Source organism: Camellia sinensis, chromosome 10 (assembly GCF_055761805.1).
Source record: "Camellia sinensis isolate YWXY chromosome 10, ASM5576180v1, whole genome shotgun sequence".
NCBI lineage: Eukaryota > Viridiplantae > Streptophyta > Magnoliopsida > Ericales > Theaceae > Camellia > Camellia sinensis.
The window spans coordinates 149,404,545-149,476,633 of NC_138970.1; the positions used below are offsets into that span (position 1 = coordinate 149,404,545).

General features: G+C 36.1%; 1 protein-coding gene across 2 annotated transcripts; it reads right to left on the bottom strand.

The window, feature by feature from the left end:
- Nucleotides 1-1,985: 1,985 nt before the first annotated feature.
- On the bottom strand, nucleotides 1,986-41,237 carry LOC114275427 (Metallo-hydrolase/oxidoreductase superfamily protein). Of its 2 annotated transcripts, XM_082892590.1 has the most exons (13): nucleotides 40,669-41,237; nucleotides 40,410-40,557; nucleotides 38,499-38,653; nucleotides 37,411-37,593; nucleotides 24,878-24,953; nucleotides 21,646-21,723; nucleotides 18,170-18,255; nucleotides 17,601-17,674; nucleotides 17,112-17,157; nucleotides 16,500-16,609; nucleotides 15,359-15,533; nucleotides 2,637-2,743; nucleotides 1,986-2,400 (listed from the first exon to the last, which is right to left on the bottom strand). In XM_082892590.1, exons 1-12 carry the CDS (start codon nucleotides 40,927-40,929, stop codon nucleotides 2,678-2,680), a joined length of 1,458 nt encoding a protein of 485 aa, XP_082748716.1. In that variant the 5' UTR covers nucleotides 40,930-41,237; the 3' UTR covers nucleotides 1,986-2,400; nucleotides 2,637-2,677. The 2 variants fall into 2 exon arrangements, with proteins under 2 accessions (XP_082748716.1, XP_028073267.2); XM_028217466.2 differs by lacking the exon at nucleotides 2,637-2,743.
- Nucleotides 41,238-72,089: the final 30,852 nt, after the last annotated feature.

A 72,089-nucleotide genomic window follows, 5' to 3' on the forward strand; every position in this document is an offset into this window, starting at 1 on the left:
GTATACAATTTAGATTATATTCATATCATACACCCCTGATAGATACTATCAAACCTCTTATATTCATATCATACACCTGTGGAATTTGGTGTGAAATTTGTTGCTATGAAGCTGCTCCTCCTATAGAATTTTGTTGTTATTGTTGTGTTTTTTTTAGTTTTAGTTTTGTAATGGTCTAATGGTGGAATCAGTTTTAATTTTTAATTTGGTGATTGCTACTGCTATTGTGGAACTAAATATTATGTTTGTTTCAATTAATGGTAGAACAATATGCATATTTATATTTTGAAAAATTATGAAATAAAAATATTATATGATTTTTCTTTATTAATAAATTGTGTGAATCCATAGTTTCAAACTGTGTTTCCACGATTTAAATAGATTGAATTGGTTTTAAGTTTTATAAAATCATAAACAACGAATTAATCTTGATTCTATACCAAATCAAATCAATCTAAACCATGCTCAACCCTATACTAACAATTGTGAGCATTTTCGGATAGAAATCAGCATGAGGACTAGACTATAGGTCCGTGGGCTCACAACCAATATCACTTTGATGATTTAATTCTATATAGATTATTCATAAAAACAAAATAATAATAATTTAATCTGATAATTAAAATTACATAATTATATCACATTTATTTTACATAATTACATCAACAGATCGCATCATCGAAATGAGACCCTTGTTAAACTCACAGTCATCAAAGAGAAATACTAAGATAAAAAAATTTAAGAACAGAAAATTTCGTGACATCTAAAACGGTTTTTTCTAATGACTTGCACGTAAGACGTAATTCCCACACTCGCATTACGCATAAAACGAGATAAGCAAGGAATCGTGTGTGTTTTCTTCACGTCAGTTTTACCATCTCCTGTATGGGTTATCAAATGCCAGAAAAGTAAAATAAAAAAATTAAAAATATTAGTTACACAACTTTTAATTTTATAATTTGACTTAAATTTTACTTCAATATTTATTATTTCAAATTAAATAATTTGATCCCCACACTTCAAATCTAATTTCAATTTGATTATTCTGTTCAAGTTAGAAATTAAAATTAACAATTTTAAAACAATTGTTAACCTCCAGAAGTATACACGTAAAAAAAATTAATAAAAATTTAAAAAAAATGATCAAATTAAAATTGAACTCAAATTGTTTAAATTAAAACAATAGCGACCAAAGTAAAGTTTGAATAAAATTATAAAGGTATAAGTGTAATTTACCATGTTCATCTTTCTCCTTTTTTTTTTTTTTTTTTTTTTGGATCAGTAATTCACCACATTCATCTTTTTCAACCAATTCATTCAAATTGAACTTTTATACTATGTATAAATTTTAAATTTATAGACACAGAAGTTAAATTTTTTACCCCTCTTGGTTAGCTTAAGAAAATGAATACATATATATATATATATATATATCAAAAAATCTCTTCTTACTTAGCTACTTCCAAAATAATAAGCATGTATAAGTAATTTTATTCCCCCCCTTTTTTTTTCTTTTTTCTGCCAAATCTGAAATTCAAACATAACCTTATATTTTATTTATTTATTTATTTTTGTCTTGGGAAGGTGCTGTATCATGGCAATTACAGGTTAGAATGCATCCGTTCTTGTAAACCATTTGAGGACAAACTCAAGGAGTAATTATTCACTGTTGTTACAATAGTAATGGCATTGACAATGTGGACGTAATCTTAGCCCTTCATTTGTGTAGGCCCACATGAAACCCACGCAAATAAAAGATTGAGATTATTTTGTAAGCATGATAATAAGGCAAAATTTGTAGCGTGCATTCCTTTTGGGTAAAGTTACGTCACAATGTGATCGAATTACAACCTAACCTAACTCCAATAACTCACTGAGTCCTAATTTGGAGTTAACGATTCAATGCGGCTATTGTCGTAATTTCAACTGCATCACATCTTAACAAAGAACACACCGTATAGAAAGGTGCACACAACAACATAAGAAACGTTTTCAATAGAGTATTTGCTTCCCATTTTGTATTACGAGTGGTACATTATAACAAGAAGTGAGCCACTATAACAACATGATAAGGGCCATTTTCAAGCCCATGTTTTGCCAAACTATTTCAGATTATTTCTCCTCTCCAAAAGAAAGGAAAGATGGAGAATTTTAATTTGGTAGTTAAGCCTATAACTATATTACATCCACATCTACATCATCATCCAGGACTTCCTTGCTGATCTCTCTCTCTTATTTAGAATGGAGTTTGAATTTAATTGCATACACCACAGCAAAGCCAACCACTGCCACGGCACCAAGCATTGTCGGTGTCCTCAGCTTTGGATTAAGGCATGCCCAAATCCATTGAGATAAGAAACGCAGTCCACATGTAGTCTGGAACTTGCGAAAAGAAAAGTCCTACACAGAGCAATGAAGAAAGTTCAAAGTGAGGCTCCTACAAAAAATTGATGACCAAAATTACAAGCAAGCACTGTTCTTGGGTAAATATGAGTATTGTCTTTTGGAACGAAGTAAAAATTGAACAAAAGTTTGAAAATCTCATTGTCAAGGGTCTATATATAGATAATGACTTGAATGATGTTGCAAAAGAAGCCATACACTTTGTGGGTAAAGCACAAGAGAGGTGGTCTAACCTAAGATAAGGTAGGTGGTAAGTGGGCTATATTGCATTGGGTCACACTTTAGCCACCATGCCAGCAAACACAACAGAGCTGCTATTAAAAGTTTCTAGAGAGAAGTCCTGCACAAGGAAGGTTTGAAGTTTGACTTAAATAAGAAATATGTCAACACCGACTCAACAGTATATACATGCTTAATGTTCCCACTTTTGCAATGAAATTTCTGCCCATATATCTTTAAGAAAATTGAAATTCAGGGATGTTCAGCTTATTAATGATGTATATGATTACAAACCTATTCTCACAAACAAGTTACAGCTGAAATTCATGGACTGCAAAGAATTCTGTAACAGAAAATGCTATAGGTTTTACATAAGTGGCCTAGTCAAGAATGTTAATGCAGAAAGAATATGCATGATCTCCCGTGGATATAATTTTATTGTGGCCAGAGTAATGGCTGGATTCCCAAAGATGAAGGAAGATGACATAAAACAAGATAATAATCAATATGTGCTTCATACTAAGAAGCACAAACACTTCTAACAAAACTCATAAACACATTACATGTTTAAAGACAACTTAGAATCCAATGATAAAACAAAAATAATGTAAATTTATACCTATTCTCATCCTTAGACTTCAAAAATTATTATTTGACTTAAATATTCATATATCTAACATATAATAATTATTTATCCTTACATAGGACATGTAATAAATATTATAAAATTAGATATTTTGCATGTGTCCCCCATGTGTCATGTCCCACATTTTTTGAAATTTTTCGTATCAATGTGTTTGTGCATGTACTTCTTAGACTTCATGAAATGTTGAAAATTATTTTCGCACACAGAGCTTTTAGTAAATAATTAAAACTTTTGGGACAATATCAACCATTAGTGCACAGCTCAAGTCCAGCTCTCATAGAAACTCATATAGGCTCCTTTAACAGCCAATTAGACAACAGCTTAAGCCTATGTTACATGTAGTGTTGGTTGAAAAGCCATGCTCAAGCAGTGTGTTTGTGAATTAAGCTAAGCTCAATAAGCTTGGGTAGGCAATGAAGTCAGACTTGTCCATAGCATTAAGTCTATAACAACTGAGATTTTGTCACAACTGTTGGATAGCTTGATATACATTGTTGGGATAATACACATTTTTTGCTTACCGATGTTTACATGTGTAAGAAATAATGTATAGAGAAAGAGAGAGAGAATAAATTGTATGTATTATTGATTGATTTATATTGATATCTATTACAATGATTCATGATTCCTATATATAGAAGAGAGTGAGTGTGTAGTAGGTAAGGAGTAGGTGAAGTGGAGGTGGTAGTGGTGTAGTGGGTTAGGTTTAGTGGAGTAGGTGAGGTGGTAGTGGTGTAGTGGGTTAGGTTTAGTGGAGTAGGTTTAAGTGGGTGAAGTAGGTGGTTTAAGTGGGTGAAGTAGGTGGAGAATAGGTGGATTTTAACAGCCCCCCGCAAACTCAAGGGGGATAGGAACTAACCAACTTGAGTTTGGAGAGAGTAATAAAACAAGAAAATACATAAAAATAAAAGAGGATAGGTGACACTGTATGGTCGTGTCAGACCATTGGTGAAGACACTGGATGGTGGTGTCATAACGTTGTAGAGGACACTGTATGATTGTGTCAGACCAATGTAGAAGACAGTTTATGGGGTCATGTCGGACCGTTGTAGCAGACAATGTTGTGACAGTTGTTGTGACAGTTTACAGAGTCTTGCTGGACCCTTGTAGAAACTAACCGGAATCAATGTCGGGACAGTTTACAGAGTCTTGTCGGACCCATAAAGGAGCTAACCGGAATCAATGTCGGGACAGTTTACAGAGTCTTGTCGGACCCATAAAGGAGCTAACCGAAATTAATGTCGAGACAGTTTACAGAGTCTTGTCGGACCCATAAAGGAGCTAACCGGAATCAATGTCGAGACAGTTTACAGAGTTTTGTCGGACCCATGAAGGAGCTAACCGGAATCAATGTCGGGACAGTTTACAGAGTCTTGTCGGACCCCTAAAAAGTCGCACCCTCAAAAGGTGTGCCCAATCTTTCAAAAGGCGTGCCATCAAAAGGTGTGCCCAATCCATAAAAAGACGTGCCATCAAAAGTTGCGCCCTCAAAAGGCGCGCCCACTTCATCAAAAGTCGTGCCCGACAGAAAGCGTCGAGCCATCAAAAGGTGAGCCGGAGACGCGGCGAGGCACGTGAGCGACAGAGTGGCGTGTCGGCCGCGTCGTCAGTGTCAATATAAACCAATGCGGAGGCTGTGCTTGAGGCAGAAGCGAAGACAAAAAAACCTGGGAAAAAACTTCTGAAAAACTCTTCATTTTCTGAGAGAGATATTCGTTTTTCTGAGAGATTGCCTCTAAGAGCTGCAAATCTTGAAACACTCCCCTTCCGAACATTATCAGTCTGAAATTGCTATTTCGCTGAAACACTCAGCAACCCAAAAAACATGGCCTCTTCTTCCCGTTCAGCTACCCAGAATATGGCCTCTTCATCCCGTGGTCTACTCACTCTCTTTCCCGACCTCAACGAGTCAACAAGAGAGATAACTGGTGCGGAGGCCCGTGAACCTCAACCAAACACCTCTGGTTTTGCTCCGTTGAACTTTCCGATGCGGTCGGTGGAGCAAAGAATGGCAGTGCAGTCGGATGTGGAGGCCAATCAGTATACATTGAAGTCATGTGTGGAAACCATGACTGCGGTTACAAATTTGTCGAACCGGCTGCAGAGTAGGACAAATGAGGTGCAGCAGTTAAACGCCCAACTGGCTCTGCTCCAACGCATGTATAAGGATGCGCGAGCAGAGTTAAGTGTGCTAAAGGCGGAAAATAAGGAGCTGAAGCGGAAGGCCACCGTGATGTTCCGTTTTGGAGGTCCACCATATGCTGCAGTGGAGGAGCAGGGAGGAGGCAACTTGCTTGGTGGTCGAGGAAGCACGGAGGCAACACCGTCAAGGACCGCCCAGGACGGAGGCAAGAAGAAAAGACCGGCGGAATAGGCGAGAAGAAAAATCCCACTGTTCCGATTTGTGTTGGTTGTGTTTTGTTTTGTTTTGTGTTTTTTTTTTTTTTTTTTTTTATTTTATTTTATTTTTTTATGGTGTAAAATGCTGATCGGGGTTGATCCCCGGCATGAAGAAATGACAAGTTTGTAAAATGTTGTTTTTTTTTTTTTTTTGTTTTTTTTTTTTGTTTTTGTTTTGGGAGTGTTTTGTTGAAAAAATAAAAATAAAATGAAAGAAAACAAGGGAGAAAGAAAATAGATAAAAAATATTTATAGATGGATTATATGAAAAACATCAGTGCGATTGTTTCAAAATAAAGTGGGGTATTTAAAAAAGAGGAAAAGTGATTTGGAAAAAATAAATAAAAATAAGTGATTTTTGAAATCAAATGGAGGAGAGAGAGGGACAAACCCATGTGATAAAGTGGAGAGAGAGTCGGTGAGTGGGGTGCAAAAGGTGAAGGAGAAATGATGGATTGAAAATGGTTTGGGTCAAAAGTGGACACTGTTAGTGGGGAACATGAGTGCATTGATTATTTGATATAATAATAATAATAATAAAAATAAAAAGTTAGAACAGCTGGAGAGAATGAGTGGAGTATGGTAAGGGTTTCATCCAAAGCCAAAATTCCTGCAGCGAATCACTTCGCAAATCCTAGCATGAGCTTTTTCTCTTTCCAGGCTTATTCATGAATTTCCTGGTGATTTCAAGAGCCTCTGGTGGCATTGTGGCAGAGAACACCCCAACCTGGATTTTGGGTGGCAGCAACTGAGAACACCCCAACCTGGATTTTGGGTGGCAGCAACTGGAAAATATCATAGATCTGATTTTTAAAAACCTCGTGACAGCATTTCATCAGCTTCATCCAAGACAAACATTTTGATGCAAACAGGGCGAAGTGATTGTCTCCGCAACATGTCAAACACACTACCAGGAGTACCAACAACAATATGAACCCCACTGGAGAGAATGCGCTGATCTTCGCGCACACTAGTCCCTCCAACACAAGCATGAACCTTTACACTTTGCTGGGCAAGTTCAAGAGTGGGTGGAAGAACCAAAGCTTGGCACTCAACCAAGCTATAATCTAGCTGCTGCAGAATTCCAGAGCAGAATGTTGCAGTGTTTCCAGTTCCAGACTGTCTCGTCATATGAGGTGAAGAATTCTTCTCCATCAGCCTCACACATGACTACAGTTGCACAAATCTTTGTTGATTTTATTAGCGGAATAAGTTGAGGTCCGGCGGGCGGCTAAGGTGAGGTTGCCGCCCGCCGGGGAAGCGAAAATACTAGGTTTTAAACCAGCTCTGATACCATGTAAGAAATAATGTATAGAGAAAGAGAGAGAGAATAAATTGTATGTATTATTGATTGATTTATATTGATATCTATTACAATGATTCATGATTCCTATATATAGAAGAGAGTGAGTGTGTAGTAGGTAAGGAGTAGGTGAAGTGGAGGTGGTAGTGGTGTAGTGGGTTAGGTTTAGTGGAGTAGGTGAGGTGGTAGTGGTGTAGTGGGTTAGGTTTAGTGGAGTAGGTTTAAGTGGGTGAAGTAGGTGGTTTAAGTGGGTGAAGTAGGTGGTTTAAGTGGGTGAAGTAGGTGGAGAGTAGGTGGATTTTAACAACATGGTATCAGCTCAGGTTGAAAAAGGTCTTGGTTCAAGTCTCTCTATTGGCATTTCGTATTCTATCTCCTCTTGGTTTCTTCTTCTCTGTTTAGTTGTTTGCTTCTCCTTCTGTTTGGTTCTTTGTTTGTCTCTCCACATGCAAGACAGGATTGAATGTGAGGGAGGGTGTTAGATAGCTTGATGTACATTGTTGGGCCCATTTCCTAATAACTTAAGCTTTTGGAAAAATTGGTGACTTAACAACCATAAGGTCAAACAAACTCATAGCCACAATCATTATATTCATTCAATGACTGCTATATTTCTATTTTTACTTTCTAGACTCACTATCTTCCACCTCTCCAGCATTTAAGATCTGTAAATTAAGATCTGTAAATTAAGAACTGTATGCCCTTCGTTTTTTGTTAGCCTTACCTTCTGTTAGAATTTCCCATCTTTACCTTCACCTACTCCACTACACACTCCACTTCACCTACCTCCACTTCACCACACACTCCACTTCACCTAACCCACTATCACCTCCACTACACCTACTACCACATTTTCTTCTATATATAGATTGTATAGGAATTGTAATGTATCAATCTTGCAATACATCAATCTTGTAAGATATCAATCAATCAATAATACATAATTTCTTACATGGTATCAGAGCCAGGTTGAAAACCTAGTATTTTCGCTTCATCGGCGGGCGGCAGCCTCGCCTTGGCCGCCCGCCGGACCTCTCATCTCTCTTTCTCAGCCTTCAGCCTCTGCTTCTCGTCACGAAGCTCATTCTTCTCAGCCTTCAACTCTTTAATCTTCTCCTGCAGAGTCAAGTTTGAATCCCTCTGCTGGATGGTTTTCACAGCATGATGCGCAGCATCATGAACCACAGGATCATGTGTTGGCACTGCTTGCCATCCTGGGCTATGCCCATCTTTCTTAACACCAAGATCTGACGGGGTTAATGCAGGAGTGTCACCAACATCACCAGCATGCTTGAATTCCTGCAATTCCTTGAAGTTCATCCATGGCTTCACAAAAAAAAAATAAAAATAAAAATAAAAATAAAAATAAAAAAAAATAAAAAAAAATAAAAAAAAATCAAACCATTTACAACTTTGCCAAACACCCGTATTTTATTCCTCTCCGGGATCCACTCCGATCATAATTTTACACAAAAAAAAAAAAAAAAAAAAAAAAAAAAATACAAACAACAAACAACAACAACCAAAGCTTTGTTTTCTTTTCTGCAGCGGCCACACATCGACCTCACTTCTTCTCTACTCTGCCGCCAGTCTTTTCTTTTTGCCTCCGTCCTGGGCGGCCCTTACCGGCGTTGCCTCCGTGTTTCCCACTCCACTGGGCATGATCACTACTCCCTGCTCCTCCACTGCAGCATATGGCGGCCCTCCAAATCGGAACATTACGGTGGCCTTCCGCTTCAGCTCCTTGTTTTCTGCCCTTAGCACGCTAATCTCTGCTCGCGCATCCTTATACATGCGTTGGAGCAGAGCCAGCTGGGAGTTTAAATGCTGCACCTCATTTGTCCTACTCTGCAGCCGGTTCGACAAATTTGTGACCGCCGTCATGCTTTCCACACATGCCTTCAAAGTATACTGATTGGCCTCCACATCCGACAGCCCTGCCATTCTTTGCTCCACAGACCGCATCGGAAAGTTCAACGGAGTATACCCAGCGGTACTTGGTTGAGGTTCCAGTGCCCCCGCACCAGTTCTCTCTCCTGTTGACTCGTTGAGGTCGGGAAAGAGAGTGAGCAGACTCCGGGAAGACGAGGCCATTTTCTGGGCACAAGAGTATTACAGACTATCTCTCACAACAGAGTGTTACAGAATCTCTCTCAGCACTCTCTCTCAGAATATCTCTCGCAGCTTTTCTCTGCCTCAGCCTCAGCCTCCGTTTTCTCTGCCTCAGCCTCAGCCTCTGTCTTATAGCCGAGGCAGCCACGCGCATCGCGCGCCTTTTGACGCCGACAAACGGGCACGCCAACCAAGGCACTCACGTGCCTCGTCATGATGACTTCGGCACGCCTTTTGATAAATTGGGCACGCCTTTTGAAAAATTGGGCGCACCTTTTGAGGATGCGATTTTTTAAAGGGTCCGACAAGACTCTATAAACTGTCCCGACATTTGATACCGGTTAGCTTTTTCAAGGGTCCGACAAGACTCTGTAAACTGTCCCGACATAGATTCCGGTTAGTTTCTACAAGGGTCCGACAAGACTCTGTAAACTGTCCCGACATTGATTCCGGTTAGTTTCTACAAGGGTCCAGCAAGACTCCGTAAACTGTCACAACATTGTCTTCTCCAACGGTCCGACATGACCCCATAAACTGTCTTCTACAATGGTCCGACATGACCCCATAAACTGTCTTCTACAACGGTCCGACATGACCCCATAAACTGTCTTCTACATCGGTCTGACACCACCATACAGTGTCCTCTACAACGTTATGACACCCCATACAGTGTCTTCACCAACGGTCTGACACGACCATACAGTGTCTCCTATCCTTTTTTATTTTTATGTATTTTCTTGTTTTGTTACTCTCTCCAAACTCAAGTTGGTTCGTTTCTCTCCTCCTTGAGTTTGCGGGGGGCTGTTAGAATTTCCCATCTTTACCTTCACCTACTCCACTACACACTCCACTTCACCTACCTCCACTTCACCACACACTCCACTTCACCTAACCCACTATCACCTCCACTACACCTACTACCACATTTTCTTCTATATATAGATTGTATAGGAATTGTAATGTATCAATCTTGCAATACATCAATCTTGTAAGATATCAATCAATCAATAATACATAATTTCTTACACCTTCTAATTAGGATCTATAAAAGGATATTAAATCCTTGCCCCATTCCTCAATAGGTGCAGGAAAGTGTCTGTTAAAACCTATCACCTACTTCACCCACTAAACCTAACCCACTACACCACTACCACCTCACCTACTCCACTAAACCTAACCCACTACACCACTACCACCTCACCTACTCCACTAAACCCACTACACCACTACCACCTCCACTTCACCTACTACCACCTACTCTTCTATATATAGGAATCATTGTAGCATTCAATAATTCAACAATTACAAATATCAATCAATAATACAATTCTCTTTTTCTCTTTATACATTAAATTTCTACATGGTATCAGAGCAAGGTTAAGCACTTAGTATTTTTCGCTTCACCGGCGGGCGGCAACCTCGCCTTGGCCGTCCGCCGGACCTCAACCTAATCTGCTAAAATTTTTCTACACATACCTTGAAATTTCCTTTCTGAGTGCACTACTGTTCAGTCGTCGGAGACCACCACCGCTTGCACGTCGATGTCCCTTTGCCAAAGCTCCGTCGCGACACCGGCCTTCCTTGCGTCTGGTTTCAATCCCCTGCTATTCCAAGCCACAAAATAGGGCACGACTTTTGAGGGCTCGATATCTATATCCATGTATATCTTTTGGGCAGTCTATATACACACTCATACAGTGTCTTCTACACCGGTAACATGGTACAAGGGCCCAACCCTTCTTGATGCCCTCGACATGATTACAGAGCCCAAGAGGCCATCAGACAAGCCTCTTCGTCTCCCACTTCAGGATGTCTACAAGATTGGCGGTATTGGTAATTTGGCCCACTTTTTTGATCAACACCATCATATAGTTTCAAAGAGATAACTATATTATATAATTTTTTCTATTTTAAAATATTTTTCCACCGTCCAAACCTTTTTTTTATCTTATATATATAAAAAATTGGATGGAACTCACGTGGGTGCTACTTTTTCTTTTTCTTCTTTCCACAGCCCAACTTTTCCTTGAACCTCAATTTTTTATTATTAAAAAAAAAAAAAAAAAAAAAAAAAAAAATTCATTCCATCTAATTTTTCTGCTCAGTCTTGTACCTTCAAGCCATTCGGATTTGCACAATACACTCATTTTATTTCTATCGGGATTTCGCCCTGATCACAATTTTACACCAAAAAAAAAAAAAAAAAAAAAACAACAACAACAACAACAACAAAAAACCCAAACAACCACATCCACAGGCGGGTTTTTTCTTCTCTACTCTGCCGCCGATCTCTTCTTCTTGCCTCCGTCCTGAGCGGCCCTTGCCGGTGCTGCCTCCGTGTTTTCCACGCCGCCCAGCACGTTCACTCCCCCATACTCCTCCACTGCAGCATATGGCGGACCTCCAAATCGGAACATCACGGTGGCCTTCCGCTTCAGCTCCTTATTTTCCGCCTTTAGCACACTTATCTCTGCTCGCGCATCCTTATACATGCGCTGGAGCAGAGCCAGTTGGGCGTTTAACTGCTGCACCTCATTTGTCCTACTCTGCAGCCGGTGCGACAAGTTTGTGACCGCAGTCATGGTTTCTACACATGACTTCAATGTATACTGATTGGCCTCAATATCCGTTTGCACTGCCATTTTTTGCTCCACCGACCGCATCGGAAAGTTCAACGGAGCAAAACCAGAGGTGTTTGGTTGAGGTTCACGGGCCACCGCACCTGTTATCTCTCCTGTTGACTCGTTGAGGTCGGGAAAGAGAGTGAGCAGACCACGGGAAGATGAGGCCATGTTCTGGGTAGCTGAACGGGAAGAAGAGGCCATGTTTTTTGGGTTGCTGAGTGTTTCCGAGAAGGGTTGGATACAGAGTATTTACAGATTGTTTCAGAATGACAAGTTCAGAGGTTTCAGTCTGGTTTGGTTTCCTCCGCCTCCGCATTGGTTTATATTGACACTGACGACGCGGCCGACACGCCGCTCTGTCGCTCACGTGCCTCGCCGCGTCTCCGGCTCACCTTTTGATGGCTCAACGCTTTCTGTCGGGCACGACTTTTGATGAAGTGAGCGCGCCTTTTGAGGGCGCAACTTTTGATGGCACGCCTTTTTATGGATTGGGCACGCATTTTGATGGCACATTTTTTTATGGATTGGGAACGCCTTTTGATGGCACGCCTTTTTGAAAAATTAGGCACACCTTTTGAGGGTGCGACTTTTTAAGGGTCCGACAAGACTCTGTAAACTGTCCCGACATTGATTCCGGTTAGCTCCTTCATGGGTCCGACAAGACTCTGTAAACTGTCCCGACATTGATTCCGGTTAGCTCCTTTATGGGTCCGACAAGACTCTGTAAACTGTCCCGACATTGATTCCGGTTAGTTTCTACAAGAGTCCAGCAAGACTCCGTAAACTGTCTTCTACAACGGTCCGACATGACCCCATAAACTGTCTTCTACATCGGTCCGACACGAGCCAGTGTCTTCTACATCGGTCTTCTACAACGGTCTGACACGACCATACAGTGTCTCCTATCCTCTTTTATTTTTTATGTATTTTCTTGTTTTGTTACTCTCTCCAAACTCAAGTTGGTTAGTTCCTATCCCCCTTGAGTTTGCGGGGGGCTGTTAAAACCTATCACCTACTTCACCCACTAAACCTAACCCACTACACCACTACCACCTCACCTACTCCACTAAACCTAACCCACTACACCACTACCACCTCACCTACTCCACTACCACCTCCACTTCACCTACTCCACCTACCACCTACTACCACCTACTCTTCTATATATAGGAATCATTGTAGCATTCAATAATTCAACAATTACAAACATCAATCAATAATACAATTCTCTTTTTCTCTTTATACATTAAATTTCTACAGTGTCTTTCCTTCAATGGAAAATTAACATAATTGATTTTTACAGTTTTCCTTTTTCTTTGTTCTTTTCTTCAATTTCTCTTCTCAAATATCTGTTATTTGTTTGATCTCTCCAGAAATATCATTGAAAAGATTCTTAGATTTCTGTCATCCGTCGCCTATGTGAATCGTGCTTTGTCATTAGGGAAAATTGTTTTCTTGGTTCTGGAGAATAAAATGGGAAGGAAATTATTCTTGCATTTGACATGCTTAGAGTCAAATTTTCATTATGAAAACCATTCTGCCCAACGCAACAATTGAGCTTGAGGGAGCATCTTCTGTTGGGCAACTGTATTTTCCGACTGCCAGTTCAAGGTAGCCTCAACAGCAGTGAAATTTTGGCACTACCATCTGAATTCTTGGACGTGGGGTTAGGAATTTTCCTTTGGTATGTTCTTCAAGTTTTTCAAATCCAGAAGCGGAAAATCCTCTCTACCTAGAGCCATGGATTTGGTTTCTTTCCTAAATATTCATATAATTTTCGCTCTTCTTCCCGTCTTTCACGAATATCTTTGTTTTTTATTATTTTCTTATCCATCTCAACATCCACATTTCATCCATGCTCATTTCACGATTGTATTGTTTTTGACTACCTGACATTCTGTCCCATAAAGCTCATCAGTGAACCTTCCCATCAAATTGATAAATATATACCAATAGTACAAGATTCCAAGAACACTCTTCCACCTCATCCGTACATTTTCAATCCTATAGGTAATGTTCTACTCACTCTCTTCCACGTTGTGGACACCAAACCTAGATAATGAACATGACTATTCTAAGTATATGTTTAAGTATTGCCAACCACATAAAGGGATAAGACACTATCCAAAATGGGCAAAAGTAGGTTGGGAAAAAACAGTGCAGACAGGTGTAACATCACACGTATCTTGCTAGTGAAGCTGGGAATTGCCTCTTAAGGGATCAGTCCTGTTTGAGCAATGTGTGAATGTAGAGTCCCACATCGGATAAAGAGTAAAAGATATAGGTCTTAATATACATAAGATGGGCATCATACTCAGCCTGGCTGGGCTGAGTTCATTTTTGCACAGGTGTTCCGGGCAAAAATCCTTGCTTTATTCATGAGAATTCCAGTATTAGCAATACTAGACATGAACTTTTGAATAAAATGATATTTCAAATTATAAGAAGCATCATTCATCTATTTCATGTTTTTTGTTTTGTTTTGTTTTTTTTTTTTCCTTTCCTCTTTGATAAGCAAGAAATATCTCATGATGAAATATTTCATTCTTAATGGTCAAAAAGATGTGCATGAAAGTGTCTTAAGGACAGTCCTCAGGTTCCAGTGTAGCATTGAGCCATAATTTTCACCAAAGTTCAACTACAAATTTAAATTCTCCGTTTTGCAGATTATTCCCAAAGGTTTGGTGTTTATTTAACATATTGAGAATTACCAATTCAGTTTTGAGCAAAAATTCAACCTTTTTTCCTGCTTAAACTTATATCTAGAATTTTGGGTAGTTTCAATTAATATATGTATATACATGCAAGATTTCCAAGGCAAGCATTAAAATCATGTATCATTAATGCCTCCCTTTGTTATTGTGTTGTGCTTTAAATGACAAGAAGACATTTTGGTGGAAGCTCTCTAATTGAAAGGAACCAAATCTGATTGTTGGGGAGATGCTAAAGAACCCAAAAGTGAGAACAAATGAGATCAAAGAAAAACCAAAGAAAAAAAAACCGACCAAAACAAAAACAAAAAAATAATAATAAAACAAAAAAAAAATAACACAAAAATAACAACAACAAAAAATACCAATAAAAAAAACAAAAACAAAAACACTGCAACACAAAAGTAACAGATATCCAAGAGAGAGATCAGGAATGGTGATACCTTTTGAAAAAAAAAAATACATGATTCATGAACAGCATCGTTCGTGTCTAGCAAAGTTGCATAAGACAGTAATTGAGTTTCAGAGGATGGGCAATTGGAAGCAGTTGAAGAAGAGAAGCGATTAAGAAATCATGGAACAAAAAGGTTTTATTAGTTTGGGCCAATGGCTTAGTTGGACACTACTGATAAGTATTTTTCATTTATACCTTCAAGCAGGATATCACTGCTTGTTTCACCTCACAAAGAGAATAATTTTTCAGAACAAATATTTGTGACACTTCTTCATGATGAGTAAAAAATAAATTAGCTAATTAATTAATAAAATAGTAAAGATGAATAAAAAGTAATAATAAATAATGGGATGCATATTAAAGCGCCAAAGAGTATGAACATAGCTATTACGCAATCATGTATATTTTTTGCGCAGCATTACGTAATCATGTATGCAGATATACTTTGATTGCTGAAATTCTAGCATGGAAACAAGCGAATGCTACCTTTGGCAACTTGTCTTGTTTGGCTAGATGATCCACATGAAGCCTCACATTTGATGCAGCAGGAATCCAGAGACTACGATCAACATCAGCATATGTATAAGAAACAATGTCGAACAATGTTTTTGCTCCATTTTCAATGGACTTCAAGATGGTTGATTCTCTACTTCTGCGATTTCTGAAAATAAAACAAATTTTCATCAATATTTCATTCTTTTTCTTAATCTTTTTTTTTTTTGAAAGTCTGATATCAAGTTATTATGCCAGGATGATCTGATGAAGTGAGAACATTAACAGCCAGTTTGGGTCGGGTGATTTGAGAAGGGAAAAAAAAAAAAAAAAAAGCCTTTATATTGGTTCATATCACTTGTTTGGATTAGTAAAGAAGAGAGACATGAGGTGAAATGTGAAGAAACAGAGCGAAACACATTTCTCTTTTATAACCCTCATTTGAATCTGTCCATAAGTGGAGGGATTGGAAGAGAAAAGAAACTAACAAATTACTTTTCTTTCATAATACCAAAACTGTCTCTTTAGATATAGAAATAAAATATTAAAAGAAATTATTAAAAAAAAAATGACACCTATAAAATGTTATTTTAGTAATACAACATCAAACAATTTCTTTCTTTTGTTTTCTTTTATGTAGTTTAACCGAACAAGACAGCAGTGAAATTATTTTATTTTCTCTTCTTTTCTCTCATTTTTATCCAAACAAGAAAGAGAGAACACACAATCTCTTCTTTTCTTTTCTCTTCAACTTATGTAATTATTTATTTTCTTTTCTCTCCTAGGTTCCCAAACAAAGTGTAAAAGTTATTTGAAAGTTGTATTGAATAGCATAAAAACTGTGAAATCCATTAGCATAAAAGTCCAACTACAGATAGCCTGTCTGTAAGTATTTCTTGGCAAAGAATAGCTATGCCAAACAGATAACTTTAAACTTTGGGAAAAACAATAAAAATAAAAAATTGGGAAAGGAGGAAAAAAAAAATTTGGAGGGAGAAGTCCTTAAAAGTGTAAAGGTTGCAACACGGGTGAACCTCTTACAAATTATATACCTAAACATTTTGTCCGCAGAGAAACTGGATGCAGTAATGAACAGCAGAGAGAGAGAGAGAGAGATGAGATTTGTATTTCATACTTGAGATATGCGCAAAGCATGTGCTTTGGCCACAGGTTAAGTCTCCCATGCATGGGGATTAACACATGTGGAGAAATCTCCATAAATTGGTAAGTTGTTTGGAAGTATTCCTGCATAAACAATTGAATTTTCAAAACCCATGAGCATGACAAAAACATAACAATGGCAAAGAAAAATGACAATCTAATATATCGTAATCCCACACCAAACGAGGATATGTAAAGCCTTCCTTTCCTTTCATTAGTCTTTTACCTGGGTATTCCAAATTTGGGCAAATTACACTTTACCTCTTAAATTGTGACTCAGTATCACTTTACCCCTTTAATAAAATTTGCTACACTACACTTCACCACCTTGAACTATAATAATTCAATTTGAAACTAATGTTGTTAACAAAAATGAATATTTACATATTTACCACTATAATAATCCAATTTGAATCTAGCTTATTGTTTGAAAACACACTCTTATAGTCTCATGAATACCAACTCATTACTTGGATAACAGAGTTTACAAAGCTCAATGAAATAAATTTACAGGCCCTATGTAAACAATAATTGGTTTTTACTGCCATTCCGTAGGGCAGAAGAATCAGATGTCAAGTACACTTACATGCATATTTGCACCAGAAGTAATATCCAAAACCGCACTTCCTTGACTGACAAAAACAAAAACAAAAAATTCCATAGCTGTTAAAAGTAGCTTCTAGGTGACACATCACAAGACCAATCAATATTTAGATAAAATTAACACAAAAAAAAAATCAATGAAAAAGAAAACCCAAAAGAAAGATTAAAAAGTTCAAAGATAATACAATAAAACGTAAATCCAACACTGTACAGTGCTTTGATGACGTTATTAAAAATAAATTCATAAGATTAACAATAATACTAAGTTACTAACATAATGGAAGTAAAATCATTGAGGCAAGAAGCCCATTAATCAAATGTTGCCTTAAGCGAGAGTGAGAGCTTCATATATCAACCAACAGAACTGATAAACCAAAATAACTATTTAATAGCTCATCTTACTAAAGATGTACGTAAGACATACCAATTCATTTCCCACACAAACTTTTATTTGTATAAAATGAAATCTTACCCCACACAATGATCACCTACAATCAACGAGTGAGTATTGACATGAAGTAACGCCATGTGGCCATCTGTATGCCCCTGAATAAGGAAGATTTTCTAAAGTTAACATGATGCACCATGCGATATGTCTCAAAATGAAGAACAATAGTACATCCAAAAGTTAAATTACAGCTATCCCAAGAAACATAAGAGAATAAGATGACAAAAGTTATGGAACATACAACTTATGATCAAACTGAAAATGACCAAAATCCCTAATGCATTTTGTTGAGAACTTGTGACTTAATAACCCACATGTTATGGAAAGGTGACATGAAATTTGGACTACCTAACATAATCGTAGCATCTTTCTGTTCAAGGATTGTTAATTGGCCCAAGCAAGATAAATTGGATTTTAGGCTAATCTGCGTTTGGTCAAAACTCAATTCCAACATGTAATCTGTGTTAATATCAGGCTTGCTAGCTTAACATGATAGCCTGATACATGGAATTTGGTACACATATCAGGTGCAGCTATAGAAGAAAGTTAAAGCTATGCTTTTCAAAAGAAACAATCATGTAAATAAAAATTACCGGAGCATAAATGACTCTCAATCGCTGACCACCAATGCAAATCTCTTCTCCTCCTGAAACTGGGGTATGGCCAAGAGACCAATGATCTGTACAATATGTATTCATCATAAGAGCATACATCCTCAATTTTGAAGGAAAAAGACCAGACCATATTAAGAACACCAAGAAGTAAGCACAGCCAGTCTTATTTGGTGCAAACTGATAAATTATGCTCCAATCAAGAATAGTACTTTAATTTAAGACAAAATTACAATAAACCACCCTGAACTATGATCGTTATTCACTTTGCCCCCTAAAGTTTAAAACTCAACACTTACCTCCCTTCAAGTTTATGAATTGCAAAGGCAGTGGATGCCGTTAACAGAAAACGTTAATTTACTCTTTCACCCTTCAACTATTATCCATCCTTTATCTTCATCAAACCACTCAATCCTTCTCTCCCCTAATAATCCCAATGTCTTTCTCTCACTAAACCATATCTCAAACTCTCAATCTACTGCCGACGGATATAACCGTTGCTCCTCCGACCATTGGCAGCTAATTGCAACCCCCACACTGGCCAATCTCTCTTTCTCAAATTACAACTGCACCCTATCACCAACAACTTGTTTTATTCCCTACCACCAGCCAATTGAAACTCCTCCCACACCATCCAGTCTCTCTCTCACATCAGAACACATGAACTGGGTTTCTCTCTTTCATACAAACACAGCACACTGATATTTTGCCTAATTTATACAATCGCAACACCGGTTGCTATTTTTTCCAATTTATACAACCGACCACTGGTTTGGTTACATGAAGTATCTGGTGCTTGTTCTGCAGGAAAAATCAATTTTGAAGCAATGGTCAACGGATTCAATCAATCTATATTTGTCTTGTAATAATTCCAAACCTTCGTATTCTATATTAAAGTATTAATATGTGACTGTTGGTGAGATTAATGCACTAGAGGTTCAAATCTTACTGTTTGTATGAGTGAGTAAAAGTCATCCTTGCATGTTTCATTGTTCCTACCTCAAACAAAAGGCATCTTCGGTACAGTGGTGTTTATGCTATGGCAATCAACATTCAATAATTGGTGAGTTATTATAGATAATGGGACTTGTTTTGGTTGAGATAAGTATGTGTTGATTGTTGAAGTCCATTGGTGCGGTAACAAAGGGAGAGAGAGAGAGAGAGAGAGACAGCAAACCATGACATTTTTGCAGAGTACATACCCATATGCATAATATATAGGTCCTGTTTGGCTATGAGAAAATAAAATAAGGGCAGTTTAGTCCCAAAATTTAATTTAGTTTGTCATGTGCCAATCACATGGCATGTTTCCATCCAAGTTTCTAACGGTTTACTAACGGAATTGGTTAAGTGTCACAAGACATAACATCAAGGAGGTAAAGTGTTGAGTTTTAAACTTTTGGGGGCAAAGTGAAAAAAGATCATAGTTCAGGGGGGTTTATTGTAATTTACCCTTAATTTAATCACAAAATTTTAGTTGTTATTTTAACAACAGAAAGCATACAATATACCAAGTCCATTTAGAACAGATCAGATAATTTTCAACTGTTCATTATTTTATAAAGAATACTTCAGTTAAAAATGTTTTAGCAGTTTACTAACAATATTGAGTGTGTCAGTCAAGGATTGTATTTCCTTTAGTTGCTGTGAAAAGACTTTGAGATGTTCATGTGGAAACAAAATTGCATACTCAACATTGGTCACAGGTTGAAAAAGTATGTTTATCATAATAAGAAGAACGGTTCAAGCTCTATATTGACATAACAGGTACAAGAGGACACAAAAATTTACACAATAGCCACAAAAATTGACAGCTGAACAAACCAAATCTGGCTGCCCCAGACTGCCACTAAGATTAAAGCCATATAACTAGCAAAGACCAGAGATCAAGTTCCGACTCCGAGCACTAGGTTCTCAACTCAAAACACATATTTTTCACATAAATTTTGCTTCCTTTCTATATACTCTCCATCAGAATAATAAATGGGCATCACTTCTGCAAATGTGCATTCTTTCCTCAGTCATACATTCATCGACCATGTTCTCACAATATTGCCATAGTCCATGAATGACATAACAGAGTGTCAGTACTAGATTATGCCACACAGAATACCATGGAGGAAGGAGAAATGACAAAGAAGACAGTATATGTTGATTCGCCATTGATAGATTCCCTTAGCACATCTACATTTCTATGGAAAAGTTCACTTCCTGCTGATCCAGTGACAGACCGTAAGTACTTTGTCCCAAGCAGCGATCACCATGAAGCACGCTTCCTTACATAAAGTCTTGGGTACAAAGATGCCATTAAAAAGGGAGGCTAACAAGACCTCCAGTCAAACAGCAATTTACATCTTGAACCCCAGGACAGAAAGCCAAAAACATCTCAATATGCTCAGAAATTAGAAACCTGGTAGAGATGTTTCGACAAATAAAGAAGGAAATTATTTCAGCAGAAGAATGCTAACACATTATACTGAAGATCAGTATTGCCACCCACTAAATTATGAGGCAAATTTATCAGATGCCATTTATCCCTAAAATCTGCAGTGAGGGTGTTAATTAAACTACATGGCAGATCTCCAACCCTTAAATCCCAAAATTCATCTTTAATCAGGACGAGAATTTTGCATCAGCTTGTCATTATCTATTGATACAAGGGGCCACCATGAATTATTTTAACTGCATGAAGCTGTCAGTCACATTGTTTGTGTTTATTTTGTGAGTCCATTTATTACAAGGATCAGCCATCAAACATGCTTCAATCAAAGCACAGTTCCCAATAACACAAATCAATAGAAACTTTTGATTTCAAAGAAAACTAAGGGGAAACAAACAAGTTTCATTTTTATTTCATTTTTTCACTAAACCATACTAAAATTTAAAAACACAGGTTTCTTTTGATTTTGACAACCACTTTTGGATTTCTGAAAGGATTAAAGCACTTGTTGACGATGTGACACAAGATTAGGACCGCATCTGCAAAAGACCCTATTTTTGGATCACCCTCACAGAACTTTATTTCTTGTTTTTAGTTATGTCATCGATTTGTGGTTCATGTGACAGTATTTTGCATATTTTAATGAATACCCCCAACTTCAAAATATATTAGCTATTGTTCTCAAACAGTCCAGTCAAATGTCATAATCACAACATGACCAAGCAATCTCCAAACACCAGTGTTAGAGTCTTTCCACATTCACAAACTAACTTCCTAAACCTTACAAAAGTCTTCACCCTAACCTGCAACCTCCCCCCACCCAAAAAACAATAAATAAATAAACAAAATCTGAAATATATATGTAGACAACAAGGAAAATTAAGATGCCAAGGGAGTTAAACTTTTAAAATAAAGAAATAGCTATGCATACATGGCCTTGGTCAAAATTCCTTCCCAAGACAAAAAATAAGCAAAGGCCTCAAAGGAATAGGGAGGTCAAACAAAGGAAAATTGTAACCTTTTCGAATGCGACCCATGGTGTTCTCATGAGCCAAAAGTATAGCATCAGGATTGCTCTTCTGAACGACTGATAGACCTACACCAAACCATCAAACAGAAGATCATAGTCAATTTAGCACCAGTTAGGTAAAACAGCAAGTAAATCCAAATGTTTTAGAAGAGAAAATCCAATAAATATAAGAAAAATATATAGTAATTAGGTTGTAGTTGATAAAATTTCTACGAGAGAGAAAAAAGAAAATTTCATATACAACAAATTAGACATCGAACCACAAGAAAAGTATATTCCTATCGATGCGTATTTTTAATAGAAACCAATGAAGTCAAGGAGCATTTAACCAAAAAATAACATGATATGCAAGACTTTGTAGATGCCTGAATTTGATTGGCGATACATGGCTATCAAGATCATATTCTTCACTAAGCACTAAACTTCGGTCTCGTTATCACATTTACTTTCTAGTCATGGTAGTCAACTTGCTAGTGTAACAAACTGACACCATATGTCAGATGCACAAGTTTGTCTTTACTCTTTATTCTTTAATAATATCTATAATCTATATTGCACAAATGATGGAGAGTAATACCTTAAAACCGATAACTCAATATGTGCCTCTATATTGTTACTGATAGGGGTGGCCATGGGCTCAACCAGGCCAGGTTCGGGTGGAGTCTATGCTAAATAATAGTGAAATTTTTAGTAGCCCAAGGCTGGCCCAGCCCAACATCAGTCCTAAATTATTAGCTATAGGCCTGACCCAAAAAATATACCAGGTCTAAGCTTGTCCACTCTAGACTGCATAGTAAAAAATTAAAATTTCAAAAAAGACAAAACAAACTTGGTTGCCAAATGGTGTTGGTATGCTGTGTCAAGTAACAAGTTTTGGGGTTTAAGCCTCACTACTCTATTCCTTGTACAACTGATACTATATATTTTTCCTCCAAAGAAAAAGGAATAATAGAAGTATATGTGAGCATATACATATGCATTTATCTTATGTATATATATGTATGAACAATGTGTATACATGAAATTTCTTGGGCCAAGCCTCAAGCACTCTTCCCATGCCTGGGCCGAGACAGGATGGGCCTTAAAATGGTGCCAAGTCGTACAGGCCTATATAGTAAGCTCACATCCATAAGTACAGGCCCTTGCAGGCCAATGGCCAACTCTAGTTGCCAAAACAATTCACAAAATATATAGGAATACATGTTTTATAGCATTATTTGATGCATATTTGTTGCTTAATTTTACAACAAACACATTGTTCATATAAAAAATTGAGACAAGAAGATAATTAGAGATGAAGCACCTATGGATCAAAGTACAACAATAATTAAGCAGAAAAAACACAACAGATTTGAGGAGCACTGAATCCAGCTCGTTAGAATGGAAAACAATTAAAAAAATAATAATGCACATGATTCAAAAAAGAAGCAAAGATTTCATTGTTACTGCTCACGGATTGGAAGATAACTCCATAAATATCTGATTTCCTTCACATCCCGCATTTCAACAGAACAGAGAAGGTATCTAAGGAGTGGCTCACCTATTAGGCCATTTAGGTTGTCGCCCAACACCCACAAGAAAATTTTAAAAAATTATTATTGTCGAAGGACCCAACTTTTCAAATGTTTAACTAGATAAGGTGTCATATTGATATTTAGTCTAAGGTCTCCAAAAACATTGAGTCACTACGAGGTATCTTTCCTCCTCATTCTCTCCCTCATTAACATCAAGTTAACTTTCTTACTCAAAATTTATATGCCAGTACTGTCTTCATCTTGACCCTTTCATTACTTTTTCATAACATTACATATGCATATCCTCTTCTCTGTATTGGAGAATGGGGGATCAGCATGTTTGAATCCTGTGTGAAATGAAACATGTTTCCTTCCCCGTAGATCAATCTTAGAAGTCTTCCCATTGATCCTGTCTGAGCAGTGTTTTCTATGACAAAATGATGTCGACTTCCAAAGTCGTTTCCAGCTCACTAGTTTGAACATCCAGCTAAAAAACTCTGGTTGTAAAATCAGTAATAAAATAATATACATAGTGATTAAAATATATAGAAAGGAACAACGTAACTGTTGCTAAAACTTCAAATATTGTCATTAATTGAAAGAAAGAACAAGAAAGATTCAAGTAAAACAATGCATATAACATTTAGCAAATTATCTGTAAATGGACCGAATTTCAGCACGGTTCAACTTATTGGCCAACCAAGGCAAGAATCCAGATGTCTCATCTCACTAGGGACCTGGGGGTCTAGTCTCAGTGGGATTTATTCGATGTTTTGACCTGATACAATAATATAGCAATACATGACCAACCAAGAGGATAGTTGTCTCATCTGAGACATGATAATCTTGCAAACTGAGCCAAATCAACATACCAAGATAGCCCAAGACAATCCAACGAAACAAAGGAAGACTTTAAAGTCAGGAAGTAAAACTTTCTGCTACCAAAAAACACTCCCAGGGAGCGTCAGTATAGTTCTCAAGTGTCTTCATTTCAGAAATTAGGGCTTCAATTATTTATTTGAAGCTTGTAGTCATGTAGAAGTAATTTTGATGGTTTCCAAAGTGGGGGATGCTAAAGATGAGAAATGGATGATGACTATTTCTTGGCCTCTCTCTGGAGACCTTGTTTTATACATATATTGCATTGGATTTCGTTATCCTAGTGATGTGTAAATCACAGTAGCTACCAAGATAGCACTTGTGTTGACCATTTAGACTATGATATAATGCACTGTGCATTAGATTCAGTTTTTTTTCTCTTTTATATGGCTCTGTTGTCTCCTTAATATTCAATTTTGTTAAAGATCTTTACAAGCTTTCAAATTGCTACTTGTGAGTTGTGGTATTGTTTCATCATGCCAGAAATACGGATCGAAGATAGACATTATTAGGTCGTCACATTGCTGGCCAAGACCTTGTCTAAAAGACTGCAAACAATGATCCAAGGAGTCTCATGGTCAAATTATCCATAGCAAGGGCCACTTCTGAGTTTTCACAGTTCAACCAACTATTCCCATCTCATTGCAAAATTCAACTGATACTTCTATAAATGAGTAGCCTACTATTGTTGTCAACAGATATCTGATATTTTTTACTTTTTTCTTTTTGATAAATCAACAGATATCTGTTATTCAAAAACATTTAACCGATGAATGTATGCTGAAGCAAAATCTGTTTGTTTCAGTTTGAATTCTGCAATAACTTACCATCGACGTGATCATGATGGTGATGGGTAACAAAGACTACTAACTTTCTTGGCAAAGCAGCAATTATTTCCTCGAGCTGATTGTATGCAATGAAATGTCACAAAAAGTGAGAAAAAGATATAGTGAGAATTAATTTCAGTCTAAGTTGATGATGGATTAAATTATCAAATGTTAATCACGAAAAAACAAATGTCAAAATTGTATTAATAATAAATTTTAGCCCATTTCCGGCAGCATGATTGACAGTGCAGCAGACCCATGTACAAGCAAGGTGCAATTCCATGAACAATAGGAAGCCAAAACCATGAGAAGTTGAGGGGAAAAGAAAGAATAGTGTGTACGTGTCACGTAAGGAAGAAACTATTCATCGAACAGGATTAATAAGCTTTTTGCAATCATTTCCATAAGCACATAAAACAATAAAAAAAATTCAAATTATAAAATATATATCAAAAAGATGACAGAAATGAAAAAGAAGATATCTTTTTAAGGGGGGGAAAAAAGCTCTTTCTAACTCTTCTAGACATTCTTCCATATTTTAACATGACATCTTGAAGTAGTCTGCTCTTGACGTCCCCCATGTGGGGAAGGAGAACTGGGGGCACAGATAATAAACGTATGCCTCAACAAATGACGTTAGTGTTTTCATCTTGAGCATAAGAATGTAGCTTTTGAAGTTTAAATGAACTTAAAATCATTACAAAAAATCTAACTCAGCACTCTGAGTCTTCTGCCTAGGAGTCTAAAACTAAACCCTGATCATTAAGGTTTTAAGCTGCACACTCTGATGCAGGGTATCAATAAGGTTTTGATACATAACAGCTGTAACTGGTTCTGAGGTTTAGTGAGCATTTCCATTGCAATGAAACTTGAGCTTGTTATTGTAAACATAATTATCATGGTATCCAAAATAATTTCAAAAAGAATCTACTCCAACACCCGTTACATGCCAAGGGTTCAGGTAGTAAGTTTTTTGTCCTTGCCAAAGATGATTCCGAAAGAAGAAAGGCGTCAAAACTGTTGGAACAATCTTCTATGTAAATAACAAAACTGAAACAACAAAAATAAATGTCTTACAAAATTATTCTTGTATCAGAAATCAGAACAGAAAAATGTCGATCAAGTCGAGTGTGTGACACTTTGTCCTTAAGACAGAATTGCTGCTGCATAAGTGCTCACGGATTATGGGTGTCTACCTCCCAAGATACAATGATCACTCTCACAAATTGTAGTAGCACTACAAACAATCTGTCTTGCAAACCAGAACCTGAGTTCTACACTCTCTAAATTTCTATAAACTAATTTAAAGAAACGATGCAAGAAAGAAAGAAAAAAGGGAAGGAAAAATGGATGAATGAATCTACTAGAAAAGGTTTGTATTTATAGGCATTGTGGTATTAGAATATTTCCTTACTTCCTTTTTTAGATTAGATTGTGATTGATTAATTGATTGATTGATTGATTGATTAATTGATTGATTGATTGTGATTCCTTAATCAATCAATTAATATAAAAGGTAATTCCTTAATTAATGCCTTAGGGCTTCCTTCTGTAATAGTTGATTGATTAATATAAAAGGTGATGATATCATAATCATCACTCAAGCTTTGTATTCTCTCAAATTACATGGTATCAGAGCCAAACCCTAAAAACCGTCATCCATACAGCCAATGCCACCAACCAGCCATCACCTATCACCACCCATCCTCCACCGCTGGTCCCTGAGTCTCTGTCAGAACCAGTCAAGGTCCCACAGCGCTGAGTAAGAATTCTGAATAAATCTCTATATTCAGTTGTATTTAAATACAATGTGTACATCTGATATATATAGCAATTCTAGACCTAATCTTAAATAGGAAACAAGAATAAACCTAAACTAATTCCAAATAAGAAACAATATTCACATAATATATACTATACTAACATTATTTTCACACCCAGACTCAAACTCAATGTGTTTGGGCAGAAAACACTAAGAGTTTGCCAAGAAGAAACTGAAACCGAGCAGTGGTGTGAGTCTTAATAAAGAAGTCAGCAAGCTGTAGAGCCTAAGAGACGAAAGGAAGCGAGATAGAGCCAGACTGCAGATGTTGACGAACAAAGTGACAATCAATCTCAATGTGTTTGATCCGCTCATGGAAGATAATATTATGTGCAATCTGAATAGCACTGCGGTTGTCACAATAGAGGGAGGTTGGAGAAGACTGAGGGATGCCCAAGTCAGAGAGAAGACAACGAAGCCAAACAACTTCAGCAGTAGCATGAGCCATAGCACGATACTCAGCTTCGGTAATAGAGTGAGCAACAACTCTTGCTTTTCCAAGAGATCAAGGAATCGCCAAGAAACATACAAAAACAAGACGTGGATTTGTGATCAGTAACATCACCAGCCCAATCGAAATCAACATAGGCTACCAAATCCAGAGAGGAAGTAGAGGACAATAGTAAACCCTGAAATATAGTACCTTGGAGATAGCGAAGAATCCGAACCAATGCAGCCCAATTTGTGGAGTACGGAGCAGAGACAAACTGGTTAACCACATGAACAACATAGGCAAGATCAGGACAAGTAACCGTCAGACAGACTAAGCAACCCACGAGCTCTCTATATACAGTAGAATCATCCAGAAGAATAATAACCTCATTGGCATACTTGGACTGAGAGAGAAAGTATCCCTTGGGAGAAGAAACTACTTCAATATCAAGAAAATACCGCAAGGGGCCTAGATCCTTCATTTCAAAGGTGCGGAAAAGATGCTTCTTGATCTCAGATATAGCAGAAGAGTCAAAACCAGTGATAATCATATCATCCACATACAGTAATAACGTAACAAATCCAACAGAGGTGTGAAGAAGAAATAAAGCAGAGTCTTAGGCACAAAGATGAAACCCAAGCTCATAACAGCAGTCTAAAAGTGATCATACCAAGCATGAGGAGACTACTTCAAACAATACGGAGCACGCCGAAGGCGACAAACTTGTCCAGAGAAATCGTAAAGGCCAGGAGGAGAACACATGTAAACCTCCTCAGTGAGATGGCCATTAAGAAAAATATTCTTAACATCCATCCAATATAGAGGCCAAGAACGAACAACAGCGACAGAGATCAAAGTATGGACAGTAGTCATCTTGGCAACAGGAGCAAAGGTCTCCTCATAATCAATACCATACTCCTGTGAGAAACCTTTGACAACCAGACGAGCTTTGTAACGCTCAAGAGAACCATCAGAATGAGTCTTGACTTTGTAAACTCATTTGCAACCAACCAGATTCTTACCAGCAGGTAAAGGAACCAACTCCCAAGTACTAGTTTTCTGTAAAGTAGGCAACTCATCCTCTATAGCTTGAACCCAATGAGGATCCTGACAAGCCTCCTTGTAAGACTGAGGTTCTGAAAAAAAAGTGAATAACAAACAAAAAAGTACGATAAGAAGCTAAAAAACATGCATTAGACCAACCCAACCTATTTGGAGGATGATGCGCTCGAGTAGGATATCGGTGTGCAGCAAGATCAGAGTCGTCAGAAGCAAGAGGTTCAGCAGCAGGGGCAGAGACAACCGGTGGACGAGGAGCCTTACGATGAGAATAAACTAACAACAAAGGAGGAGAAGAAACCAACTGAGGAGAAGCAGCCAGAGGTGAAGCAGGAGGAGAAGATGGAACAAGCTTAGGAGGAACTGTGGAGATGTACTCATTAGACAGGACCTCAGAAGGAAACGGATCAATATGAACCAAATCCTCTTTGGAAACTAGGGCGGTGAGAGGAGGAAGCTGAAAGTAAGGTAAACGTTCGAGAAAGGCAACATGGCGGGAGACAAAAAGGCGATGGGAAACAGGGTCATAACTGCGATAACATTTCTAAGTGAGACTATAACCCAAAAAGACACATAGGACAGACCGGGTACTAAGTTTGGTCCTATCTTTACGTGGTAAAATGATAAAACAAGCAGACCCAAACACACGAAGGAGGAAGTAATTAGGAAGTTGAGAAAATCGAGTCTCATAAGGAGACCGACCAAAAAGAAGGGGCGTAGGCATACGGTTGAGAAGAAAAGCAGCAGTAAGAACTGCCTCACCCCAAAACAGAGCCGAAACAAAGGTAGAGAGAAGAAGAGACCTAGCTGTCTCAAGGAGATGACGGTGTTTACGCTCAGCTCGACCATTTTGGACAGGTGTATCAGTACAAGAAGTTTGGTGAATGGCACTCAATTTGGCCAACTATTCACAGAATTTAGTTTTAAAGCATTCCCCGCCCAAGTCAGACTGTGACAATTTAATAATAGACCCAAAATGTGTAGTGACCATAAACTTGAAAGTACGGTATATCTGGTAAAAGTCAAACTTATGAGTCATAAGATAAACCTAAGTGTAACAGGTACAGTCATCAACAAAAGACGAATAGTATGCAGAATCCACTTTGCTGAGAACAGGAAAAGGGCCCCAAACATCAGTATGAACTAAAGAAAATGGTGTATCAGATATAGAAGTACATTTATGAAAAGGTTAGGCTGTCATTTTGGCAAGTTTACACCCTCGACATTCAGTAAGCTCACTAGGAGAAACTTTACCCAATATACAAGACTGAGCTAAAGACCGTAAGCGATCAGCAGACAAATGCCCTAATCTAGAATGCCACAAGTAGAAAGGACTAGATAGAGAATCTAACTGAAAAGAGGAAAAGGTAGTCAAAGAAGCTGCCATAGGCAGATGTAAGCTTTCCACCACATAGAGGTCTCAAACTCTATGACCAGTCCTAATCTGCTGCTTAGACATCCGATCCTACACAGAACAGATAGAAGAAGAAAAGATAATATCAAAACTAGAGGCATCAAGCTGATTGATTGACAATAAGCTGACAGATAACTGAGGAACATATAAGACTGATGGAATAAAGACAGCAGACATAGCAGACTATAGGATAGACCCAACAGATATAACAGACATACTAGATCCATTAGCAGTATTAACAGTAATAAGAATGGGAGGTGGAGTACAATTATGAAGTAATGAGAGATGAGGAATCATATGATAAGAGGCACCAGAATCAAAAATCCAAACAAACGAAGAAATACCTAAAGAAGACCCAAGCAAACTTGAATGAAGAGAAAAAGCCAATGGAGACAGACGAGGATGGCTGGGATACAAACAGTATATGCTGAAACTGACTAATCTAAGCAATCAAGGAAGCCAAGTCAGGATCAAGAACTGGAACAGATGCAGTAGAACTGGCGGGAGGCTGAAAAATATTCGGAGGAAAGGCGCAAAACTGGATCGGAAACTGCTGAGAAGACGAGGCAAACAGATATCCCTTCTTGGAACAATGATACTTCCAATAACCCCTCTGATGGCAAAAGGCACACTCATCAGAAGCCAGAAACATCGTAATAACCAGAAATCTGAGAGGTTGAATTCTAGTAAACCTAAAACAGAACAAAATGGCCAACTAGGGGTCGAAGGGAAATAACTTGAGAACTGGTGGGTGAAAACAAAATAACCAGAATATCAGATCATTGAGTGGGAAAACACCAGTGGTACTCTCGATCAATACTCAGTACGAGAAAACCGAGCTCCATACAGAGATCTTGTGACAATCAAAGGACCTTTGCAACTTCAGACCAAAGAACCAGAGAGAGACAGAGAGATCACCAACCAGAGTCAATGAGAGAGAGAGATGTCGTAAGTATGAAACAGATGGGTCGCGAACTCAGATAAGTCGTACGAGCCAGACGAATCAGAGGATCGAAGCAGATGACCCAATGATGAATCAGACGAACCAAACGAGAGGGAGCAAACGATTGATCGAATCGAAGTAGATGACCCAAGCTAACCAAACCCAATGATGAACTAGACAAGAAAGAGAAGATGAACTAGATAGGTCAACTTCAAGTCGACTTCGAATCAGACGAACGAACCAAACGAAGAAAGGAACAAAGAACTCAATTAAATCAGAGATCAAAACCAGAGAGAGATTCGTGTTGGCTGCTAGGGTTTCGAATCCTTCAGATTAGGGTTTCGAACCAAGCTCTGATACCAAGTAAGAATTCTAAATGAATCTCTATATTCAGTTGTGTTTAAATACAATGTGTACATCTGATATATAGCAATTTTAAACCTAATCCTAAATAGGAAACAAGAATAAACCTAAACCAATCCTAAATAGAAAAGAATAAACCTAAACCAATCCTAAATAGGAAACAATATTCACATAATATATACTATACTAATATTATTCTCACAGTTTCGGCTTCAGCAGAAGGCCCCTCTGGCCTAGTCGACCCTTGTGAGGGCTGTCCTAGCCTCTCTTTGTGTATTTCGGCTCCTGTGAATAAGTGTTTGAGGGCTGCCCATCATCTGTTGCCCCGAGTTTATTTCCCTCTACTTCTTGAACACAATTCATCACTTATTTTGATTGGAGGTTCATTTTCCCGTTTTTGATTTATTTTTTGGATCCATAGATGACCCATTAATCTGATTGTTATGCTCCCAGAGTGGTATGTATGTGATTTTGCTTATTTCAGCCCATTCCATTCCTCTTTCCATTCTTGTGATTCGTGCAAAGTTTTTTGGGTTAAGATTGTAAAGTTCTTTTGGCTGACGTAACTAGTGAATCTACCACTACTTCTCACCCATCTAAAGGGGAGAGCTCCAGTCCAGTTATGATTACTACATCTGAGAACCTAAACCCCAGCCTCAAAACCACCACCACTCTAATTAATGGTCATAATTACCTTTCATGGTCTCAGTGCCTAACACTTTTTCTGAAGAGTAAGGGGGAAGATGGGATATGTTAATGGGAGAGTTCAAGCACCAGGTATTACGGATCCTGGCTATGACCAATGGGAGATTACCAACTCTTTAATTATGGGGTGGCTCATTCATTCCATAGTTCTTGAGATTGATGAAGGCTACTTATCCATGGATATTGCTCAGGACATTTAGGAAGCAGTCGCTGCTACATATTCTCAAAAAGGAAATTTTTCTCAAAGCGCTCAGTACAAGGGGAGCAGACAGTTCTTCAGTATTACACCATTTTGACTAATGGTTGGAAACGCTTAGATCATCTCCCAGATTACAAGCCTGACTGTACAGTTGGCTTAGTTGGTTACCAGAAGTTTTTTGCACAGGAAAGGGTCTTCAAGTTTCCGAAAAGCCTCAATGTGGAGTTTGATCTGGTCTGGAGTCGTGTCATTGGCATGGATGTTCTTCCATCGCTTTAAGAGGCTTTTGCATATGTATAGAATGAGGAGAGTCGTCGTTCTGCTATATTACCAGCGGCTACTGGAGACCATTCAGCATTACTTTCTGCTTCTTCTCGAGATGGGGCTGGTTTGTCACTACCTATTTTCCATCATTCAGGAAAGGATACTATATTCTGTGATTACTGCCGCAAGCCGCGACATACTCGTGAGACGTATTGGAAGCTTGATGGGGCTCCATCAGGGAGTTGGGGTGATCGGTCTGGTACTAGAAGCGGTCAATTAGGCCAGTCAAGAGGACGTGGCTCTAATCCACGAGCCTATCAATCTAGTGCCGTTGACACCCTTGATTCTACTTCCACTTTAGTTGGTCCGACTTCTGATAGTTTATCTAGTATGACTTCTCTTGAGCTTGAGGATGTTCTACGTCATTTGCTGGTCCGCCAGTCTTCTACTGCTCCTAGTGCATTTTCCTCGCCGTTTGCCCGCTCAAGTAACTTAGCCTCTTCTCCTAGTGCTTTTCTTTCCCATAAGTCTTTGTTATGGATTATTGATCCTGGTGCCTCAGATCATATGTCTGGGTCTTCTAACCTTTTCTCAGCATATAAGCCCTCTTCAGGTCCAGACAAAGTTAGGATTGTAGATGGTACTGTTTCTTTTATCTCTGAAAAAGGTTTAATTCATGTCACCCCTACCTTACTTCTGTCTTCAGTGCTCTACGTTCCCAATTTTTCTGTTAATCTTCTATCCTTGAGTCGTATTACTAAGGATTTGAACTGTAGTGTGACATTTTTTCCTAATCATTGTCTTTTTCAGGACCTTGTCACGAGGAGGACGATTGGCAGTAGTAATGCAAAAAATGGTCTCTATTTCTTGGATCAACAGAACAAGACTGCTCATCATTCCATCCAGTTCCCAACCACCAAAGAGGATTTATGGTCGTGGCATCAGCGTCTTGGATATCATTCTTTTCATTTACTTAGGCAATTATTTCCGTCTGTTTTTACAAACAATAATATGTCTGAGTTTCTTTGTGAGGCTTCTTAACTTGGAAAACAACACCGAGCTTCTTTTGCTCCAAGTCTTAATGAAAGTTTAGCTCCTTTTTCTTTAATACATTCTGATGTGCGGGGTCCATCTCGTGTTATGTCTTTACAAGGCCATAGATGGTTTGTTACCTTTATCGATGATTTTTCTCGTACTATTTAGCTGTATCTCATGAAAGAAAAAAGTGAGGTTTTCTCAGTTTCAAAATTTTCATAAAATGATTTGTACTCAGTTTAGGGCAATTGTCAAAATCTTACGTTCTGATAATGGGGCTGAATACATCGATTCGGGATTAAAGAGCTATTTTTTCACTCATGGCATTATACATCAGGTATCTTGCACCAATACCCCTCAACAAAATGGGGTTGCAGAACGAAAAAATCAATTCTTCTTGATATGGCTCGTTGCATGTGTTTTTCTATGAGTGTGCTTCGATCCTATTGGGGCGAGGCCGTTCTCACTGCAGCCTATTTCATTAATCGTCTTCCTACCCAGGTTTTGTAAAAAAAAGCTCCATTTCAAGTCCTTCTAGGTTCAGAGTCTTTGTTTTCCATTCCCTTCAAATATTTGGCTGTGTCTGTTTTGTCCACAACCATTCTCCTACTCGTGGTAAGTTGGACCCTCTCTCTCCCAAGTGTGCTTTCTTCAGATACTCGCCTACTCAAAAGGGGTATAAGTGTTATCGCCCTCCTTCTCGTAAGTGGTTTGTGTCCATGGATGTCACCTTTTTTGAGTCCCAATCCTAGTCATCCCTTCAGGGGGAGCCTTGTTGTGAAGAAATTCCTGTTGTCCCTGTTGCTCCTATGGTGGAACCAGCTGTTCCTGCACCACCTGTTACTGGGACTATAAAATCCAATGCCACCAAGGACAAGGAAGGGCAAGTTTATGTCAGGGATAAAGATAGACAAAAAGTTACTTGGATACAAGAGACACTTTTGCTCACCCACCGCCATCTCTTGCTTCTGATAAAAGTCAACCTGTTGTTTCTCTTGAGTCTACTGATGACACTACTGATCTTGATATTCCTATTGCCAAGAGAAAGGGTGTGAGATCTTGTACTCAACATCTTATCTCAAACTTTGTGTCCTACTCTCATTTGTCTTCCTCTTATAGAGCCTTTGTGTCAAACATTTCCTCTATTAGTATTTCTAACCATTTTCAGAAAGCTCTTGCTACCTCTGAATGAAAACTTGCAGTGATTAAGAAAATGAAAGCACTTTGTAAGAATGGCACTTGGGAATTAACTGAGTTACCTAAGGGCAAACGACCGGTGGGATGCAAATGGGTGTATACTGTGAAGCACAAAGCAGATGGTTCTATTGAGCGTTACAAGGCTCGACTTGTGGCAAAAGGCTTCACTCAAACTTATATAGTAGACTATCAGGAGACTTTTGTACCAGTGGCCAAGATGAATTCAGTCAAAATACTTCTCTCTCTAGCAGCTAATTTAGATTGGTCACTTCATCAGTTTGATGTAAAGAATGCTTTCTTACATGGTGATCTAGAAGAAAAGGTATATATGGACATTCCTCCTGGTCTTGAGGATCATCAGACAGAGAGTAAAGTATGCAGACTTCGAAAGTCATTATATGGTCTCAAACAGTCTCAAAGGGCTTGGTTTAAGAGATTCACTTGGGCTATGCTTAAATATGGTTTCAAACAGAGTCAGGCAGATTACACTTTCTTTGTGAAACATTCCTCACGTAGTAAGACTACTGCTCTCATTGTTTATGTGGATAACATAATGCTTACAAGCGATAATAGTGGGGAAATACCCCTGTTGAAGAAAGATTTAGCTAGTGAGTTTGAAATCAAAGACTTGGAAAACTTGAAATATTTTTTGGAAATCGAAGTTGCTAGCTCCATGGATGGGATTTTCATCTCACAAAGGAAATATGTTCTTGACCTTTTGAAGGAAACAGAGATGCTTGGATGTAAGGCCTGTGATACCCCACTGGAACCTAATCAAAAACTTTGTAATAATGAAGGAGGAAGAGCTATTGATAAGGGGAGTTATCAGCAATTAGTGGGTAAGCTCATTTACTTATCTCACTCTCGTCCTGATATTGCTATTGCTGTCAGTATGGTTAGTCAGTTTATATATGTTCCTCATCAAATTCACTTAGAGGTTGTTATGAGAATTCTAAGGTACTTGAAATCTTCTCCTGGAAAGGGCCTTTACTTTTCCAAACATGATCACCTCAGAGTGGAAACCTATACAAATGCTAATTAGGCAGGGTCAATAGCTAATAGGAGATCTATATCAGGATATTGTACCTTTGTGGGCGGCAATCTTGTTACTTGGAGTAAGAAATAGAATGTGGTGACTAGATCGAGTGCAGAAGCTGAGCTTAGAGTTATGGCACAAGGTGTGTGTGAACTCTTGTGCATCAGACTATTGTTGAGTGATCTGGGGATGGGCTAGACAGACTCTATGCGACTATATTGTGACAATAAGGCCGCCATCAACATAGCTCACAATCCTGTTCAACATGACAAGACAAAGCATGTTGAGATTGATCGTCACTTTATCAAGGAGAAACTCATCAGCGGCATGATATGTACTCCTTTTGTGAAGTCAGGCAAACAACTTGCAGACATCCTCACCAAAGGAGTTGGGAGTAAACCATTTCATGACATTCGAAGTAAGTTGTGCATACGAGATATCTTCACACCAGTTTGAGGGGGAGTGTTAGAATATTTTCTTGTTTCTTTATTTAGATTAGATTGTGATTGATTGGTTGGTTGATTGATTAATCGATTGATCGATTGATTGTGATTCCTTAATCAATCAATCAACATAAAAGGTAATTCCTTAATCAGCGCCTTAGGATTTCCTTTTGTAATAGTTGATTGATTAATATAAACGGTGATGATATCATACTCATCACTCAAGCTTTGTATTCTCTCAAATTACATGTGGTACATGTTCGTAAGGGCAGAAAACCCCTCCGAACAAGTGTGAATTTGAACCGCCAGAAAAGATGAAAGAAGGTGACCGGAGAGGCACTGATTTAGACAAAAAAATTGAATTTCGAATTTTCGCACAAAAATTTCAATCAATTCATTTGGAAATTTAAATTTTCCTGCAAGAATTTACAAAAATTTAAATGAATTTTGTCCAAAAAATTAAAGGTAGGACCTAACCCGCACCCACGCCCGACTCGGCGAACGGCGGCACGCGTGTGGTGGATTTGGGTCAAACCCACTTTGTCCATAACTCCCTTCCTTACAAAACTTGGGGTGCCCCTTGAGGCTCATCCCAAGTATGTCAACCTAGAGCTTATATACTCATAGAAAATTGCTTCGTAGCTCGAAATTTTGGAGGCTTGAGTGGCCCCGTTTTGGCTTTTTTTTTTCCCCCTCTTTTCTCTCTGAAACAGAGAGGTGAGAGAAGAAATAAAGGAGGAACAGAAAGAAGGAGGAAGAGAGAAAAAGGAGGAACTCAATTGACGATCAATATAAATCCAATGATTTCAAAGGCTTTCATCGATGATCATATCCAATAAAAAGGCTTATACAATCCAGAAAGATGACAACAAAAGAAGAGAGGGAAAGAAAGAGAGAAGGAACAGAGAGAAGAGAGAAGAAGAGAGGGGGAACAGATGTGTGTATACACAGACCTGTGTATACACACAGAAGAAGGTCGCGATAGGCAACGGTGATGGCGGCGCCGGTGGGTGGAGGGGTTTGCAACAGTGATGGCGATGGCGATGAGCAACGGTGATGGCGGCACCAGTGAGTGGAGGGTTTGCGACGGTGATGGTTCTCTCTCTCTTTGTTCCCCCCTTGTCTCTCTCTCTCTGTTCTCCCTCTCTCTTCTCTCTCTCTCTCTCTCTATTCCCCCCCTCTTCTCTCTTCCTCTCTCTTCTCTCCTTCTGTCCTGCCTCCTCTCTTTCAGAGAGAAAACAGATAGAAAAGTCGGAAAGGAAGAAGGGAAAAAAAAAAAAAAAGTGCCAAAACGACAAGTTATTCGAGCTACCTAGCGGGATTGATACTTATACAAGTTCTCTTATTGTTTATATGTGGGACAACCAAAACAAGGTAACCCAAATTTGACTATTCAACTTCCTATTTCACAAAACCGAAAACGACATCAACTTCCCATTCACCTATAAATGGTTTTGACAAACCGTCTTTACTGTGTGACTTGCCATGCGGCACTTGGACCCACCTCAAAAGACATGTGGGCCCCACTTACATTTGGGCTCAAAGTTAGCCCAAAATAAACTTATAAAACCAAAATTTCCAACAAAAACCACATTGCAACAGTTCAAATTGATATTATACCTCTTTGTGGCATTCAAGCCGGCATCCTGGATCTACTATCAATGCATCTCCATGAGAAACAAAACTGCTATCTGTCAAGCCATCAGAAACACTCTCTGGTGAAAATACAACCAAGTTTGTAGTATGGAAGGGCTTTGCTGTTCTGCTTCCCATAGGTACAAGTTTAACACCAAGAGGGTACTCCTAAAAGATGCAAAATATGTCACAGTTCTGTTACAAAACATTAATATGATGCAAGTAGACAACAGTGAAAGTTTTTTAATTCACTAAAATGCAAGTAAACAAATAACAGAAAAATCAGGGTAGTGGAACTCAATGCATTGATGTTTCAACCAAATCTTATGATGTAGAGGTTATTTCAAAGGGACTTGAATACACATCAGGATGGGTATGAATCTAGCCACCCAACTCATCCAAGGACCTAGTTAAATAACTAAGTTCTCAAGTTTTCTTCTTAAATAGCATAGGGACAAAGGTAATAAACATCTACATGTGACAGATTGCATTCAACAGGGAAACTTCACCGCTCCATATCCCAAACCTAGACCCATTGACATGACTAACATAGAATATAGATGCTTCACCTATTTCCAAATTGCCCTTGTTATGTAGTTTGTACATGGCAAAAAAACTACCAAAGACAAAAGATATAAAAATAATGGAAGCGAATTCCCATTATAAAACTTGTGATTTAGCTCTGTAACCAAGCTACAGATAAGTGTTTCAATAGTTTTTTTTTTAGCTCACATGTAATTCACTTCACTTGATTGAGTTCATTATTACAGTGTAGTCTAGAAGGAATAGGCGTTGACCAGATGGGGCATTGCTCCCTCCAGCGCGATTAATTTTTCATGTTTAATCAATATATTAACATCTTCTTGTTTTCTACTTCACACCCACACGCACACAGATTTGATAGTAGATCACTAGAGTCATTTTAGTGGTCACAATAAGTTTTGAGCTTATTTGAAAAAAAATTGCCAGGTTCTCAGTTTCCTAATGCCTATTTATTGATGGACTCAACTTCCTTTATTCTTTATGTAGCATGTCCAACCCATATGAACAACATACCCAAAAGGGGAAAAAACCTGGAAATTCAAGGTGGGAGGGATTTTCCACTTGGCAGGTTGAAGTGAGTCATTTACAAGACCAATAACAACCAAAGGTCCTACACGATCACTACTTGGTTTCACTTCAAGAAGACAACTTAGGCAACTTTGGAGAGACATCCATTTACATAGCCCTGCATACATTATACAAAACATTAATCACATCAGCCTTGCAAAAGATGCTATAACAACAATAAAATGCTCGGGCTGTCAAGCATGATAATGCAGCTCAGAAAGGTGCTTTCATAATCACATTAAGAAAGTATAATGATAATTTTGTAATCAAATCTAATCAGAATGAAAGCAAAATTGCTGATTATAAAAAAGGAAAAATTAAAAAAATTTGCTAAAGCAACAAAAAAAGAAAAGGAAAAAAAAAGGTGTACGGTCAACTACAAAATGTTTACACAACAAATCCTACAACAGTTGAGTTAACTACAAGTTTTTGTGTAACAAATCCTACATTCATACATGAGCATCACTGCAACGTTTGAGCATGGTGCCCAATAATTCCAACTATTCAAGCACAACATTAAATGTAAAAACTTTCCATGAGTGGCAAATTATCATAGGTGCCCAATAATTTATTCCATGATATGTTAAGGCTAACCAAATGACTGAGGTGATCAGCAAATCAAATGAAAACAAAATGCATATGTGATATCTCTCTTCTTTTTTCTGGTGTAATAAAAATCACCTGCTTTTGTCTGTTGTTTAGAAAATCTATATTGTGCATACCTAATTAGTTAAAGTTAGGAGCTATGACTGGGATCGTTATAGCACATTAAACAAGATTAATTTTAGAAAACAATGTTGCATATCACAAAAATAGCATTCTCCTACTTCATAAACATATTATAATTTTATGGGTGGTCATAAGCGATTTGGGCAGACCATGTGCCCTTCTGGAAATTATGGTAGGCATTAAGATGGCGCAAGACCACCAAACATGGAAAGGGAGAAAGCTAAGGCAGCTTTACAGTATAGTGAGAGTGACAGTGAGGGAGGAGAACCTCTGATATATGGAGGAGTTCTCATGAATGGGCTTGCTTGTTGCATATGAAGGAGAGACCCCCTTTTCATAGGAGAGTTGGGAACATAGGAGCCAGCTCACTCTCATGGGTTATGCTGAGTAGGTGTGATACATGGTACACCTTACTAGATAGCAGTGGATAGATCATAGGTGTGACACACTTTCCAAAGTATCACATGACTTGGTCTTTCTCATGCCTACAACTAGTCAAAATGTGGTCACCCTAAAGGGGTGAGGCAATCAACTCCGACGACCTCTCTAGAGCCAATCCACAATCCCTGGTGATTCCTCATTGGATCTTGGGTTGCCCCATGACTGAGGCATCGACCTTGAGGGGGTCCCTAGGCCCTACTTCTGGCCTAGAGTGCCATTTCAGACTTGGAGCCTTTGACAAGGCGAGGCAAGGTGTATGGTGCCAAACAATAGTCACTGAGTGGTGGTGGTGAGCACCGAGTGGCGTGCCAAGGTAAGGTCCCCTAAGCAAGAGTCATGCCTTGAGACACAAGTACCTACAAGCTGTAAACCTAAATTTTCTTATAGAATATATTTATAAGAACGCATTTGGTATCTTTTCGTTTTCTATTCTAAAAATAAATCCATTTTCAGGAAACACTTTCAAATTATTCCTTGCATTTGTTTGGGGTCTCCCTCCCTCTCACTTTGGGAGTTTATTTGTAACTGTGATTATGATTGATTAATTCTACTTCATTAAATTGAGATACATTAATAATTATTGAAAAAAAAAAGATAGACCAGACATCCTATATAATCTCAAACACTAATCAAAAAAACCCAAGGTTTAGGGTCTAGGATACTACAAAACCCAATAAATATCACAAACATTAATCGCAGCAAACCTTGTAAATCTCCATTTTCAGGTCCCAATATTCCAACAACATACACAGTCTGAACAGGCAATCCCGGTCCAAATTCAGGTTCTTCCACACACTTCCAGAGCTTCCACTGAACCCCACTAGGTGTCCCAAAACCCACTTGTTCCAAAACCTACAATCACACCACCCACTGATCATAACATTCAAAAAGCATTTCATAAAATTCAATGGCAACCACAGTTCACACAAAAGCACTTGAGATCACAATTGAGTTTAGAAATACCTGGTTGAGGGCCAAATTGAGATCAAATTTACACAATTCAAGCCTCTCTGAACACGATTCTTCGCCTTCAACAACAATTCTCGGGTTCGACTCTCCTTCGAGTGGACTAAGTTTCGTGGAAGGCAAGTCCCAGAGATCGGAATCGATGAAGGAATCGTATTCATCGTGGTCGAATTTGGGAGGAGGAGATTGCTTTAGGAGAAGGAATTGGGAGTCGTTGGAAGGGTTTTTGATGATCAAAGCGAGCTTGTGAGTCGCCATGGAAATTGAAGAATGAAATTGATGAGGCGGTTTAAGAGGTTGAAGAAGACGATCCGAGAGAGTGTTGTTAGGGTTATCATAGGTGGCGCATTGTGGAGGTAGTTGTACCAAACGATGGTGCCCGCAATTAGACCGGCCGAATAAGTACTGAATTCTATATTAGAATTAGACGTTTAAATTACAGTTACTAGACGTTTGGATGAAATGAATTGAAATTTTTTGAAACGGTAATACCTATAATAATAAATAAAAAATCAGACTTTTTTCCATAATTATTGGGCTTTTTGTATGCTTGTCTCTCACCATCAAAGAGAAAGAATTGTGTATTAAAATGTTGTATTGAATATTGATTGTATGTAATAAAGAGAATGAACTCTCTATTTATAGAGAGAAATCTGAGGCATTGGATACCACAAACCCACTACCACCGAAAGCTATACAATTAATAAGTATATACTAAAGCTAAAGTTATTCAACTAACAATGATATACTAATTAACAATTATATACTAACAGCCCCCCTCAAACTCAAGGAGGATAGGAACTAACCAACTTGAGTTTGAAGAGAGTTACAAAATAGAAAAATAAACTGATAAATAAAAAACAAAACAGGATAGGAGACACGGTATGGTCGTGTCGGACCGTTGTAGCAGACAGTTTACGGGGTCATGTCGGACCGTTGTAGCAGACAGTTTACGGGGTCATGTCGGACCGTTGTAGAAGACACTGTGTGGTCGTGTCAGACCGATGTAGAAGACAGTTTATGGGGTCATGTCGGACCGTTGGAGCAGACAGTTTACGGGGTCATGTCGGACCGTTGTTGAAGACAGTTTACGGGGTCATGTCGGACCGTTGGAGAAGACAGTTTACGGGGTCATGTCGGACCGATGTAGCAGGACAGTTTACGGGGTCATGTCGGACCGATGTAGCAGACAGTTTACGGGGTCATGTCGGACCGTTGTAGAAGCTTGTGGTGGTGCACCAAGGAGGCGACTTAGGGAGTGCGCCATGGGGTGACTTGAACATGATACTGTGTATAACCCCCCCTCAAACTCAAATAGGTGTGAAGATAGAAACCTATTTGAGGTTGAAACAAAGGGATTGATAAAGCTGACCGGTGTAGAAGACACTGTATGAGTGTGTATAGAGGTTGCCCAAAAAATATACATGGATGTAGATATCGAGCCCTCAAAAGTCGTGCCCTCAAAAGGTGTGCCCGCACCCTCAAAAGGCGTGCCATCAAAAGGCGTGCCCGAATGCATCAAAAGGCGTGCCATGAAAAGGCGTGCCAGTTTGTCGGCGAGAAGAGGCGCGCGATGCGCGTGGCTGCCTCGGCTATTTAACCAAGACAGAGCTGAGGCAGAGGCGAAGACAAACAATTGGCGAAAAACCTCTGAAAAACTCTTCGTTTTGCTGAGAAGGTTTTGCTGAGAAGAGACTCTGTAACACTCTCTATAACACTCTGTTGCCCAGAAAAAATGGCTTCGTCTTCCCGCGGGCTGCTTACCCTCTTTCCCGACCTCAACGAGTCGACAGGAGAGAGAACTGGTGCGGTGGCCAGTGAACCTCAACCAAACACTGCTGGGTTTGCTCCGCTGAACTTTCCGATGCGGTCTGTGGAGCAAAAAATGGCGGTGCAGTCGGATGTGGAGGCCAATCAATATACGTTGAAGGCATGTGTGGAGTCCATGACGGCGGTCACCAACTTGTCGCACCGGCTGCAGAGTAGGACAAATGAGGTGCAGCAATTAAACTCCCAGCTGGCTCTGCTCCAACGCATGTATAAGGATGCGCGAGCAGAGATAAGCGTGCTAAGGGCAGAAAACAAGGAGCTGAAGCGGAAGGCCACCGTGATGTTCCGATTTGGAGGGCCGCCATATGCTGCAGTGGAGGAGTATGGGGGAGTGAACGTGCTCGGCGGCGTGGAAAACACGGAGGCAGCACCGTCAAGGGCCGCCCAGGACGGAGGCAAAAAGAAAAGACCGGCGGAATAGGCGAAGAAGTGATGTCGGTGGGTGGCCGTCTGCAGAAAAGAGAACAAATCTGTTGGTGTTGTGATGGTGGTCTTTGTCTTTGGTTTTTTTTTGTTTTTTTTTTTTTTTTTTTTTTTTTTTTTTGGTGTAAATTGTGATCGGGGTTGATCCCGGCATGAAGAAAGGACAAGTGTGTGGAATGAAAACCGAGTTGATTGTGAATGATTTTTTTTTTTTTTTATTTTTTATCATGGTGATGAGGAATATATAATAATGAATAAGAAAGAATAAAGGAGGGAGTGGGGAATAGGGCAAATCGAGAACACCAATTAAGCTGGATAATAAAAAAGAAAGTTTGGGCGGTGGATGGGTGTGATTAATAAAAAAAAAAGAAATTAGAAGATAGGCCAACTAAGCTTTATAATAATGAAAATAAGGTTGGGCGGTGGATCAGTGTGATTAAAAAAGAAAAAGAAGGAGGAGTGGTATCTGTGTTGGTGAGAATAAAAATATTGTTCAGGAAAGAAAGAAAAAGAAAAATAATGTGTCAAAATGAGTGGAGACAGATGGCTTAGCATATTGTTCAGGAAAGTGATAGGAGATAGGAGGAGAGAGAGTGCAGATTGGTCAAGTCTAACAATGGCCGGCCTTTGAAAGTTTACGACTTTCGTCATGTTTCCAAGGACGAGAACGCTGCCGGGTCCAACGATGTTCACCGGGTTCGGAATCGGTGCCGGTTCAAGAAGTCAGGTGCTGTTGTCAAGCCTAAGGCTTGCCTGGTTAATGGGGGTGAGTTGAATCGGTCGACGAGTCACGAGTCGTCGCTGAGTCACCTGTCTCAAGCAGCCGCGGCGGCGGCGGCGAATGTGGACGGTGAGAGCCGGGAGGTAGAGGAGAGCTTGGATACTGCGGAGCCGGATGAGTCGATGCTGAAGACGAATGATTCGTCTGGTGACGGCGAGATTGAGCTGGAGCTGACGCTGGGGTTCGAGCCGGTGTCGAGATATCACAGCGTGAGTCAGGAGAGGAATGAAGAGAGTCGTCGGCGTGAGTCGTCCGATGATGGGATGGAGCTGGAGCTTGACTATCCGGTGCGTCCGAGAACTCGATTGGTTAGCTAGAGTTCAGTTTTGAGTTTGGACGGTCCTGATCAAAGTGAGAGTACTTTGTTTTTTTTTTTTTTTTTTTTTTTTTTTTTTTTTTTTTTTTGAATCGACATGTACAAATGTGATTACATATATATATGAATAGAGGGGACAAACAAATCCAACAGTGAGAAGTCTTGCAACGCCATTGAGAATGTTTGATGGAATGGATGAGGAAGAAGTTCCAAAGAAGAAGCCAGAGGTGATAGATGGTCCTGTGCTAACTGAACGTGACAGAACAAAAGCCGAAGCGGAGGAAAGAGAGAGACCATAGTGGCACCGATTGTGGCCGTTGTTGGCCGTTGTTGGAAGGCGCAACTGAGCTGTCTATACTCACCGGCGGCGGAAGCGGAGGACCGAAACTGGGAGGTATGGCAGACATGTTATGTGCTTAGTTTTCTCATCGTCCGGCGGGCGGCCAAGGCGAGGCTGCCGCCCGCCGGTGAAGCGAAATTACTAGGTGGTTAACTTAGCTCTGATACCATGAAAGTTTTATGTATAAATAAAGAGAAAGAATTGTGTATTAAAATGTTGTATTGAATATTGATTGTATGTAATAAAGAGAATGAACTCTCTATTTATAGAGAGAAATCTGAGGCATTGGATACCACAAACCCACTACCACCGAAAGCTATACAATTAATAAGTATATACTAAAGCTAAAGTTATTCAACTAACAATGATATACTAATTAACAATTATATACTAACAACTCAAACGGCCACCATCATCAAACGGCGTTTAACATGTACATCTTGTTACAACATTTTCATTAGAGCTCTTATCTTTCCTTTTTGCTCAATTAGGAGATTGATTGTCAAAAAATCCCTCCTCAACATATTCCTTATATAATTCCTCAAATTTAGGATTGTTACAAATTACAATCACTCCTTATTTATAAAAAGTCATTATAACTCTCTCATATAAGATAAATTCTTATTTTATTTCATTAAAAGCGTTAACAAAAACTAAAAAGTACGAAACTTTCTTTTCAGCCAAATATTTGTGTCCCTCTCTCAATGAATCTCTTTCACTGGTGCAGCTCGTTCTCCCACACCATCGTCATCACCAACGGCAATTTATGGTATCTATTTTCTCTGTATTGTTGCCAATCTAAACCTTACTCCTATTCTAATTCTCTCTATGTATTGTGTATCTCTCTCTTTACTTCTTCACCAAATAGAAATAAAAAACTTGCAAATATATACATGATGCTTTGGTTTTGGTGATGGTAATTTGAGGTGGTCTTGATTTGGGGATTTAATTGAATCATTTTTATTGTTTATGTTGTGAGCTATGTGATTCTGTGAATTTAAAATCTCAAATTAGAGTTTTTATCAAGTAAACAATTAGGATTTTAATGAATGGCCCACTTGTGATTGAAATAGAAATAGATAATCTGTTTTATATACTGGTTTACTAAGAAATCTTAGAAATTCAATAAGAAATCTATAACTGTTTTATTTACTAGTCAATGGACTTTGTGATTGAATATGAATGGATATTTTATGTACACAAGGGTTTTGAGAATTTGATTGCAATCAATTTTACTCCCTAGAAAATTAAAGAGAAGTTTTTAAATTTATGAAAAAATCAATGGTTTAAAGAAATTAATATGAGAATCTGTTTTTATTTATTAGTTTATAGACTTTGTGGTTGAATAAGAATATATATTTTATGTAAGAGTTGCTGATTGAATATAACGCTCTGTTAATGCCTCATGTAAAGACTTGGTAACTTGCAAATAATGAAGTGACCACTTTGGTCAACATTTTGAATCTTTTGTTGTTGTTTTTTTTTTTTTTCCTTCTTTTCCTCTTTCTTTTCTTGGTTTGGGACCAGCTTTATTGTTCCCAGGTTTGTACTCAAATCTTATTTGGTTTGTGTTGCTCAATTTTGGTGGATTATGTAACACCCCTTTGTGTTGCTCAATTTTGGTGGATTATGTAACACCGCCCGAGGGGTGCTTGCGCACATTGAATAGTTTGAAACCTCGATTTCTTCAATCTAGTCTTACGAATGTAATATGAAACATAGATGAGAGTTCAGATTTGATAACTTCTATAGAAAATCCATTTTATTGCAAAATATTTGCTAAAAATAGACTGCGTCATCAGATCTCAGAATCGCCATCTAATAGTTTGAAAAAATTAAGAAACTCGTGACTCGTGCCAAGGTCACTGTTCGTCGTGATCAAAGATACTTGGCTCAAAAGGTTTGAGGGGGGAAGGTCATTAATTGAGCACCCCTGTTCACCCGATCAAAAGATCAGCCTCTATTAAACCATGATATGATTTTTATTAACTTCACATGTTCATATTCTGATTTATTTAATAAATCCTAAAATTACTATGTGAAGCAAACAAATATAGAATGTGTCATTCATTTTGGAACAGCTTAATTTCATTATTTTGAAAAGTGTACAAGACAAATAATTGAATTTTACAAATATGAAAATCAATTTTACTCCAAATTAAACAACACAACCTTCACCTGCTGCATGCATAGAGTTATATCAAACAAGCAAATAGCCACATGGTAAGCTACTAAACATTGTAAGAAAAACACACACAAACGAGATGCTAAAACACAAAAAACTTACATATTTACCGATATCCCGTAAACAATTACAAAACAAAGTTAATAAAATATGCATAATCATATATGCAAGATCCTGATGCAATTCACTCATGAAATGCAACTAAAGATCCGACTTATCATATATGACATGTGAATCATTTCAAGAACATGAGATAGCGCACAAAATCACATAATAATCGATTAAACCCACATATGCAAATTTAACTGAATCTTAAGGCATAAAATATGGATGCAAGCATGGATATAATGACAAGCAAAAATATACCACATATGTAGAAAATATGGAAAACAAATAAAAGAACAAGATAAAAAGAAGCAGTGTGGGGAATTATTATAACATTGGAATATTATATATCCGAATAAGGGAGGAGAGGAATAAAAATATTACAACAAAAAAGATCCTCATATATCGCTCTAAAATTAAAAGCAAAATAGAAAAATAAAAAAACAGAAGCTTCAGGGGGCTTCAGAGACCATTGGAGATTGTTTTGCTCAGTATTGGGAGGCTGCTGGGTTCTGTCCAGAAGAAGTTGGTTAGCCGGCCAATCAGGCCAGGGCAAGAACTCTATTTTGTTGCAATACCAGAAAAACAAATAGAAAATATGTAGATGGCTCAACTAACCACTTACAGTTAGCTTACAACATGTTATAATACGAAATCAAAGCAAGGAAAACAATATAGAAAAGAAATACAAGAAAATATAAAAGTGTGCAAAATTCACCTTTCAAGGAAAGGATTTGATTTCTAAACTTCCTTTTGATCACCCTCAAGTTTAAGAAGTTTATTCTCAATTCTCAGTTCGAAAATTCGAAATTCTTGTTGGGATAGTGTTTTTGGGTTGTTTAAAGTGTGTGTAGGGGAGTTGTTCAACTCTCTGTTTTTCTCTCTTTCAACAGCACTCACTCTCTCTTTTGAATCAAAGCTGAAGAATTTGGCTCTCTTAAAATTTTTGGGATGGTTTTGATATATAGAAATATGGGATATCAGTGCATAGCAGTATATATAGAAAATGGGAGTTTTTGGCCAACTTCTCTCTTTTCCTTATTTTCATTCCTAACAATCTAATCCTCCTATTTATAAGCAATGATGGAATGCTAAGTCAATGAAAGGGTGAGAGACAAGGTGGGAGATAAGAATAATGGGGTGACAAAGATGAAGACTTCGGATGCTCCTTTTGTGGAAGAGACAAACACCATTTTGACAATGGATGCTAATGGAGGACAATGGAGGGTAAGTAGGTATGCATCTCGTGTATGAATGTATCAAGAAAGATCTGAAATGGCATGACCCACACGCTTTCAACAAGAATTTTATCGAAACTGCCTTGATTTTGGGCAAATTAGCCGGCCGGCCAATAACTTGGTTAGTTAATTGGTCAGCCAGTCAAAATATTGGTCGTGGCCTAACCATTTTGCACGAAATAGGATTTTTTGACAAAATTATCATCCTTTCCTCCGATTTTCACACTGTTCTTTGCTCAATTTCTCGAGAAAATGTTTTATTTTGAAGTTTATAAAGAAGCCTTGAAACCCTACAGAAATACTTAGAATAAAGCACAAAAAGAGAGTTTTGAACGGGACTTGAACACTTGGCCAAAACAAGCTTAGGTTTGGAAATGAAGCACAAATTTCATCTTTCTTACTGAGGATTATGTGAGAAACACATTCTTGTTTTCATCATCCGGTAATAAAAAAAAAACACCCAAGTCTTAGGACCGGTCAAAATGGGGTGTTTACAATTGTCCCTCCTTAACAAAACAAGAAGTCATTTCTTGATGTAAGTGAATGTCAAAGTTTGAAGATGACCCTTTTGACAAAGCCATAAGACTTGGACAAACAAACAAGATTCAAATACAGTTGGTTGAACCCAAAGATTGCCTACGTATCCCCTTGCAAGGAATCAAACCAGCGTAGTTTAAGGGCAAAATGCAAATGATATGCTTGAAATACAATTGAAAGTTAGACTTACACACTTCACGAAGCCAATTTTTTTCCTTTTGAAAGTTCATGATTTATGCAATGCAATACAATAGGTAATATGCAAAGCAAGCCTTATGCAAATGATATGAAGCATAACATGGGGTACAATCTAAACACACTCATATGAGAGAAGGGAATGTAGTGTTAACCATCAACCCAAAAATAGGAGGTATTAACCAGTGAATAGTTTTAACCATCAACCCAAAACAGGAAAGGTATTAATCGATGGATAGCTTTAACCAACAACCCAATAAAAGAGAGGTATTAACCGATGGTGGTTTTAACCGACAACCTAAAAAAGGGATAGTATCGTCATCCTGAAGAGAGGCCAATATTAACCTAGTGGTTTTAACCAGCAACCCAGAAAAGGGGCCAGCATTAACTGATGAAAAAGGTTGTAATCAGTTGTTGATGTAAATAGATTATAGCCAAGTGATGCAACAATGTGATAGTTGTAACCATCACTACTACAAAAATAGTTAAAGATCATACTTTGACAAAAAAAAATATCTCACTTTTATTGGAAGTGTGATAAAAAAAATTAGATTGATATTTTAATCACACTTAATTTGATTGAGTGTGATAATATTCATTTTTTATGTCACTTTTCAATTAAGTGTGATTGTATATATTTTTTTTAATCACACATTCTAATTAAAGTGTGATTATATACACAATACTACTTTTTAATCACATTTTTTAAATAAGTGTGATTAGATAGTATATTTTTTAATCACACATTCTAATTAAAGTGTGATTATTTATATATTTTTTAATAACACATTCTAATTAAAGTGTGATTATATATACACTACTATTTTTTAATCACATTTTTTAAATAAGTGTGATTATATATATATATATATATGTATATTAATCACACATTCTAATTAAAGTGTGATTATTTATATACTTTTTAATCACACATTCTAATTAAAACGTGATTATATATACATTACTACTTTTTAATCACACTCCACTACAAGAAAAAGCATCTTTGGCTACTAAAAAAGCACATTGGGTCGCGAAAGTATAGGTTTTGACGACTAAAAAAGCATTAGTAGCCAAAAGTAAAGATTTTTGGTGACTAAAAAAATTTAGTAGCCAAAAGTATAGGTTTTGGCGCCTAAAAATCTGTTTGGTTGCCCATATATGGCTTTTACCGACTAAAAAAATTTTAGTAGCCAAAAGTAAGGCTTTTTGGTGACTAAGAAAAATTAGTAGCCAAAAGTGAGGTATTAGGTGACTAAAAAGATGTTTGGTCACCAAACGTGAGGCTTTTACCAACTAAAAAAATTTTAGTAGCCAAAAGTGAGATTTTTTGGCGACTAAAAGAAATTTAGTAGCAAAAACTGAGGCATTGGGTGACTAAAAAGATGTTTAGTAGCCAAAAGTGAGGCTTTTTGGCGACTAAAAAGAAGTTTAGTTGCCAAAAGTGGGAATTAAATTTTTTAACGACTAAAAAATAATTAGTAGCCAAAAGTATAGAATTGGTGACTAAAATTATGTTTAGTCGCCAAAAGTGGTATCTTTTTTTTTCTAGTAAATAATTTATTTTTACATAATTATGTTCAATAAAAAATAATTATCTTTATATATATACTTTTATATTAATACGGGCCTGTGTACTATATAAATAATATATGTTGCGTATATAATCATATGGTGTTATAGAAGTGTAGTGGAAGGAGTGCCTTGTATAAGATTTATGGTGTGAGAGGGTTGATGGTTTGAATCTCCATAAGAGCTAGTGAGTGTAATTTTTTTTTTTAACGAATGAGCTTTTGCCGACTAAAAGGTTTGATCTAAATGTTATTAATCACACTTAAAAGATGTGATCTAAATACTATTAATCATACTTAAAAGGTGTGATCTTAATATTTTTAATTACACTTAAAAGGTGTTATCTAAATTTTATTAATCACACTTAAAAGGTGTGATTAAAAATGACCCCTTTTAATCACACTCCCAAAGATCACACTTTAATAAAACTTAAAAAATATGATTAAATAACATACATCACACAAAAATAATGTGATCTTTATCTGTTTTTGTAGTAGTGCATGCATAACAAATGTAATAGACAGTGCAAGTGTGATAACGAATATAAAAACACGAAGGGGCAATATGAGACATACTATGTAATGTGACATGATGAATGCACAACAAAGGAATACACAAAATGATTTTTTTCTTTTCTATTTTCAAAATTTCTTTGTATTTTTTTTTTTTGGTTTTGATTTCTTTTTGAATTTTTTTGTTTTTGATTTTTATATGCATACCATATATATATATATATATATGTATACAAACTATATACAAAATACGTATTACATATATATACATATACATACACATAGACAAATCATATACATATACGGATACATACATATACATATATGGACACATTTATATATACATATTATATACATACATACACTTCTCTCCTATTTTTGTCTTTCTCTCTCTCTGCCTCTTTCATCTTCTTCGAGCGTTGTATCTGGCGTGTGATTTTAACAATCGAGTCGCCTGACTGACATGCCTCGATTCTTCCAATCCTTTGCCCCGAGGCCTTCCCTCTTTGTCTTCTTTCTCTGCTTCATATTTTTCTTAACTGAGGCTTGTGTGAGAGAGACACAGAGCGAAAAGTTGCGAATCGCCAGTCTATGGTAGCTCAAATCTCTCTCTTTCTATCATGGCTTCCTCCTATCCTCTCACTTTCTTCCTTGACCTTAACAATTCCCCAATCGAGATTCCAGACACTAACTCTTCTAAGCCTCGACAGGGTGCCCCTACCCTTGCCCTTGTTTTCAGTTTCCCTGCAATGTCAGTTGAGCAAATAATAGCATATCCATCTGACATTGATGCCAATTCTTATACACTGAAATCCTATGTGGAGATTGTGATTACGGTCTCCAATCTGTTACACTAGTTACAACGTAGAACAAATGAGGTGCGACAACTGATTGTACAACTTTCTGTGTTCCAGCGTATGTATCAAGACATACAGCGGGAGATTAGTCATTTGAAGAGGCAGAACAAGGAATTGAAGCGCCAAAAAACAAATATGGAAAGATTCTTGGTGCATCGGTATACCTTATTTGATGGCCAGCGGGAGATGATTTCCTTCAAAAATCCTATGAAGTCTAAGGCAAGGACTTCGAAGCATTTCCCAAAATGAACGTCTTAAGGTGGGGTAATTGGCAGTGGAATCAAGCGACGAAACTGTCTGCAAATGAAGTCGATTTGTAATCTTTGCCGCCGGGCTGCCGTCGAGAAAGGTCATCTCTATATTTTTTTATATTTTCAATTTTTTCCTTTTGTTCTTTTTTGCCTTTTTTTCCCCTCTTTTTTGTTTTGCCTTTTTGTTTTTGCTTAGAAAGGAGCACCATGCTTTAGATGATTTCTTATATGATGTTTTTTGATTTTTTTTTTCTTTTCTTGTTATGTTGTAATCTGGGGTTTCACCCTAAAGTTTAATAAAATGAGTTCCGTTTTTGCACATCATGGCATAAATGGCACAGCACTTGAGAATGAAAACATTTTTCTTCTTGAACTTGAATCTAAGATTGAATTTCAATGAGTTCTGAATTGGACATTGAGCCCTCAACTGACCAGAAATCAAAAATAACTCAATGAAAGAAAAAGAAAAAAAAACAAAAATAACCCAAACACACCTATTTACACTCGTTGGAATGAAAAGCACTCAAAACACGACTTGAAAGAACAAACCATTAAGCCTACACAAATTCTGCAGTTTTTCACTTTGGATTGATATCGAAATTGGTCGGCCGACTGAAAAAATGACGGGCTAGCTAATTCATTAATCGGCCAGTTGAACGAACTGATGAATCAGCTAAAAAAAGATTGGCCAACTAGTTAAACAAGTGGTTGGCCGACTTAAACAATCAGGAAACACACCTAAAGTCAACTAAAAACTTGGACGACCGACTAGATTGTTAGTCGGCCGGCTAAAAAATGCATAAGACTGAAGAGTGTGGGGAGAAAATGGAATTCCTAACTCGACCATGACCCTAGTTCATTGTTTTGACTTCTTCTTTTTTGTTTTCTGCTAAAAAGATTTTGACCAACATAAGAGTTAGATTAGCATGCTCGTTCCACTCTTATCATGTAAGTCAAGTTGTGAGTACTGAAAATTTTTCTTTTTGGTCCAAAGAATGGTCTGACGTTTGCAAAAATCAAATAATTTTCGAGAAAATTAGTAAACGTCATTAAAAATCATCAATTTTTTTTTTGTAAATGGCCACTACCTGACCAACATGGAATCAACCTTTGAGATGCACAAATAACCCAAGCTTGATTTGTCTTGCAACCGAATCTGCCATAAAGAAGCGATAGAATAATCAAACTGAATAAAGACAACCCAATTGAACATAGACAAGACAGTCGAGAAGTAAAAATATACTAATCAAACATGGATGAAACAAACAAGTTAAAAATGGTTGGGGCCGAACTTCAAGATGAAGCTACTTATGTATCCCAAAGATAGGAATTAGGTTTTACGTAGTTCCCGGGGTAAGACTCACTCGGGTGTTAACACTCTCCTTTTGTGCTTTAACTTTTGCCAAAGTCGCCCTTTCAGGTTTTCGACCTTGCAAGCTTTGTAATTTTTTTTATTATTATTTATTATTATTATTTTTTTTGTTTGTTTTTCTACTATAACTTTTGCCTAGGTCTCCCTTTCGGGTTTTTGGCCCAACTAGCCTCTCAAGGATAGTATTTTTTTTAGCTTGTCCATGTTGATTGGTTATGAGATCTGTAGGCCATCTAAATCCATGAGAATGACTGTTTGACTAGATAAATTTGATGATGTAGGGACTCTGAACTTGCCCTTGGGGTCTTGGATAGGAGTTCGATTGTCTTTCAGCGTTAAATTATCTTCTCTCAAATTTTGGGATTTGGCAATCATGCGTTGATACCTTATTCTTAGCATTTGCCCCTTGTGGTATAGTTTATTTTTCAAAATGTTATGATACTAAGGATTTTCATCTTGAACTTCTGCTATTGCGGCTATCATTTACTTTGTGAGGATCAAACGCATCTTGACCCCGATTGGTATATCCACTATTGCAGTTAGGGTTACCAAAGAGTTGACAAACTAATTATTCGTTTAGGTGGGTGACTAAGTTTGAGTTTCTAATCACATCCAACTTTTTTGACCCTAGTTTTAGGGTTGTTTCCAATCCAGCTATACACTTCTCATATTCTGCTTGATTTTTGGACACTCAAAATCAAAGTTTTGAAAGGTAGGGGGGTCGGGTCTCAGGTCGAGAGAGATCATATGTTGTACAATCTTAGGATAGTTTCAAGCATATCTTCGTAGGACCACACAAAAATATTTTTGAAATCTTTTAATAAAGCGACGAATCGCTCGCACTCCTCTAAAGACAATGTAGAACCAATCTGAACCAAGCCATGATCCTTTTCAATATCTATATTAACATAAATGATCTCCTCCATCAAGGGCTTAGCACACCTCTCTTCCTCTCAGTCGATTAAATTTTACAAATCCCAAGAAATTCCTTCCTCTTTGTTTTTATCAAAGGTTTGGAAAAAAATTTGAAAATTTTGGTCAATGCAATGATTTAAAGGCACAGAGAAGTAAGTGAAAATTATTGTATCTTCATTCAGCACTTCTAGATTAATGATTGAAACAGACTCAGAAAAAAGTGAAAAGACAAACATAGACAAGATAGTGGTGTCTGGGTTATCACCCCCGAAATCACTAGACTCAGATGTGCTAGAATGGCTCGGGCATGATCCTAACTCTACAAACTTGGTGGAATCAAACTTAGACTCAACACTCAATTCAAAACTTAGGATAAAACCATTCTCAAATTGCTAGTTAAAGTGTGGGCCATCCACTATATTTAGAATAAAGCTCGTGCAATCAACAGGTGGTCACTCTCCAATCACAGAAATGGTCGGATATCCCACAAGTTTTATTTATTTACACTGTAGACTTTGTGGGATATCATACTTTTCTGAAGCTATAGTATTACAACAACTTAGCAAAAAAACCAAAAATAATACCTCCAATCAGAATTTCGACAGCACTTCGACTCAATTCACACATTCACACAATTGATTATTGTATGTCCCACTGAAAAAATTGAACCCCACAAACTGACATGCTTGAACCATTCATCTTAATTTAAGAACACCTGTATAAATGCCATATATTGCACATAGCAGGAAAGAGAACAAACACCCCTATAGAGGGTAGGGTTATCTTGTCCTAGCTTTGAAATGATTTATTATCTTGTCCTAGCTTTGAAATGATTTATTATCTTGTCCTATCTTGTCCTAGCTTTGAAATGATTTATTATCTTGTCCTAGCTTTGAAATGATATAAATCCTATACATTTCACTATTTGAACAAATGGCATCATACATCCTAGAATAGGGTGGCATCTTGCCCTAATGTTAGAAGTTGCTAGAGCTTACTATATGCACTAGGTCAGTCTTGGTCAAAAAGGGTACCTCAGCAAGACACCGATATACCTACCCAATCCCGCAAATCAAGCAGTACGTGGTGATCCTAATTCCAAGGCTTGTGCTCCCACCATATTAGAGCCCATGACCGTTTATCCATCTGAAGCCGAATAGTCGTCCAGGATAACAGGTGAAGAGCACGAGATTTAGGCGCACAAATGCATGAAATGCAATAAACATATAATTGAAAAATTCATATCATGGAGTTCGAGTCAAGGTTTTGTAATATCCTCAGCAGAGTCACCAAAAACTGTAACACCACCTAAGAGATGCCCGCGCGTGTTGAATAGTTCGAACCCTTGATTTCTTCGATCTAATCTCACGAGTGTAATATGAAACATGAATGAGAGTCCAGATTTGGCAACTTTTATAGAAAAGCCATTTTATTGCAAAGCCTTTGCTAGAAATGGACTGCGCCATCAAATCTCAAAGTTACCACCTAATATTTTGATAAAATTAATAAACCTATGACTCGTGCCAAGGCCACTGTTCGTCGTAACTAAGGATACTTAGCTCGAAACCTTAGGTATAAGGGGAGAAGGTCATTAATTGAGCATCGCTACTCATCCAATCAAAAGATCGGCCTCTACTAAACCATGATTGGATTTTTAGTAACTTCGTATGTTCATATTCTGATTTATTTAATAAATCCTAAAATTACTATGTGAAACAAACAAATATAGACTTGTGTTGTTCATTTTGGAACAACTTGATTTCATTATTTTGAAAATATTTTGAAAAGTTTATAACACACAGAAAATTGAATTTTACAAATATGAAAATCAATTTTATTCCAAATTGAACAACAGAACCTTCACCCACTGGCATGCATAGAGTTATATCAAATAAGCAAATAGCCACATGGTAGGATGCTAAACGTAGTAAGAAAAACACACACAAGCGGGATGCTAAAGTACAAAAAACTTACATATTTATCGACGTCTTGCAAACAATTACAAAATAAAGTTAGTAAAACATACATGATCCTACATACAAGATCCTAATGCAATTTACTCATGAAATGCAACTAAAGATTCGACTTCTAATATATGACATGTAAATCATCTCAAGAACATAAGATAGCATACAAAATCACATGATAATCAATTAAACCCACAGATATAAATTTAGCTAAATCTTAAGGCATAAAACATGGATGCAAAGTATGGGTATGATGACAAGCAAAAATATACCACATATGTACAAAATATGGAAAGCAAATAAAAGAACAGGATAGAAAGAAGTGGGGAGATGAATTATTATAACATTACATATCCGAATAAGGGAGAAAAGGAATAAAAATATTACAACAAAAATATCCTCTAAATTTTTTTTTTTAAAAAAAAAAACAGAAAAGCAGAAGCTTCAGGGGGCTTTGGAAACCATCGGAGACTATTCTGCTCGGCGCAGGGAGACTGCTAAGTTCTGTCCAGAAAAAGTTGGCTGGTCGGCCAAAACGTGAGCTAGCCGGCCAATCAGGCCAGGCTAAGAACTCTGTTTTGTTGGAACACTAGAAAAATATACAGAAAATATGTAGATGACTGAACTAACCACTTCCAATTAACTTACAACAAGTTATAATACGAAATCAAAGCAAGGAAAGCAATATAACAAAAGAAATGCAAGAAAATAAAAAGTGTACAAAATTTACTTCCAATGAAAGGATTTGATTTCTAAACTTTCTTTTGATCACCCTCAAGTTTAGGAAGTGTGTTCTCAATTCTCAGTTCAAAAATTTGAAATTCTTGTTGAAATGGTGTTTTTGGGTTGTTTACAGTATGTGTGTGGAAATTGTTTAACTCTCTGTTTTTCTATTTTTCAACAAGACTCACTCTCTCTTTTGAATCAAAGCTCAAGAATTTGGCTCTCATAGAATTTTTGGGATGGTTTTGATATATAGAATTTTTGGAATATGTTTTATTTTGAAGTTTGAAAAGGAGCCTTGGAACCCTATGCAAATACTCGAAACAAAGCGCAGAAAGAAAGTTTCAAGAGAAAGTTTTGAACAGACATGAACACTTAACCAAAACAGGCTTAGGGTTGGAAATGAAGCACAAATTTTATTTTTCTTACTGAGGATTATGTGAAAAACACATTCTTGTTTTCATCATCGGGTAATCAAAAGAAAGAGCCCAAGTCTTAGGACTGGTCAAAATAGAGTGTTTACAGATTATTATGAAATTTTTCTAATGGGCTTGTAGGAAAGAATAGACATTGGAAACAAACAAACCAAATAATATAAAACAATGATTATTCATATTAGTAATGTATTTTGGCATGGACCATCATCTTATTTAGGTTTATGCTTTTACTGCCATTTGAATTTGGAGAAAAAGAGAGCGACATATCTGATATCTCCTCCGAAATAAATTGGAAGGATATATAGGTGGTTCAACAAAATAGTAAAGAAAAAGTCTTTCATGACCTTGAGCAGCATCACGCCGAATGAATTTGCAGCCTTGAACAGAACCATGTCGTGAGCTTGATTGTCTCTCAAGTCGTTTTTCTTCTATTGCAACCACCGTACATATCTCTAACTAAGCATAAGAGTCGAAATCATTAGTAATCATATTGATTATAAGATTGCGAGCCAGATAAAACGTTTAGAGAATGAAATTTAGAGAAATTGACTTCAAATTAATGAAATGGAGGAGCCAATAGTCTTATTTATAGTTTAAAAAGATATGACCATTATGACTAGTGGAAAAATTATCGTTGAAAATACTATTGTTTGAAAAATATTATAGTTTGAGCAGGCCCCCCACTGCCTCAAATTGCAAGAATGGGTTGGGTATGTGGATGTTGCGAGGGTTAAATTATGTGTAATAATTACTTTATTATTGAAAAAATGATTTTCACGATTCAAATTCAAAAAATCCCAATAAATCTCTTCTTGCAAACAAATACTCCAATTAGTCCTAAATTTTTTCTATTGATCTATTAAGTCCTATTAGTGGAGAGTTTCTTTCCGTGGAGTTCTATTTTTTTATTTTGATAGTGTTTTAGTGGATAACTATACTCTTTTATTAATGTGACATGTATGATGTCATACTCCAATGTGACAAGTATTAATATGATACTCCAAAAAACTAAAAACTACTTAATGTACTTTTCAAAATGTGACAACGCGACGAGTATGATGTGACACTCTAAGACTTTTACTCCAAAAAAAATTAAAAACTCTTTAGTGTATTTTTTTCAAATGACAACGTGACGGATATGATGTGACACTCCAAAAAAAAAACTAAAAACTTCTTAGTGTACTTTTCTCAAATATGACAACGTGATGTGTATGATGTGACAATCTAAAAATAAATAAAAGCTTAACTTTTCCAAATGTGGCAACGTGGTGAATATGATGGTTCCAAAAATAATAAAAACTCTTTAGTGTATTTTTTCTAAATGTGACGTGTGACACTCCAATGTGGCGAGTATGATGTGATACTCTAAAAAATTAAAAACTTTTGAGTATACTTTTCTTAAATGTGACACTCTAACGTGGCGGGTATGATGTGATACTAAAAAATATTTTAGTATACTTTTTCCAAATGTGACACTCTAATGTGGCGGGTAAATGAGTCATTACACATCCAAAATGACTGAATGGTTCACAAGAAAAAATATGAGACTATATGGATTATAAGTCCAAAATATGAGACTTATAAGTCAATCTTCTATTTAAAAATAATTAAAAATAATATTTTAATAGAATAGAAAAAGAATAAAGGGGGTTGTTGGAGTAATTAGTTGAAAAAATGACTCCCTAAACTAAGGAATCAATTTTTTAATTATATTTTCAGGGAAGAAATATGGCTGATTGTTAGGAATGCCCTTAGAAGTTAATTTTCAATTTGGTCAACGTAGAGTAATCTAAAATGAGTAGTTGGCTTGTTGAATTTCATATTTTATAAATAGTAAATATAATTATTAAATAAAATATTATTTTTTTTAGCACACAAAGTATAAAAGTGTAACTTTATTTTTTTGGGAGGGTTGGCATATTAGGTTGGGTTGGAATCTCTAATCTGTCATTTTCGAACTTAGGCCAATTGGGAAAAACGCATATGTATCTTCCTGTTCCGATTATTGAAACTATCTATTACGTGGTAGATTGGTTCGAGCCATTTGATTTTGGCAGATCGGGTGGATGTTTGCATACCCTTAGTTTTAGTCAATTTAGTCTTACAAAAAGAAGGACAGTATAATTATATCAAAAGTGTGAGATTAATTGTATTTTTTTCAAATCTCAAAAGAGGTAAGTGTAATTTACCTTATAATTATTAATATATTAGTTTTAAAGTGCAACTAAATATTTAAATAAATAAATAACATTTTTTTATAGGAAAGATAGATGCTATCATTAGGGATGTAATCGGTCTGATACCGTTGGTATTTAAGTATGTGAGTGATTTTCTGACCACACTGCCAAACAGGTACCCAGCTGGGAAGCACCGACAAAATAGATTAAGCCCGAACGACCTGCAACAGAAAGAGAAGATTCCGGCGGTAGCTCGTCCACCCGGGGGTACTCCGACGATCAAGTCAGTACTCAATATCTCTCAAAGATAACCAATAATGCTTAACTCACTAGACAGAATATCAAAAGCATACCTTAGACCCATGGGGGTGCCTCCCTTTTATAGCCAACATAATCCTAATCTCAATAGAAGCCTAACTCTAATGGACTTAGGATTACTGCTAATCTTGGACTCCCAGTAGAATTAGGATAAACTCTCTAAGAGTCTTATCTTTACTTAAACTGAAGTCTTCTTCCATTCTAGGACTCTTGTCTCTTATCCGTTTATCTCGGATTCCAGTATTTTCGCAGATAACCTCGGCCTAGCCGAGATTACCTCGGCGTCATGACCAGGACACATGGCATCTCGGCTGGCACTTCGGTGACACCTCGGCTGGCACTTCGGTGACACCTCAGCCACGTGTTGTCATTCAAAAATTATGTCCCCACATTAAGTAAAAAATTTCACCAAACCGATAATATCAGTTTTATTTTTTTAAATACCGATACAGATTGCTTCTCTCATCAAACCGAACCGAACCGATTGAAACGGTATGGTTCGGTTCGGTGTTGTTTAATTGGTTTAGGACCTATCAAACTTGAGCTACTTTTAAATGTAATCACTAATCTACATAAAAATATTAAATTAGTTGTTTGTCCACCATTTCAAACATATCCAATCCATCCATTTAATAAATACTTTTCAATTCCTAAATTAACACACACAAAAAAACGAAAAAAAAGTTAAAAAATACTAAAATTTCAAAAATAATGAATAAGAGTTAAAATTATATATAATAAGAGTTTACAAACTTAGGTTATAAAGATGATAAGGTTAATTAATTAAGGTTAATAATTTATTATACTTATTAATATCATTATATTATTAGATTATAGATATATATATATATATATATTATAAATACAATATATGTTGAATCAATTGATTTCAGTTTAGGTTGGTGTACAATATGCTTGAACAGATATTGAATCGAAAATAAAAAAAAAATCAAACCTAAAACTACACAGATCGATTCTTATTAAAAAAACAAACCAATTATAACCGATTTAATTTGATTCAATCAATTTAATTATTTTTTTTTAATTTTTCTTACATCTCTGACTATCCTAACATATATCTAGCTAGATAAAAAGGGTTGCACTTATCTAATGATAGTGGGCTTAAAAGGGAAACCACGACATATCTTACTGGACTCGCATTTGTCTCATGTGCGCTGGCGTAGAGCCACATGGGCCGGGAGTGGCAGCTGCGTCCACTCAAATTTGTAAAATTTTAAAAACATTTGTTTTGTTTTTTTAAATTAGTAACTAGTTTGACGAAAAATATATAAAAAATATTTAAAACTTTTTCTTAAAAAAATAACCAAATGAAAATAGTGTGTTTTTCATTTTTTTACTAAAATAATTTTTCTTTTTTTAAAGTAGATTTTGAAACTCAACTAAAAAGATTTATAATCTTCTAATTAAGTTCCAATAATTTGTAGTTAGAAATGAAGTAACACAATTTTTCAGTAATATTATGTATTTTTATGGTAATATTATACATTTTTTCATTCAAACATTTTTGAACTATAAAAATACTTAACAGTACTACAAAAATAAACTTAACTTTTAAATTAAAAATTGTCATAACTTTACTAAAAAATTACATAATATTTACTACAAAAATATATAACATATACTAAAAAATTCATAATAATCCTAAAGGCCTAAAAGCTAAAAACACTCCAAAAAGGGGAAATTTTTATGTAAAGCTGTTTTACTTCTTTTTATTTTTATTTTTTATAACTGAGTGTTCGGGTTAGCATCCTTTCGGAATGACCTCGACTAATTTCAGGGCCCTGAGCAGATCAACAAAGCTGTTTTACTTCTTAATAAAGGCTTAAAAGGCATAAATTTTATTTATAGACCAAAAAAAATTAAAAATTGTGTAAGATGTACAAAATTTTTGAAAAAAATGGCTTACAAGGCTGTTGCAAAAATTTTGTTTCTTAACAATTCTAGACCAGACTTACTCTGTTCTCTCTCATTTTATTTAATTAGTAATTTATTTTTGTCGTTTTGGTAAGGTGTGGGTGGAGGAGGCACTTGTGTTGTGTGAATGGAATATGGCCTTTCTCAAGGGCCAATTGATGCAAAGAAAATGAAGCTTTCCCAATTTCTAATGACTTTGACTCATTTAGAAACGTATCCATACCACTAAACTCTATATTCATCTCTGCTCCATTTTGCGAGTCTTATTTTGAGTCCATAATAATAATTCAAATCATTTATTTTATAAGGTTAGTAGTAAAGATGAGTTATATAAAATATCAATTTCATCGGATATTATTAAGTACGTGAACAAATTATATTTTATTATTTAAAATAAACAGCAACTATGAGTTTAAACTTAAACCATTCATTTTATAAAACAAAATATAATTTATTCATCTATGCATCGATATCTGATAAATTTAATTTTTTACATAAACGGTTTTCATTGCGAGGTTTATGAGATAAACGATTCAAATTATCATTATGGGTTTAAAGGAAGACTTACAAAATGAAATATAATAATGATATAAAGAGAAGCTATTCCTCATTCATACCATAAACATGGATCTCATATGAGATTATGTAATTAATTGCAATTTAGTTGGTGGAGGTAACTTTACCAATTTCCCAAAATTTCCATTGTTTAAACTTTAACTTATTCACTGCTTCAGAGTATTAAAATGAAAGATAGGAAGGTGCTCTACCTAGACAACAAAAATGGGGAAAATGATTGAGTTTATCTAAACAAAATAAGTGGCAACCTGAACCTCTAGTGCAACACTTCAAGTTGGTTTTCAAATATTTAATTGAACAATGTGTGCAAAACATAAGCATTACACACTCCCACTATTTTTAAATTAAGGGAGTGCACACTCCACTATTAAAGTCATGGGTTTATGGGTGCATCATTGACAATCTTACCTAGCCCGTCAATGATTCTTTAAATCTCAAAAAATTATTTTACTACTGTGTTTAATATATTCTCAATTGTATGATGTAGTTGAGATTTTAAAATAAGAAAATTTTAAAATAGGATTGTATAACTAAAAATGCATTAAAACAAAAAATTTAGATATAGAGGATCTAATGCCTCTCTAACTAGCCATAAAAATTTCTTGACAAACCGTACAATCTTGTAAAAAAATAAAATATTTGTGATCTGTTCTGTGTTTAATTTATGTGTTATTGATATTTTTGATTTCATTAATATTGCTTATCCCAATAGAAGTGTCCCTTTCTCTTCATACCTAGATAACACTCAAGATTATTTTGTATTTGATGACTTCATTCTTTCTTTTCTTTCTTTTTTTCAATACATGATGACTTCATACTTTCACAGCGTGTATAAATGTCATATTTCTTATTGTATACAAATTTTTATAATTGAGATAAGATGATCAAGCACCCAAAAATAGTGTTTGAGAGGATTCGTCTATGATACAAACAAATTACAAGAATGAACTTTGTTAGTGGGGCAAATAACAAAGTTTTGTTTGGATCCATGTTAGCAATAGATGTTCAATTCATTAGTTTAAGGATTTCATGCAAAATGTGATGTTCATATACTACCATTTAAACTTATTTATGTTACTTGGGTAGAAAATCATATATTTGTTGTATTTTGAATATGAGATTTGTAGAAAGAAAATGAAAGAAATATAAAAATGTAGGATGAGAAAATGAAGTGGAAGACATTTATTTGGGTTAGGAAAATGTAGGATGAGAAAATGCGGCTGTGTTTGGTGGGGCTCTCAAATCAAAATTCCACACACTGATTTGAATGCGCCATTTGGTTCTACATTTCAAAAATCATTTCCACACCCTCTTTTGAAAACTCATCTATCCGGTCATCCATCCGAATGTCCAGTCGGTTGACCGGAATAATCTCCGTGTGTGTTTTTTTTTTTTTGCACTGGTTTTTTTTATATTTTAAATAAAAAATATTTTGGGAATTTTTTTAAATTTTTTTATGAGTTTTAAATTGAATTTGGGTTGTGTGTTTAGTGATGAGTTATAAATTTTTGAATCAAATATCATATATCATATCACTCAATTTAGAACTCATAACCAAACTGATTTTTCACACTCAAATCATAATTCTAAAACTCACAAACTCAAAATACAACTTTATTCTCAAATCATAATTCTAAAACTCTACCAAACGCAACCATAGTTTCTCCTTTTTAGTTGAGTTAGGAAAATGACAAGGAAAAAAAATATTTATTTATCCAAAAATCTATTTATTTAGTTACCTCCAAAAAACAAGGAACTAAGTAATGTAATCTATTGTACTATTCTTTTCATTTGCATCAATAAATTTTTTATTTTTGCTGACCAAAAAAATAAAATTTCCAAACACAATAATAGAATAATGATACTTGTCTAGTTGCAATTTAGTATTTATTCACTTTTTTAGTCTTTATTGAATTTTTTTAGTTAATGTCAAAAAAAATTTACTTTCTTAGTCTGGAAGGATATAATTATTCTTTTTGAACAATCCAAAAAAAGTTCAGTAAAGTAAAAAATAAAAATTCAAATAAATCAAATTTTAAGGCCTTTTTGTGTGTGTGTGTGTGTGTTCAGTGGACTTTTTTTAAAAAAAAAAAATTAAAATTTTATTTTTCAAGCCTACCTGGTCTGTTATGATTTTTTCTTTTATTTAAATTCACAATAAAAAAATAAGAAAAAATTATTAAAAAAATAAACGTCAAATCTACTTTTGTTCGTTGCAACTTTTTGGGAGCCTTGACCATTTTTTTAAAGAAAATTACAAATTAATAGTGCTTTCACACGATATTTACAAATTCATGAATAGCTTATAACTGTAACTATAAAAGTTGGTAAATTTAGCACTAATTTGATTTTTTTTTTTAAATATATATTAAATTAAACACTTTTTTCACCTTTATATCCATGTAAAAAGATAAAAGATTGTGCCTGAAACAGTTCTTCACACTCTCATTGTCTATCCAATAAGTTCATGGCATTTCAAATCCAACTACCAAAAAATGGAATGGAATGGATTGGATTGGATTTTGATTGTGAAATGTTTTTGTTTTGGTCAACAAGGTGTAGTCCACCACTCACCATCTTGTCTCTCAACAACCTGCAATGACCTACCATGGCATGGTGTTACACGTTGGCCTGTGATATATTATTTATTATCATAATTTTCTTTTTTCATTATTTATTTTGCAAATGTCTAAACTAAAATTTTATCATGCGGGAGAGGCTTTCTGGAAAGAGAGTTATGTTTGGTATTTTTTCATAACAATACTAGAAAAATAAATTAAATAAAATTAAATAGAAATGATAAAATAACTTTAAAAAAAAAAAAAACAATGAAATGCAAAATAAATTACAAAGTTAAAAATGTAGGAATGAACTAGATTACATCATAGAACTTGCATAAACAAAATTACTAATAGAACAAATTAGTAAAACGGATAAATAAAGCTTAGAACTCGTCGAGATAAAGTGATTCTGAAAATTAAAGAACAAATGATAAAGAAGCAAATCGAAACCTCTCGTATACACAATTTCTTTAAAATAGATTCACTACCTTGTTAGTGGGTGTTGGAGAAACGTCGGCGTCCGCCTCCTAGGATACGACGGTTGAAACCAGCTATTGCAGGATCACCTCCTGGATGGCTTCAGCAAACTGACAAAGAACAACACTCTCTTTCTAACAAGAACCAAAAAAGGGGCTCGCAAAAAAGAAAATAGAAAAAAAAAAAAAAACCTTTGAATTTTCATTTGGTGTAAACACATCTCAAACTTTTTCACAAAAAGAAACCACAATTTTTTCATCTCAAAAAATCTTCTCATAATTTTAAATTTTTTTTTTTTCAAGTTTGTAGGTGAGAGACTTAGCCATAAAGGCTAACATCAATGGAGTTATCAAATTGTCATCAAATGTCATCAGCTATAGCCATTTGGGCTAAAGTTATAAATGGCTACTAATATGGTTATCAACTCCATCATCAAAAGATGAAAATTACAAAAATCTAAACACTCATGTGCTTGATATATATAAACAAATATGTATATAATGATATTTGAATAATTTAAACAAATGGCTTGCAAAACAGATACGAATGTTGGATCACAATCCGATTCAAGCTCAATCTCAAACACATGTATAAGCTAAACTCAACACAACACAACCCAACCTATGCTCAAGACTAGATTCAAGTCCAAAACCAAACCCAATACATGAACAAGCACAAGCTTAGGTCTAGTCCAAACCATGACTAAGTCCAAATCTAAGCCTAACTTTTATTGATGCCTACTTTATGAGACAATTCTTATTCACAGCCTAATGGTTATTTTTGTGTTGTAACCTTCTCATTTAAGAGAATACAAAACTACTTAGACTCACTTCAACCTACAGTTGGGTCTCACTTTAATTTCATATTAAAATTGCCGAAAAATCATTATTTTCCAACAAGTTACTCTAGCACCTTTTTCGTCCAATAGTCGATTAAAAAATCACAGTTAACCGTTAGTCATTATTACTAGTTATGGTCTTTGATCAACTGCTAAATGATAGTTAGATGAAGAAAGTGCTGAAAAGGATCCAGATCCGCTTTCAAGTACAGGAATACGCATTTTCAAAGTGTGTAAACAAAATACAAGTTTGATTGGTTCAAAACAATGAATTTCACAATTTTAAATAGGGCCATTACTCTTTTTGAATATGAATCCTATAATTTTAGACCAATAAGATTTTGTATTTTGATCACATACTCTTAGAATGTGTGAACCAATTTAAATTTCAGATATTGCTTTTAAGATTAATATTGTCCTTTATAAGAGAAGCAAATTGTATTTTAAATCCTATTTTTCTTAATTTGATGAATGGATTTGTTTGTATGCAGTGTGTAAAAATGCCCATGGATAGATCTATATCGTGATGGCTACCCTTGCATAGCTCATTTAAAAAAATAAAAAAGAAAAGAAATTAGTTTGATAACAATAAACACTAAAATATTTCACTAAAGTTAAAATATACCTTTTTTTTTTAATTAAGAAAATCCCTCATTTTTTATCTTTCATAGATAATTTTTCAATTTTATCTTTATTTTAAAAAAAATAATTTTAGAGTTGCGTAGTCTAGATATGCCTCCAAATGGTAAAAGATTGTATTTAATAAAGATAAAAAAATAAGTAAAAAATGATATATAAGTTGTTGCCAAACTAGGCAAACTCAGGAGACTGTATTTAACATTATGATTTTTTTAAATTAAAGTGGTAGGTGGGTTTTCAAATATAGCTGTGAAATTAAATATATTCGATTATAAATGTTTAATTTTATTATTAAACATTTCAAATTTAAATATGTTTTCAAATTTTTATCTTATAGTTTTATTTTTTATTTTTGGTTATGCAATGATTTGTTTATGATAATTATTTCATAATAAAAAAATGCTAACGAGTCAATAATCTTAGATGATGGGTAAAAAGTGTGTTGAAATGTATTAAAATATTTTGAGATGTGTAAACATTGCATTGAGATTCTAATTTTTTTTTTACCTTTTCTAAAGAGTAATGCTAAAGATCTAAAAAAAATTTACTCCCAAATTTACTCGTACTAATGGAGTTAGATCTTAATTGGTTAATTTTTAAACTAATTAACAACTAACATGTAATAGTTTACGTTCTTGGATAAATTTATGAGTAATATTTTAAAAGCCTCATGTATTTTCATTTTCTTTTATTGTAGACTGTCAATCTCCTTAATAAAATATAAATAAAAAGGAAAAATGCTAAAACAATCCTTAAGTTATTAAAAAATGTATAAAAATATGTAGATATATTTTTGAGATACATGAAAACTATATTGAAATTTTATATTTGGACAATATGCACTTCTTATTGACAACCCTTAGACTATCAACAGTGAGACTCATAAAAAAATTAAACACAAAATCTGTATAGGACTAGATAATGGCCCCGTTTGGTAGAGTTGTGGGAAAGTGATTATAACTTATAGCCTAACAGCTTATAGCTTATAACTGTAAACATAAGCTGATTTTTGATTTATAAATTAAGCTTCTCCTCCCCCACTCAAAGAATAAGTTGATTTTTGACTTACAAAAAGCTATAAGCTGTATTATTAAGCTGAACCAAATACATCAAAATAGCTTAAATTAAGCTAAAAACTGAAATAAACTGGAAATAAGCTCGACCAAATAGGGCCAATGTATCAGATTTGTACCAAATGTTAAACTAAAAAACTGTATGAATATAATTTATTATTATTTTGAAATATCATCTCACATTATTTTTAATTTGTAAATTATTATATTTTAATCTTATATAATATTTTGGACACTTTTGACTTTTTAAAAACAGTTTTTGAGTTTATTATTTTTGTATTTCATTGTCTTTAGTGAACTCTTTTTTTTTCTTCATATTTTAGTAAATTCTTTATTTTATTTTATATATAGATGCATATAAGCTAAATATACTTAAAAATTAAAATATTTGTGAAGAAAATTAAAAAGAATTTAATAAATAAAAAAATATGAAAATGTACTAATTCTTGTTTTTTTTTTTTTTGTATATATTGAATTTTAAAAGATTTTTTTTACAAATTTTATATTTTTAAGTGTATATAAATTAAGTGAATTTAAAAAGTCAAAAATATTAATTTTTTTTTTTTAAAAAAAACAAACATAAAAACTAGTTTTACAGATTGTGAAACCAAATCCAAGTGGTCTTGTCCAAATGAGGCAGCTTACCAGTTAATGAACGAGAACCGTCATTTTTGAGTGATTATTTTATAATTTTGGAACATTACTTTACACTATTTATTATTTTATATTTTTTATTATTTTTTAAATGTTAATAAAAAATATTCAATCCTATATTTGCAATTAATAAATATTAAATTGAAGGATCATATTAGTTTGTTGAGAATCGCCAAGTAGTTGTTCATCATGGTCTGGAATCAATGAGCAAATGTGGTGGGGATGGAAGCTCCAAGACCTAAGGAAACCAATGAACTCGTGAGGCCACGGATATACCACATGCCCACCTATCATTTGCCACACCCCTTATGTCGCTTGCTTGCGTTCTCACCCTGCCTTCCCCACTCCTATTAACTTTTACACATGCATCCAAATTTCCGGCCTAATTAAATTTACTTTGGTTAAATTACACCATTAATTTTTGTAATTTTAAGTGGTGTTTTTAAAAAAACTAATAAAAAATTGAAAAAAAATCAACTATAAAATAGTGGGACCAAAATCAACCAAAATGCCAATTTTGTCCCTCGTTATTCTTTTAACAATTTTTTTTAAAAAAATATAGAAAATTAAAAAAATTAGTCTAAGGTCCCTTTTCCACTTTTAATAATGGAAGAGATTCACAATGTTATTTTATGATGTCTAAGGTCCTTCAACCCTAAACCTATATATCATAGAGAAATTTAAAAAGAAACGAAAGGGCTTCAAAAACTTGGTCTCTCTCTTCTCACTCTCGGCTCTCTCTCTCTCTCTCTCTCTCTCTCTCCTACATCAATGGCAGCTGGGTTGGTATCCAACGGCGATTTCTTCGCTGCAAAGTCTTCGGCCATTAACCAGCCGTGTTGCCTTTGTTTACAGCGACGTTCAAAGTCGTCTATGGCCTCCTAGCTTCGTCGGTGGTGACCCCAACTCTTTCATCTGCTTCGTCCTTCAAACCATGTAAGTCATGCCCACTTGTATCAGATGGGAATGAGCAACGCTCAAATTTGCAATCCCTCTCCAACAATTCTTTCTCAAGAAAGCATAGAAGTAATTTATGACTAGCTTCTTAAGGAACCATGAATCCTTTCTTGCCCTAATGTCGCCGTGACTAGCTCTTTCTCAAAACTCTGCTCTGCGTCAGAACCCATTGGATTTGTGGGTGGCTCTGGCTTTACCTCCCCTAAAGTGCTTGCTTTTAAGATGGGTTTGTTTGTGTCGTCATAGTCAAACAGGAGGGGAACACCAAGTGAGTACACACTACCATTGGAAGCAATGAGAACTCTAGTAGTGTTCTCATCTTCAGAATCTGAATCATCATCTCCATCACTCTCTGGAGTTGCTCACTGCCATAGCCATGGTGTTCATAGGTAATTTTGTTTTTTTCTCTGGTTTGAGTGAATTTCTCTGGGTTTGGAGAAGGGAAATTTCTCTAGAGAGAAGGGAAGGCCAGAGAAATTTCTCTGGAAATAAGGAAAGATCAGAGAAATTTCCAAATTTGGTTACTTGAAATTGTGGATTGAAATTGAATGTGCGATTTGATCACAGTGGGAGAATGTGATTTGGCCAGAGAAAATCAACAAATTTCTCTGGCCATCACACAAAGAAAATTAGCACAGAAAAGTAACAGACACAATTTTCTCTAGTTTGGTTAAAACATAGAGAAAATTATGAGTAAATCAGAGAATATTAGTCAAATACACAGAGAAATTTATGAACAAATCACAGAGTTATTTGTGAGCAAATTAGAGAAAATTCAACCTTAGAGAAATTTCAAAACATAGAAAATCAAAAAAATTGAACAAACCAGAGAATTTTCAAATTTCTCTGGTTTGAAATTTCTCTGGATGAAAATTTCTCTGGATCGAAATTTCTCTGGATCGATTTGAGGGACCTTAGACATTATAAAAATATTGAATGTCATTTATGCTATAAAATTTTAATATCAGGGACCCTAAAAAAAATCCCCCTAGAAAAAGAAAAGAAAAAAAAAAGGTTCGACTATTTGCCCTCTCCTGCTCCACTTTCTCTCTTTGATTCTCTCTCTTTTTGCAGCACTAAAGCATAGCCTTCCAGCGCTACTCAATTGGTGTCCCTTCCTTCGCCACGCTTCAATCTCCATTGTGGCTCTCTAATGCTGCTTTGATGAGACCCTCGAGCTCAGGTCCGTGCCATACATTTCTAGGCCCACCCCGACTCGAGGCTTGACCAAAGGCTTGACTTGAGGCCCAACAATCACCTACAAAGCAAAAAATAAATAAATAAGTTGGTGAAAAAAAAAAGAGTCAAGCCAAGCCTAAGCTCAAGCCCATGCTCATGCTTGAAAACTGACCCAAATACCCTATGGGGTTGGGCCTAGATTTTTGGAAACTAGGCCTGCACGGTCCGATTTTGGCTGGAACCTGAGCATACCTGGATTGGGCTGACTTGAGCCTGAGACCAATCGAACCAAATTTACATCCCTACTCCCAGCATCCCATAGCATGAACCTGCAGCGTCATGCCTTCAACTGCAACTCACGACAATGTTGTCACCCATCATTGTAAACCCTAAACATCTTTCCTCACTCTCCTTTCTTCTTCTATCTCTATCTCTCTCAGATTCCCAACTACTCTCGACTCTTAGCCTTATCGATTAGCCATCTCCGAACCATCATACAAAAAAACCTCAAAATCCTTAATTGGCGGTTATGATCCGATGAGGAGGTGCTAGCACCGATAGTTGAGATCTGATAAGAAAAAGACAACAACGATGTTCACGAACTGGAGAGGATGCGAGATCAGCGGCAATCGTGATTGCAAGGAATTGAGGCAACGTAGATTGTCACAATCGAAAGATGATATTCACATAATCATAAATATACAATAAAATCAATAAACATAAGAAATATATTAGACAAATACAAAGGATATGTAACCAACGAGAGTAGTTTGATTGGCTATTACTCTTATTACTCACTAGGAGGTCAATAATTCGAATATTCCCACTTATGTATGAAATCAAATACAAAATTAAAAATCTAACTATGTAATGAGATGCATGAACTCTTTTTTAAACAAGCCTAGTCTATTGGGTTTTATTTATTTATTTGTTTAAGGGAAGAAAAGGAAGACGGTTAGGATTTTCTTAAATCCTCAACATCTATGTACATCAAGCACTACAGAAGATCTGAACCCTACCATGACTAGGCACACGTGATCCAATGTGGCATGGGTACATCAAAAAATTGCTCTTGGTTACCCGTTGTCTACTTCCTCGCCACGCAGCCAGCCAACTTTGAAATGTCCCCACCTTCGTTTCACAAACCTAATTCACTAGGAAAATGATTTATTTACAATTTTTTTAATAAAAAAAATTCACATTAAAAATTTAAAACAATTATAATTCATTTAATCAATATTTATTTTTAAAACAGTGGGATTTAAAATACATTGAGCCCACAAGTTGATATGACATTGGAAAAGGGATAATTTATATTGATCTTTCTTGAAATTTATAAAAAAAAAAAAATTACATTGAGCTCACAAGTTTATCATAGTTATATTAGATTGTCTTAAGATTTTAATTCACATAATATTCACTCTCTTTTCATCTATAATTCACTAGTCATACAGATTTAAAATGATTTTAGAAATATATAA

What these genes read in the sequence shown, in the direction of transcription:
- LOC114275427 (XM_028217466.2), bottom strand. Translation starts at nt 40,929, where the DNA reads ATGGCGACTCACAAGCTCGCTTTGATCATCAAAAACCCTTCCAACGAC. An exon ending in CCATCATGATCACGTCGATG is followed by an intron (nt 21,724 to 24,877) that starts GTAAGTTATTGC and finishes GGTTTGGTGTAG; the next exon opens with GTCTATCAGTCGTTCAGAAG. An exon ending in CTTCTGGTGCAAATATGCAT is followed by an intron (nt 16,610 to 17,111) that starts GTAAGTGTACTT and finishes TTGTTTATGCAG; the next exon opens with GAATACTTCCAAACAACTTA.